Here is a 56604-nt window from a genome sequence, read left to right as displayed (position 1 = left end):
GCTGCTTCTAAGTTGTAGAGTAGCCATTAAACTTAACAGCAATGACAGCTTTGGAAAGATAGTAATATTGTATGCTGGAGATGATTACCAAAGCCTTTATTACTTGGGTGCTTAGAAATAGAGAAGCACGGTAATGTCTAAATCCCACAAAAGCTGATTATTTTCCTCCTGAGCTTCAGACACAGATCAAGAAAATGCATATGAATAGTAGGAAAGGAGCTGCAAAAACAGGATTGCTGAAAACATTGTTCAGGGCTAGATATCTTTATCCAGCATCCTCTTTATCAGTTCTGAACCGCTAGGGACCATTACTTAAAAAAAATAAAATCACTCAGTGCACTGAATCTGTAATTACTATTGTAGTAACTTACATGGTGCAGACTTTTAATCTCTAGTTATTTGTACATACACTGTGAAGCAGCGAGAGAACATAGAACATATATATATTTGAGATAGTAATCAATGAGCAAACAGCAAAGCAATACCAAGATAAGACTTTGTTCAGAGAGAGTAGAGAAACCACAACTTTTTCAGAAGGAGCTATGGGGAGAGGTTCATCATCCATTCACTGTAGACAAGCTCTTTCTGAATAGACTACTTAATGCTGAATAAATGAAGGACGGAGAGTTGATTTCTCTAGGACATAAATCTGGGATTCCAGGTATAGGATGTCTTTTTAACCAAAGTTTTTGCTTCAGTCATTAAATTAGCTTTTCTCACTATAAGGGATCCAAGGCAACATCAGCAAACCGTTCACTTCTTTTTCAGTACTGCACTGCCTCTCCTACATCCTCCATAAAATGGAATTCAAACAAAGAATACAAATACTGGCATCTGAGCTTCTCTGAGGCGTGCTTTGAAGCTAAAAAGAAATAATCCAGGAAAGGACATATCAGCAAGAAACAATCACAGCTGAAAAACAAAAAACTAAATGGTATGGGTTTAAGCTGAAGGAGGGTCGATTTAGATTAGATGTTAGAAAGAAATTCTTTACTGTGAGGGTGGTGAGGCACTGGAACAGGTTGCCCAAAGAGGCTGTGGATGCCCCCTCCCTGGAAGTGTTCAAGGCCAGGTTGGATGGGGCTTTGGGCAACGTGGTCTAGTGGAGGGTGTCCCTGCCCACAGCAGGGGGGTTGGAACTAGATGATCTTTAAGGTCACTTCCAACCCAAACCATTCTATGATTCTATGATTAAATCTGCAAAACAAAAGTCCAGACCTTCAGGCCTGATACATATATATATCAGCCTTCAGTACAGTGATCTACATCCAACTTTCCCAGCCAATACAATGCCCAGAGATTTTTCATTTTGGTCATGGTGACAGGGAACTAAAACCAAGGCTGATATGGAGACAAAATCCTCTCCAAAGAAGTTTGGGTGCAGGAGCCAAACTTTAGGCAGACGTGTGTGGGACATATGGCCACATTAATTTCTAGTTGACATCTGTAATTTTTTAAGACCTTGAATTTCCTGAGTCTGACAAGAAATAAACAGTTAAGTTCACACATCTGGCACGCTTTATACATATTTTGTGGACTTACTGGAACTTGCATTTTCTGTGATTAAACACATATTGGCAGGTTCAGTCTCATATATCCATTAAAGCATAAGAGAAAAACCCTAGCATTTTTGAATAGACCAAAGTCTATTCAATACTTACAAATTAGTTATAGCACTATGTAATTGCTACAAAGCTTGGAGAGACAGAAAAATTCCACCTACTTGCAAATTTGAAACAAATGTGTATTTACCCACAGTTAGAAAGTTTGAAACATTTAATTTTATAACTGTAAGTGGATACTGCTCCTAAGAGTAATGAAAACTCTGCTTGTCCCTCAAGTAAGCCCCCAGCACCACTTAAAACTTGGCAAAGAAACAGTTTCAGAGACAGGCACAAGAGGGTACAAACTCAGACTGGTTCTACCTACTGAAATACACACTTACTGGAAAAGACAGGCTTAGGCCATAAAATAACAGGCCTTCCTTCAAAAGCTGGCTTTACCAAAGGGAGAAGGTCTCCTCCTCCATGGTTGGAAAGAAACAGTACCCACTGAGAATTGAACACAAGAGGTTAAAAATCCTGGTGTCTGCTTATCTCTTGTGCAAACCTTTTGGATGGAGATCCGCAATGTTGGCACAAGAAGCAGCCAAAGGAGGGAGTCTTACTGTGGCAGGACAGTCCTGTTTTGGGTAAAGAATGCATAATAAGCAGATAAATGGTTTCAATACAGAATCTTGACGACCATGGTGCTTGGAGTGAGACCTTTTGCTTGATTATCCATGAAATGAATATTAAAGTTAACACCCCTGAATATGATAATGAGCTGAAAGAAGTACATGCTAAACATATATGACTATAGTATTCAACTCTCCACCCAAATCATGTTAAATGTCACCCCAGGGAAGGGAACAGCTAAGGTTGGGGTATAAAGGGTATTGAAGAAAATATTCTTGGGGGGAGAGACGAGATTGAAGACCCAGAAGAGGCAGTCGATGGGCTGTGCTCCTTCTCCTCCACACAAGACAGGGACGCCTTCTTGGTAAGCATTGTGCCTTCATCTTTTGGTGAAGAATACCTGGGATAGCATTTTTCTGGCACTATTATCACATGTTAGCACTACTGCAGTAAATGTATTTATCAATGGCAATTCCAAATATTTATATCTGTTGCCTTAATAAATTACCTGTCTTTTTGAACTTTGTGAAACTGTCTCAGTGAAAGTCCTTTAGGGGGCTCTGACAGGCAAATGCTGACTCTGATAAATGGCTATACACATAATCCTTTAGACATAAACCATTGACCAAGTCTGGGACTGAGACTGGACCTAGCCGCATCTAGGCTCCTCTCTGAGAGGGAGTTTAGAAAGCAAAGGGGTCCTTTCTGAACCTCATGACTCAACGGGAGGGCCTCCCTCAGCCACGCATCAGACTCATACCCTTTTACGCAGCACCCATGAACAAGCCACAGGAAAAAGAGAAAGTCCCACCTGTACGGGGCACTTCCACCGCTATGAAAAGAGCTCTATACAGCGCTCAGAGTTCACTAGCTCCTCTTTCCTCTTCCACCCTCCATGTGTGTGAGAGAGACACAAGGGCCTCAGTTAAACAAAAATAAAAGAAAAATGAACAAGCTACTGTGTTTATGCAGGAACTCCCTTAAAAATAGCTTAAACCTAGCATCTGCTAACTGAATGTTTTAGCAATCACTACAGCCATGTACTTGATTCTCTCGAGACGCGTAGCTGTAATAGCTGAAGACAGCAAAGAAAGCAGGATGGGTCACCAAGGTGTCAAACATTTCAGAATTCCATTAATATTTTCTTGTTCTAATATGAAACTCCCAAGTTAAAGATTCTCATTGTGCTAGTATAAAGCCTTTTTTAGACTTATGCACCTGTGCTACTGAAAGTTAAGAAAACTGCCTTTGAAACCTCCTGATGTTGAGTGCTGTCATAAAATGTACACTTGATATTTACTACGATTTTCTGTGACGTTACAAGCTCTCAAATTACACTAGTTCATAAATGAAGAGAAAGTGAGTATATGATGTGCATCAATAAAGTGAACTTCTGCAGATGAAGTAATAAGAAATTCTTACCCAATAATTACCCAATATTTGAAGTCCCTCAGAGTCACCTTCAAGCACTCAGAGAAATAGGAAAAAAACCTTGTGATTATATTATTATATTCTTCTCTCATGAGGAAGGGACTGGCTGGGCCATTCAGAGACTCTCTAAATTAAAACCTATTAGTTCTTGCAAAACAAACAAACAAACAAGGCAACAAACAAATAAAAAAACAACCCACAAAAACCTACTCACCTGAACTTTTACAGCAAATGAGGAGCTCAACTCTTTTGGTAAAACAAACAAGAGCAATTGGATTGCCCAAGAAAGACCTGGAGAAATCAAGACTAGCTAAGAAATCACTGTTCCAGAGAGCATCCTGCGCTGCTTTTTGAAGTAAGAACCAAAATCTGTAACCCTAAGGTTAGAAAGAAAGGATGTTTGGAAATTGTAACACAGAAAGAAAACCACACCCAGCTGGAACATCCATGGTGATTGTCCTCCTTTTTGAAGAAGTCAAACATGCCCAAGATCTGGTGGAGGTTACTGCTACAGCCATGCAGGGAAAGGAGCTCCAGTGAGGGCAGGGAGGGGAGGGGTAGCAGAGACAATAATGGTAATGGGCAGTGGGAAGATCAAGATTAAAGATCTCTCTGGGTGGCAAAACGTCTCTCAGCACACCAGCCCAAAGTGGAAACTCTCCCAGACTGAACCCCTACGTTACAGTGCGCAAACGGGTAACGGTTTGTCTCTTCCTCCGTCCGCTTTTTTAACCCCAGTAGGAGCGGGCATAGACTTGATGTGATTAGGTCACAAAAAGGGGACCGAGAAAGGCTTCCCAGAGACCTGGCCTTGTAGCAGTGTTTCACAGCCATAACAGAAACACCCCAACTGCCGGGCATCAAACTGTCGTGGATGCACAACTCGTGACGGTGCCGTCTCCAGGCCGTGGTGTGAAAACCTTGGAGGGGACTATCCCAGCTCACTGCAGGTAGTGGGAGAAGCATTCACTGTGACTTTTCCCCTCTCTTGCTTTCCTGGTGATAGCATCCGTGCTATACACAGCACTGACTTGACTGATATGAGAAAAATAAAACCAACTGCTTTGCCAAAGGAATAGTTTTCTGAAAATCTTGATATAATGAAAAAAGGTTATTGGAAACCATTTTCTGAGAGAAAAACAGAAATTTGGCTAACCTGATCAGTCAGACCATCAGGCTCCACTATCTAGAAACTGAAAATTGGTGTTAAGAGTTAGACGGATGGCACTGTAGTAGGTGTGGATTCACTGGGCTTTGGGTCTTTTTATCTGCACTTGTTCATGACTTTGTTGATGACTTGACTTTCAACTGAGTTCTGGATTGGCAGCTCAGAGGACTAGCATCCTTAAATTAAAAAAAAATAAATAAATCTGCAATGTAAATGTAATTTAGGCCATGCTTCCCATCAGTGCTTTTTATATATTCTGGCTAAGAAACAAAGGCTGGTTTTCATGCTGACTCTACTATGACTACTCTGTCCTGTGCTCGAGCCCTTCTTTGTTGCCCTTTTATCTATATTATGTTCACTGTAGCTGCTGAAGATTACTGACCTGTACTTTTCAGGTAAGATCTGAAGCTGGAGCAAAATTTAAAGCTATGCCATCAACTGCAGTGTAACTCAAGCATGTTGCGTAAGTGGGGACACTAGGGTCTAATGTTACAGAAGGATCAGAGCTTACAGCCCTCCAAAACATCATTTGATATGTGCACTGAGTAAACATCACACCATTTCTCAGCTGGCTGATTTGCTAATGTGGAATACATATCACAAAAATCAGTGGAAGCAAAGTACAGACTCCTGGAGTCAGGTAGCATCAATTGGATGACTTCACAGAGCTGAAGCAAAATTAAAGGCATCCAACCAAAGGGATATTCACTGAACACATACAGAGTTGCCAAACCTTCAGCTGAAGGTAGGCAAGTTTGGTTTTTATTGCTTTTGAGTTTCTGCTGCTTCTCCTTTTATACTGCAATACCTGGCATCTACTTAATACGTTAAAGCACAGGCATAGTCTTTGTAACTGGTGAACAAGTAATGAGAATACATAATATTTCACCCTGTACTAACTTTGTTTCATTTCCACTTTGTTTCCCCTTTCTCTGCTTCATTTGTGTCATCTTGATTTCTATCCTGTGACCTTGTTCATTTGTAGAAGACTCCTCTATGTTCTTGATAGATTTTCTGATGTGGAAGTATCTTTCAACTGCAAAGTTCTCCCTCTCTTGGATTGCTTCTTTCTGTAAGGAGTTGCTTCTGATGTGTCATTGTACAGTGGTGTAGAGAGGTCATCCTTCTGAGAATTCGGAGTGACAGCAAGGATACATATGAGCTTAATTTTTAATGTCTGATCACACTGCTCCTGATAGAGTTATGCACTGAAAACAAGCTTAACTTCCAACATACACATAGACCAGGGACCGATACGAAGAAAGGCAACATGGTCTTTTGAAAGGCTGCATGTTGGGGCATGTGCCAGAAAATCCACACTTATAGTTAAATTAACCTTGATAACCCTATGAGAAATATCACAGCTAAGTAAAATTCTGACTCAATGTTACAAGTGTTAGTTTTCCTAGGACCTTAGATAGTAACAATGCTAGTATTTAGTTGTATTATGAAACGTCATAAAACTTACCATGGTTTTCAGAGTAATTTTGGAGTCTATCATCAAACACCATCTATACAACAGTATTAAAACCAGAATTAAAGTGCATTTTTACTAACAAAAGTCATCATTTTCCTACCTAACTGCTAGTGCAGAAACTATATTACAATCTGTATATCCATTTCAAGCACAATACTTCAACTGATGATACCAATGTGAGCTCCACAGTAGGAATAAAGCCAGAGTATGCATTAGAGATTGCCAGTTTTGATTGAGATTCTTTGAGTAGTAAGAAACATTTTGCTTTCTAACTGAATCTTTTACCATTTGAATAGGCTGAAATTTAATACAGGTGATTTCAAACTTGAGCTAGCCTGATGAAATATGAAACATGAATCAGTTTAAGAATTCAGAAGACCCTAAACTTATTGCAGACATATCAATGCATTCAGCTGTACTAATCACCTCCAGCGCTTTTTGCTGAGCACTTGCACTAAAATTGCTTTTTGCACGAATGAACTTTGTCTTTCAAACTGAGGTTTGTTCAAAATTAGCTTCCAGTGCATGTTACGATTTTTTTTGTAGCGCTTTTTAGTACATTGGCTCCCCCTCCTGTTCATTTGGTGTAAGCAATAAAGTGATCAAATGGTGCCAGTTACAAAAGTTTCTCAGCACTTAGCACGATTGCACTTTGGAAGCGTGTTTGAGGCTCACAAGACTATTTCTCAGATATCCCTGTGAAGGACACAATCCTTGTTCAATACATAAGAATATGTCCAAAACAGTGGTGTATACAAAATAATACTATGCCACTGTGTGAGGGATAGTTAAAAAAGCTAAATCCTTTCCAGTGAATTAAAAACAAAAATAATAAAAAATTAAACAACGAAAAAGACAATGAAAAAAGGACTTTCAGTAAAGTCATTACATGGAAACTTTAAAAACCAGTCCACTACAGAGTTAAGAGATGTGTAAATGAAAGAGTATGTTTGAAGTGTGAAGTGCAAGAAGCTGCCTGCAGTTCAACCGGTATCAATAGTAACAGGTAAAATGAAGAAGAGAAAGGCCAGATGGGTAAGCTAACCAATGACAATTTGTACATGAGAATCAGAATTAAAATCAATCACTATGGCCAAAATCTGTGGAGTTGAAAATGTGGTACCTTTCCATTAAAAATAGCACTGGGAAGAACTCGAAGTTTTACATGAATAGCAGGTAAACTGACAGAATAATTGGAAATAAAATTACAAGGTCCCCTGAGATATGTAGAAACCTGATTTCCATTCTTCTCTGTTCTCCGAACAATGAATCAGCAGTAGAAGGAGAAATGCTAAAAATGCTTTCAGGAAAAGGCTGGTTACAGTCAGCATAGGCACATTCCTGCAACAAAACCTGGGTGAGAGTACCAGGTTCTTGAGGCTACATGTGACACCAACAGTATCTTTAAAATTCAGTGTATGTGGAGCATTTTTCCTACTTGTCTGGAAGCACTACACACCAGGGAATGCCCACATCATCATGCTGCAGCTCACAGTAAAAAAATCCTGAGATATATTGCAGGTAAAAGCCACATAAAACTCTTACCTGCTTTAGTTAGCTTTATTAAAAATTTAGAATTAAAAAAAATCAACAAAAGGCAATGTCGCAAAGATTAAGAACCCTCAGACATCTTAAAAAGAAATTGTCACCAGTCATGACTAAATGGGGACATCAGCAGTGAATTTCTGCAGATTATTGTTAAGGATGAGAACATCACTCGGTTTCCGTCAACAGCTTTTGAGTGCTTATGACCAAAAGATGGGCAGTGCGGTAAAACGGGGACAGCACAGTCATACATACAAAAATATCTTTTAACACACGGAGAACGAGGAAGGGGAAGATGATTCTGGAGAGTGGGTGATTCTGCAAGGAACAAGGCAGGAGCTCACATTGCCTGAGCAAGCTGCAGTGAACAGCATTAATGAGATGTAAAACCAGCAGAGTAATGACTTCTGATCTCCGCTGCCAGGTTTATTTTTATCCAAGACTGTTTAAAATTAAATGCATAAACAACCTGGAAAGAACACACATCCTCCCCTGCTCCAAGGTATGTGTTTTGAACACTACGCTATAGTTAGCTCCTCCTTTGCTCATTTTCTTTCTGGCTCTCCTTTTGCATAATGACAGCTCCCACAAAGGTAGAGACTATCTTCTTCCCAGAGCACATGCTCTGTTTGTTGGTTAATGCAGCCTTCTGGAAATTTGAAGATGCAAATCTGTATCCTGTCACAGAAGCAAACGTGTCATCCATACCTCACCTCCTGTGACACCTCTCACCAGAAACTAATTATTCAAAAGGTGACCATCATATTTTCTGTATTTCAGATCAAAAGAACGATCTTGGAAAAAACCACGCAAGTACTTACGTGCAAGCTCTGAATCATGAGCCAATGGCAAGAACTACCTGGAGTCCTGACTCAGCCATTGCAGCACTGGAAAGGGACAGGATTTCACACCTTTCCCCAGGGTTAACATTTCCTACTGCTAGCTCTGGGCTGCTCACCTCCTAGGATAACCTGGTTTTCAGGACGTCAGTTTGAAACGGTTCACCTCGTCCTATATGCAGTAACACAGAGAATTCTGTTGGCTTTGTCCCTGGAAGTGTTTTAGGATGCGTTTTAGATAAAGGCAAACGACGAAGCTTACTGCAGAGGTAAATGTGTGCACTTCAATGGCCTTTGATATATGTGAGAGACTAGAATATCTAACAGTTCTTAACTATTAGCTGTTTAATTTCTGTTCTTCCCCATAGGAGAAGCATAATGTATCACATTTGTTCTGGATTACTGATACTGTATTTTATAGCAAGAAATGAAAGTATTACATAATCCCATACAAGACTAGCTGTATTAAAATGAACAGATCTTTAACTGAAGCAATTATCTACAATTGCAGACAGCTACAAATGGAACTTTCCCAAATTAAGCTGTTTGTAGAGTGATTACACTTGAATTGTTAGACTCTAAATAAAAAAGAACTTCTGTATCACTTCTGTATCACTAAATTTCAATGGGATGCATAAATAACACCTTTATTTTAAAAGCATCCTACCCATTTAATTTTGGTTTCAAAAAGTCATACTGTGAAAAGGTGTACTTTTGAATTTTACTTTTCCAGTCATTATTGTCAATCTTTATGCATTTTTATAACTTCATGTGAAAATATTACAAGATCAGTTTTAAAGGCACGCCCCATCATATCTGTGAACTAGTCGCCAAGAATCATTTTTATGGGATGGTGCAATGTTTGGCAACGGTGCCTTGATTCCCTAATTTGGAACTTTAAAGGAACTACTGAAATACCAAGTGCCTAGACTGATAACACTGTCAGAAAGAAAAACTCCGTGAACTTGCTACTTCATAAACCAAAGGCAAACCCCACTCCTCCCCTACTCTATAAAACTAGAAATCAAAGAACTAAAGCTTGATTCCACAACGCCTCCCTCCTACCTTCCAAAACCCCCACCCAGGCACTTGCATTAACATTTATCTTGGCAAATAATAATCTAACCTTCCATTTCAATATTCTTACTTCACTGAGCCACTACTAGAAATACTATAGCATTGTGTTTGTCCAGTGGTAAATGGCTGCTAGCTATCTACTACAACAAATCTTACAAGCTGTTGCTGTCCAGGGCTGTATACGTAGAAAGTTGAAATTTTAAAGGTCAGAAGGGTCTTTTCCCTAAAATGTAAGTAAACAAGGATGCATCCTCAGGCTGGAATGAAAAAGTTCCCTTTTCTCCATCTTCAGCGGTATGTATAAGCTGCACTTGTCTTTGTACCAAGATCTTGGAGGTACAGACAGATAGAACCAGCCAAGCTAATTTGTGTCCTCTACTTTGGACAAAGGATCACACTGCTTTCCCTGAAGGAGCTTTTCTGATGACGGATAACTTACTTTTTGTAAATTGTTGCCTGCGCAGAATTAAATGCCACCTTACTGCAAAATCCTCTTCTCTACAGTCCATTTCCTCTCCAGCTCAACTAGGGAAGAAGAGCAGCTTAGAGATCACGAAGTTTTTTTTCATTTCATAAAGGTGCTGACAGAACAGAAAGTGTCACAACTCTCTCCATGTGATCCACCATAATCATTTCAGAAGACTGCAGAGCTGTGTAAGGTTACATTCGGCATCTACAACTGCTCCATTGGGATTTTGGTTCAGTAAAAAGTAAGTTCTGCTAAAGGTGCTATGACAAACATCACTTCTGAAAATTGGAACAGTAATAAACTACTACAATTTGAAGGTATCTCTTAACAAGCTTTTAGTAAAGAAGCCGCTGTTTGTTGGTTAATATTAAGTCTGCCCTCCTATTTGCAAGAAACCCTGGCTTGCACGTTTAGTTTGGAAAAAAAATTAAAAAAAAAAATCACAACACATGGTAGCAACCATTGAGACAACTTATTAGTAATCTTAATTCTTTTCACTCATGAATTCCGAATAACAGACCTTTGCAACCCAGTCATCAAGCACACTATTCTACTTGACACAACTCAAACTCAGCCAATCCTACAGCACAGCTACAGCTTTCAAGCTACTTTGAGTTTTCTCCCATCCCACTCCGGAAACACAGCAAAAGTGCTGTTAAAGAGAACACCACTGGAAAAGCTTTGCTAGCTCTAGTCCAAAATACTTTCTAATTTTGCCACACTTTGTAAGTACTTCCTCTGCCAACTCCATCAGCCTTTACTTTTTTACAGGCTGAGCTTTTGCTTCTTTCCTAATGATGTAAAACTGGACTCCCAACTTTTCTCTACGTTCTGTTTTTCACTTAATTTCAGACACATACAGCAAACAAGACTTTTAATTTTTTTAATTTACAGTATTAATTGCTCTGAGTTATGCCTTACTGTTGATATACAGTAAATACATTCATCTGAACAATTCACTTAGTATGAAAAAATGTAGTTAAAACATTAAAAATACCGCTTTACACTGTGTGAAACAAAACCTTCAAAAGTAATGACATCAGCTACAGCCAGGCACAGAGGAAGACTATTGCCTTTTAGTCTACCAGCGCATTCATTCCCGTACCCCTTCGTCTGAAATTGCCTGTAACAGTAAGTTTTAGGTGAATGCTTCTGCTGAATTAAGAAGATTTAATAACTGTCAGCTTGATCTTTAGCACTTGTATTTCCAGAACAGGATGTTTTTCTGTTCTATTCATTATGCTAAGAATGGCTGGTTTTGGAAGATTTACTGAACAAAGGGTTTCAATAACATTTCAAAATTGAAGATGTTTCTGAAGGGAAGTTATACTCTACTGGTGCATGCAGCTGTCAACATCTGGACAAATTATAACACTTCCCCTAGATAAAAGAAAGAAGTGGCTGGGCACAACTGCCATTTCACAAATAGTACTTAAGTCAGATGAAATGCATTCTTCTTGCAAGCTTTAGACAGATTAATACATACCACAACACCTAGCAGTGATTAAACTTAGAAAAATATCTTGGGACTTTGGGTTTTTATTTTTTAAAATCTTTGTTGTTTTGGGTTTTAAAAAAAAATCTTTAAAATAATGTAACAGAAGACGTATGGTGGAAGATGCCAAAAACCACCCTGCTTTTTAATGTGAAAGAGTTGGGCTGTCAAAGCTATTATGCTGTTGACAATTACTAATTTGATTATTTATATAATTCTTTAAACAATGAAGAGGCAGGAAATGTTTATTTATTTTTTTTAATTCTTTGATCAAGAATGACTGAACATTATAGTCATTTAAATCAACCCAATTACATAGTTTCCATTAAATTAATGGCTGCCAAACAAGCGTGTACTCCAGTGACCCACCGTAAGCAGTGTTATCTGATGGGTAAGACAGATTTTAAGGTTAGACACAGAACATGTAAAAATAGAAAGTTTAAAAACCAATCTCATCACTGACATTTCCATTGCCATCTCCTTTGTGAAATAAATAAGGCAGCAGATAACTTTTACTTTGAAGTGGCATCTTTGAGGTATGCTATTAAATCTGCTCTCTCAGACTTCTTCTTAATACCCGCAAAAATCATCTTTGTTCCTGGGATATACTTCTTTGGATTTTCCAAATATTCCATCAGAGTATCCTCACCCCAGGTGATACCTAGCGAGAAGAAAAAAAAAAATAGTGAGTGACTTCAGAATAACAAACACACTTATATTCTTGTTCTCCATATTATTTTACTTTTCAGCAGATTTCAGTGCTTATGGAACTATCACCAATAACCGAGTATTTTTGTCCCTGGTAACTCAGCAGAACACCTGTAAGTTTACCTTTATTCTTATTAGCATCCGTGTAAGAGAAGCCCTCAGCTTGTCCAGTTTTGCGTCCAAATAGGCCATTCAGGTTGGGTCCAGTCTTGTGCTTGCCTCCCTTTTCAACTGTATGGCACTGGGAACATTTCTGGACAAAGATCTTCTTGCCTTTCTCAATATCTCCCATTTTCAGTACTAGACCAAGAAGACACACAGAGGTCAGTATCGCCATTTCAAGGTCACTTATTCAACAGAAATTTTAAAAGCATCCTGTTGGTTTACAAAACTGTACATATGGCCCATCAGTCTAGTAATTCTCCAGCACACTTTCTATCCACGAGCTATAGCTCCTGGGTTTGAAGATTAGCCTACAATCATTAGACTTCATAAAAGGTATCAAGGTAACAAACACACTTGAAAAGCAGGAAAAACATTCCCTCAGCCAAAGTAATGGCATCACAGCATTTAAACAGCACAGAGATAGTTTCTGAAGAGTAAATTGGATGCAACTTCCATATATAGCTTGTATAGCTATAATAGGAAAGTTTCCTAGTCACGGAAGTCTTGTGTAGAGGGACGGTTCTGTTTGCACAGATCCGTTTCAGCTGGAAGAGTGCCCCAGCACACCACCTTGGAAGAAGGGGAGGGCGGCAGGCCCAAAGCTGGCCCGCTCCCCTCTTGCCACAAACCGGGTGCCTCCCGAGCGCCTGCCAGCAACGACGCTATTTGCACGCCGTGTGGCGAGAGCACCCAAGGGCAACCTCACCTCTCGGCTCCGGCTCTACCTCCGCTGAGGCTGACCTTGAGACGAGGAGCAGGCTCCCGGCCCGGGGGAACTCTCCGGGCAAGCGGCGCGACCCCGGCACGACCCCAGAGCGGCGGCCGGCGCAGTCACCCCGCAAAGGCGCGTAGGCGAGGCCGCGCCACTCCCGACCTCGAGCAGCCGCCGGCAGAGCCCGGGCAGACCGGGTCTCCCGGGCCGCAGCCGCCCGCGGTTGGGCCGCTAGGCCCCACGGTGACCTTCCGCCGCACCCCAGCCGCTTCTTTAGGCCCCGGCTCCAGGCTCTCCAGGCTCCCCCGGCCCGGCCCGCGGAGGCGGGAATCGCGGTCTCAGGACGGACAACAGCACCTGCCGCGCGCCGTCCCTTCCCCGTCCCTCACCCTCTCCCGCCCGGCTGCCTCACCGCCCCGCTCCGGAACAACGGTCCCGCCGGCTCACGGCGCCAGGCCCAAGCCCAAGCCCAAGCCAGGCCTGTCCACACATGCGCCTGCCCCGCCGGCTGCTGCCCGCACCTGCCTGCCCGGCCGCCCCACTGACGCTGCGCCCACAGCGGTGACCACAATCCCGGTAACTACCGCACCGTCCGGCGTCTGAGCCCAAGGACACGCCGTACTCCGCCCTATGTAAGCCGGTGTCGCCGCAACCAAACTACACCGACACTCTGCCCGCCCCTCTCGACGTGATAACCAATCAAGTGCCGGCCTTTGGATCGCTGATTGGTTACGGTGTGCCTATACGCCAAGGTGGACGTCACGGCGCCGGAGGCTAGTGGGGTAGGTTGAGACTGGCGGGCCCCCGGGCTTCCTCCTCCTCCCCCCCACCTTGCGGAATGGCGTCAGACGTAACTCTGGTACGTAAAGAACGACGGGGCGCGCGGGAGCGGGTTTTGAGCGCATGCGCACAGCGGAATGCGAAGCAAGGGTCGCGCGGCGCTCCGAGGGGGCTGCGACCTGAGCGGGCGGTTCAGGCGGCCGCGTGGCGGTGCGGTGGGCGGGGCCCGGGTCGTGACGTAGCCGGGAGCCCCCGCCCCTCCCCCCCGGCGCTGTGGTGGCAGTTGCCAGAGGTGAGGAGAGGAGCGGTGAGGCGGCCGGGCTGAGGTGAAGTGGGCAAAGTGGTGTCTCCCGTTGTATGTGTCGCTGAGGTCTGACAACTTTTTGAAGGGAGCCTAGAGAATAAAGAGGTAGAAGCGCCGCAGGTAGCAAAAATGAGGCTCAAACCCTCCCGATTTGAGAAGGGCTGGCCAGGAGCGCTAGGCAGTGTTGCCGCCACGTGGAGCTGGAGAGGGAGCAGGTATGTGGCTGGATCCTACATCTCATGTAGGATACTAAAATCTTATGGTTTAGAAGATGAGAGTATTACTGAAGGGACCACCACAAGAAAAGAAGATGCCCCAGATGTGTTCCCTGCGTGTTGGATAACGCTGTGGTGCTTGAAGAGGATATGTTGATATCCATACATGTGGACTTCTAAACAGAATTTAAATCATGAATTTCAAGCATGACCGCCATCTCACTCTCCTTGGCAAGGAGGAAGAAAAGCTGTTAAAAAAGCCTAGTGTAATAATGGCCAGTGATCAAACGGCAGCGATGACAAGAGGTGAACTGTTTGCCTTAACTGTGGTCATTAAAACTGTGAGAATTTCCCACTGTCTGGCATTTGAAAAACTTCTTTTTTTTCTCTGTGAACTTTTATGCTATGCTGGAATTGGTGTAAGCGTGCTCCTGTAATTGCCCTGTGGAGCAGTGCTCACCTAAGGTGCCAACGTGAAGCGAGAGGGAATGAGGACATGGTAAAAATACATCAAAGGTTCCTCTCATGGCAGAATTTTGCAGAGAATTCATAAGAATATTCAGCAAATTATCACTTCCTAGTTTAGAAAGAGTGCATTGTTTTCCATTGCTCATGGTATCTAGAGCATGAGACATATGCTTGTGCAGTTTCTACCATTTCATCACTAAGTATATACAAAAGATTTTATTAATACGCTCCTAAACTTTAGCAGTTAACACTAATCTTCTTGGCAGTACACTAACCACAATAAAACTAATTTGCTTATGATATACAGCTGAATTCAGACAAAGATAATATACGTGCAATGGAACCGCTTTAAGTTGGCATCTTGACTTCTCTTGTTGCCCAACTTAAATCTCAAATCATGTCAGATTCCCAGAATTTTGAGGTTGACTGGAAAGATACTAGTTTAAAAACTAAAGGCATTCTGTGTTTCTTTCATTTGCTGTTTGGTTTGAACCTTCATGGTGCACTTCACTCATGTTTTTTCAGTTTTTTTACCATGATTGTAAGGACTATAATTTTTTTTAGTAAGGCTTCTGTGTCTTAAATGATTCCAGGAGCCAGATGCATGCAACTTAATATCACAAGACTCGTGATAAGACTTCTGGTCTCTCTTGTCTTTAAAAGAGGAAGGAGCTAAAGTATCTTTTAAGCTGCTTTAAGAAATTACATTAGTGTAAATTCTTAAGCTTATTTAAGGACTTGATGTGGACTGATGCCCACTAACATCCATTGAAAGGTTCTCCTTTTCTTCATAGAATGCAGACTTCAAGCATCTATAACTGTCTTCATTTCTGTTGGGTTTTGTCTTCTAAATATGTATGCTCCATATTGAGCATTACATGTTGAGCTTCATGGTTAACCCTTCTGATGCATGTGGAGGGACGTTGTAGCAATGTTATTTTATTTTTTCTCCAGGAAGCTGTTTTTGAAAACTGCGCCTTAATTCAAGACAGTTGAATTGTTTTTTGTTAAACTTTTGAAATAATGAAATAATGCCCTTGGAAAATACTGAACCTGTGAGGTTTTCAGTGCTAAAGGTTAGTATACTAAAAATCAGTCTGTAAAATGAACTGTTGTCTTCTCTGCCTTACACCTGACCACTCAGATGTCTGCTGTGTGAGCAACTGCCAGCAGTCATGATTCAATACCCTTTCATGAAGGTGTAAATGATCCAAACGGTGTATTTGTGGGTTTGCATACTGTATTGTTAGTGGAAGCAGAAGTTTATCTAATGTAAAAATATACTAGTTTAGAAGGTGTATTTTCACCAGTAAGAAGAGGTATCTTGAATGGAGAGGAGTTGACTTCACTTGTTTAAGCCCATCTGGGCGTTACTAAGTGTGAATCTGGAACAGCACAGTGGTAAGAACCAGTCTGTAAGTAAAGTAGACAGTGCAGGAAACAGGGTTGTTCAAGGTACTCTGTGTTTTACTTTTTGAAACATTCTGTAACAGGACAGAGAAACAGTGACATTTTACCCTTCAATGCTAAATATAGCATCTGTGGTGTATGTTCTGCGTGAATCCCACACATGTCGTTTGACTTCCTCTGTAGGACAGAATATGTTGTGGGACTTCCAGAGGCAATGCTGAAGATGAAGTCAGGGCTTTTCTGGTTTTGTGGCTTCGCATTGCTGGAATTAACTAAAATGACTCAGGGCACATTTTCAACATACTATTACTTTCCTACATGTATTAACATTCATTAGAATGTTTGCTTTGGTGTGGTTTGCCTAGAAGGTTTGTATTGTAGTCTTTCAGTTATTCACTGTGGTTACACCTGAAATACCTTTGTCTTTTTACTACCTCAGACCATTACACAGTAGAACAATAGCTCTTTTGCAATCAGAATTATTGCTATGTAATTCTGTCCTGAAGGAAGTAAAAATGAACCAAATACGTGAAGTCCAATACTAAAGGAAACATGGCAAAAAAGCCAACCAGTTCTGTTTAAGAGCTGCAGATAAAAGAAGAAAGAGGGCCTTATGGGCCTAGACTGGAACTCAGGAGAACGTGTTGGTGTTTTTTCTCAGTTCTGTGATAAACTTCTTGTTTGGTCTTTGGCAAATACCTTAGAACCAACTCATTTCTTGTGTTGAAATCATCAGGAATTAGGTGCTTGAGTACTTTGGTCTCTTTTCATCCTGTTACCGCATGGAAGCGAGCCAATCCTGAGCTGCTGCTAGTTGGCTGCTGATCAGGCAGGCTGCCGCCCTGCAGCCCATGGAGATTGATGGTGGAGCAGATATCCACCTGCAGCCTGTGGAGGACCCCATGCCAGAGCAGGTAGATGCCCAAAGGGGGCTGTGACCCCATGGGAAGCCTGTGCTGGAGCAGGCTCCTGGCAGGACCTGTAGCCCTGTGGAGAGAGGAGCCCATGCTGGAGCAGTCTGTAGACTGCTAGAGGTCTAGTTATCTGTAGAGTTGCAGAATGAGTGTAATGAGGCCTTTGACCTCAGTATAAGATAGACAGAAGTGTGGCATGCACCTTCTCTGTAGTCAGTTCTTGGTTCGAGGCAAGTAACACAACAGTGGCATCTAGTTTGGATGAGTATAGAGGAGTAGTAGGTACAAAACATAAATGCATAAAGTCAGGTACTTTGCAATGAAGCATGGAATAGCAAGAAAGGACTTCCAAATGCAAGAGTTGTCGTAGGAGAGGACTGGATAAACTTCTCTTTTACTATCAGAAAACTCATTCTGAATCCTTGTAAACTAGTTCCCATAGTGAAAGTAGGCTAAAAAGAAAGGTGATTCAAGATAGTAATTTAAAAAAAAAAAGAACATTTTTGGATTCAAGGCCAAAGTTAATTAACTTACAAGGACATTCCCATTTGAAAGATTCAGGACCTAGCATTTTGTCTGAAATTTAGCTTTTTTAAAAAACATAATTTTGTTGCTTTTGAGGTTTTGGAAAAGAACTTTAAGGGCTCAAGAATTAAAAGACAAATAAAAGGGTTTCCTTTTATTAAGTCTATTATGTTTTTAACTTTAAAACTAGTCTCATGCTATTGTGGAGTCTGCCACAGTTTACTGCAAAGCTGAAAATAACAGAGGTATACTAAATGTCCTCGAGCATTGTCTGAGAGTCTGATTCCATCTGACAAAAAAACATGCTACATACCCACTCATTTCTACTGGCCTCAATTTCTATTTTCAGATGTCAAGCATTGGTCAAAGCTACCACATTTTCAAATTATTTTTAATGATTTTTCTTTCTAATGAATCAAACAGATGGAACAATTTCAGCCAAATCCTGTTTGGAGGAGATGACAATTGCCTACACTGATAATACATTTGCTTTGTGTATCTGTGGGAGCCAAAGGTTACTGTCCTCTCATTTACATGATCAGTTGGGACATTATCGTTTGAATAACCCAAGCTATAGAGTCAGAAGTAGTTCTGCAGCAGCTTAAATGAAGATATTGTCAAATTAGTCTCCAGAGCATCAACTTAGCCCTGAGAAAAGCTCCAAATTAAGACTCCTTTTGTAAGGAGATTTGTATGGTTGGGTCTCCTTATGTAATGATGATATGCTAATCTAATGTAATCTACTAAAGCCTATACAGTTCTTGTATTTAAACTATAGGCCAGACAGCAGGACCTTTCATGAAATAAGAGCACTAGCATGGCCCATGATTCAGATGAGAGCTTACCTTGGGGTTTTCAAAGGAGAAACATTTGTAACATAAGTAGAAATAAGGTCATAAACTGGCAAATTTAGCTCTGTTCTCCCATAGAAATAAAACTAGTGTGCTATGGCAGGCTTAGTGATTTTAAGCGTGTACCCAGTTCTCTGCAGAGCTACAAAGGCTCTGTGTATAGCAGCAGGAGGAGCTGTTGAATGTGAAGCCTGACCAGGTCACGAGATAACATGTTCATGATTCATAGATTTACAGGCCATCTTCTTCACTGAGAGGAAATCACTGCTGCAGATGGTAGCACCCATGGGATGGTTCTGTCAGTGGAGACGTGGGATTCCTGCTTGCAGAGATCTTATGCTAATTTTGCTGCCTGTTGTGTCAAGATTTTTGTAACCAAGTAATCACCTGGCTGGTAGTTTTAGAATCAGGTTATAATATCCCACCTTCATTGTCTGCTTGTTTTTATATATGACTTTAGGAACGTGTCAGGTGTTGTATCAGAGCAGTTTAGTGGTTTAACACTGTTTTTGATATTGATCAATGCTGGATGCTTTGTGGACACTAAAAACTGCCCAGAATGAGCTTAATATCCTAAAGCGTGAAGTCTCAGAGCACTGAGAACACTTAATCCAAACTACTACTATTGCTGATGGCTTTCTTATGTTCCTAGGATACGTCTCTAAGACTTTTAAAAAAATAATATTAAGCTCTTTGCCTTCATTGTATTCCAAGTAGAAAACTAAACAAGTAAATTAGAGTGTACTTTCTAAGTTTCTTCTTTTGTCTAATGAATTTGACCAAACAAAAAGTCCCAGAGCTCTTTTATTCAGGGGCTTACAGATACATGATACAAATGACTGATGAAACTTTTCTGTACTAAATGGGTTGTGTACTCATTGCTGAGTTGTAGCTTATAGTTTTGGGGGGGGGTGTGGTTGATTTTTTGTTTTTATGGGGGTTTTTTGTTTGTTTTGTTGTTGTTTTTTTCCCCTAGAAAGAGCAAGTTCATTTTTTCTGTATCTTTCTTAGGGCATAACTAATCCTGTTTTTAATAATTGTTGCTTTTTTCCAGATTTTTTGGTTTTTGTTACTTACAAAATGTGCTGAACAAAACTAAATGCAAGATACACAAGGATTATTAAATAACATAATATTCTGTCTTCTCTGCAGCTTAACATTATCTCTCCTGAATGGTGCTAGAGGAAGAGCAAAAGGCAGGAGTCCACACTTATTTTGAAATCATTCCTCCAGTAGGTAACAACTATTTTAAAACCCATTTGTGGCTGAGTTGTTGTGGTGGGTTGAGCCTGGCTGGGGGCCAGGTGCCCACCAGAGCCGCTCTCTCACTCCCCTCATTCACTAAACAGGGGAGAAAAGGCATAACAAAATGCTTGTAGGTCGAGATAAGGACAGGGAGAGATCACTCACTAATTATCGTCATGAGCAAAACAGACCAAACTTAGAGAGGGAATTCATCTAATTTATTACTAGGCAAAACAGAGTAGAGGAATGAGAAAATAAAATCAACTCTTAAAACACTTCCCCCCACCCCTCCCATCTTCCCGGGCTCAACTTCACTCCCGGCTTCAACCTTCCCCCCCTCAGCAGCACAGGGGGACGGGGAGTGGGGGTTACGGTCAGTTCATCACATGGTGTTTCTGCCGCTTCTTCATCCTCAGGGGGAGGACTCCTCTCATCGTTTCCCCTGCTCCAGCATGGAGTCCCTCTCACGGGGTGCAGACCTTCAGGAGCAAACTGCTCCAGCATGGGATCCCCCACGGGGTCACAAGTCCTGCCAGCAAACCTGCCCTGGCGTGGGCTCCCCTCTTCACGGGTCCACCGGTCCGGCCAGGAACTTGCTCCAGCGTGGGCTTCCCACGGGCCGCAGCCTCCTTCAGGTGCCTCCACCTGCTCCGGCGTGGGGTCCTCCACGGGCTGCAGGTGGAATCGCTACACCCCCTCATCCTTCCTCCATGGGCTGCAGGGGGACAGCCTGCTTCACCATGGTCTTCACCACGGGCTGCAGGGGGATCTCTGCTCTGGTGCCTGGAGCACCTCCTCCCCCTCCTTCTGCACTGACCTTGGTGTCTGCAGAGTTTCTTACATCTTCTCACTCCTCTCTCTGGCTGCAAAAGCTCTCTCTAACTGTTTTTTTTTCTTCTTAAATATGTTATCACAGAGGCGCTGATGGGCTTGGCCTTGGCCAGTGGTGGGTCCCTCTTGGAGCCGGCTGGCATTGGCTCTATCAGACACAGGGGAAGCTTCTAGCAGCTTCTCACAGAAGCCACCCCTGTAGCCCCCCCGCCACCAAAACCCTGCCATGCAAATCCAACACAGTTGTCTTCAACAGTACTTTGCAGCATGTTTCTTCATACTTCACTTTCAAATTTCCTCTGTTATTATGCTGCACAGTTATTTTTGTACTAAATCCTCTAGATACTCTCCTGTACTCTTCTTCTATCCTAATAAAAGCATTAATAATCTCTTTTTTAAGAACAAAAAGTCTAAGTGTTTCTGAGATATGTAAAGGTGGGATAGAAAGTGAGTATCCTTTCCTAATGGAAAGTAAGCTATCTGACTCCTGTCACATCATTTTCCTTATATCTTCCTGGTAGCCACTGAGCCCTTTGTACTCTGAATACTTGCACAGAAAATAGCGTGCTGCAGGGGTACTGTGTCCGGACTGGCCTCCCAAAGTTCTCACACATGAATAAAGTAATCAGGGATTTACGTTTCTGCCATGATTCTTTGCTAATATCTCTTCCTGTAAAGGAAGGATAATGACTAGCTGGAAGCATGGTTCTGTTTGAGCTGTATATTCAGTGTGTGATCCTGGCAGTCTCCTGAACTCTGGTGATTTGCTTGAAGGGAGAGGGGAATATATCTGATCTCTTAATGGGACAGCTTAGAAGACTGCAATGAAAAAGCTCTCAATGAAAAGTACAATGGCATTTTGCTCCCTCTTCAGGTCCTCTCTGGGGAACAACTGAATAATCCCTCATTTAATTAAGTAGTTAAAAAAAACCCCAAACACCAATGAATGCTCATGTGCTGTTTCTGTTTCTGTAATCCCCACTTGGCTGCAGCTCTGCAAGATATTAATTGAACCAATATTAGTTATGCTGCTGAATTCTGGGTAGCAGCAATGTTAATCTGTCAGCACACAGAAATTATCAATTTAAGCTTATTCTTCACATTGTTTTTGCAAAGCCAGTTGCTAATCCATGACATAGCTTTCCACTAAAGTTTCCTTTGCTGCTTTCTTATTTTAAAAAGACTTTACAGAAATTATTTAAGATGTTTAAATATATTGCATTTGGGGACTTTTTTGGTTGGTTGGTTGTTGTTCACACTTTTCAGGAATCCTAAAGAGCTCAGTAAGCACAACAGGGCAGCAGAACTATTTTGTACCTATCTCTTGCTCTTAACTATTTTTATAACCACCAAGTTAATGCCTGCCATTAATCCTTAGCTACTACATTGACCACTTGCAGCCATCTAGGGATGACTCCTACTAACAGATTACATGTTTTCTGTAGCTTACCTGCTTCATTCTAAAGCTCCTTCAAAGCCCTGCAGGGAATGCTAAGTCCCATTCTCCCTCTACCAGTCTTCACTTCAATTTAAATACAGTCTCTATGGCCTTACCTGTTCTCTTAAACATTCCTGTCTTAGACAATGAGTGAAAAAGGAGAGAGAAGTGTCTGAGAAACAAGCCACAATAGGTCTGACATAGGAATGTAGGCTTGGAGAGGCCACGGTCAACCTTAGAGCATGGAGGCTTTGAGAACGTGCTGTACACAGACAAAGAGACTCCTCAACTCACAAACATCATGTTTGTCCCTGTGTGTGACATTACTGGAATTTGACTCCCTGCGGATTAGCAGAGGGTCCTTTTGACCTGGGAGCTTGGTGCCTATTGAGGGCCTGCAAAGGGCCTTATTGGGTCACTGACTATAATCCCCAGCTATTGCTGGCAACCAAGCCATAGCTCCTTTCATAAACTGATCAGGTCCATTCTGAAGCAGCCTGTTTTCCGATTGTTTCTTCATCTATTGAAGAGCTAATCCTGAGCCTCCCTGCTGTGACCATTAAAAATCGTCTTGTGATTCCCAGCCTAAGTTTATTCCCAGTCAGACTGTAACGCTCATTTCTGAATCCATTTGGCCTTTAATGAACCAGCTCTTTCACTAACTGGTGTTTATCCCACTAATGCGTTTCTCAAGAAATCATGTTTTCACAGCCTCTAGACTAACATGAGCTCTTCTAGTCTCAAATAGGCTGCACATGTCCTGGGCTACCCTAGCTGGTCTTCTCTTTACTGTTTGAATTTATCGTGGTTCTCTAGGAAAGGACAGTCAGTTTTTATCGAGGTACTTTTTATTTGTTACTCTGTTTTTAAAGGACAAGGAATGTGTCAGTTAAAGAAATAAAAAGCATGTCAACCACAGAATTTGTGTCTCTTTCCCTCAGTAATGTTATCTCTGAGGTCTTTTGTCTCTCGTCTTACGGAATCATGAAAAGATTTTTGTGCTGCTGTGTTAGAGAAGGAATGCTGCAGCTCCAGCAGTGCTGTCTGGCGCCGAGGAACCTCACAGCTAGGGATCCATTCAGGCAGCGCTGTCTCTTGGCTTGTCCTCTGGTCTCAATGCAGGGTGACATGCTTCTTGATACTAAAGGTTGTGCAACAAAATTATGCTTTCCTCACTCTTTACATCTAGCAGTAAGCCCGGCTTACTTAGACGAACTGGGTTTTCCCATACTGTATGTTGATCCAAATGTCTGGGCTTGAAGTCTTTGTAAGAAATGGAACATGCAGATTGTGGAAGGGATTCAAGTTCAGGCCTTCCTGAAAGCTGCCTCCTGTACAATGCTTCTGTTTGCAATGTGTCAGTGATTTTCTGAAGTTTGTTTATTTGAAGTCTTGTATCCAGATAATGAACTTTCTGGTAGCATGTCTGAGACAGAGTGGCCTGCTCGTGGCTCACATCCCATTTCTGGTCTGTACTTCCTGTCACTTTATGCTGCTGACCTAGACTGGCAGCTGTTTTTCTTTTACTCAGTATTGTGTCTGAGTAGCTGGCTATAGCACTAGGAACTCTGCATAAAGGTGGAGGCGTCTGAAGACTGGAGGAGTACTGTTCTTGCAGAATTGATTCATGGGGACGTCAACCTTGAAGTAAACCTGCAGTGTGCCCTTCAAGAGGTCTCACTTGTGAGACACCAGGCAGAAATGTTTCTTTCTATATGGAGGAAGGAGCAGGATTTACACTGAGATCTAAGTCAAGTCTCTTATTTTAGCAGGGACTGCTGCTTTTAGCAGCCATTTTCTGAGACTAGTGAAATGACTCAGTAAGGGGTCTCCCAGGCAAAGGGAAGCAACCCAGATATTCATTACTGCCTTGCCACTTAGGGAGCTTAAAGCTGGTCTTTATGCTTTGGAAAATAAAATATTCTGCTCTACCCCAATGCGTAAGATATAAATGAGTATAGATGTCTTGTGCTTTCTTCTCCTTTCCTCTATAATCATCTGTCTTCCATTTGTGGTCTCATGAGCAATATGATAGTATAAATGGTGACTTGCATTAGTGTTTTTTTAAATTCTTTTAGGAACTGTTGCAAGTGGGACTGAGGATGCTCACTGGCATGTGGTTTTTTAGCTCTCTCAACCACAGTTTGACCCACGGCTTGAATGCTGTTACCCTGTATTAATCATTTGTACTGTTGAGGCGTCAGATCCTGGTGCAGAGTCAAAGCTGCATGGTATAGGAACTGTTCAAACATAAAGTACATCTGAATCCTATAGCCAAAGAATGGACTTCAGCGGTTACTGTGCTGAACAATCTGAGTGTTTGATGTTCAACATATGTAAATTTTAAGTGGAATAATGTTGTCCAGATAAAACAGCATGGCCCAGGGCAGGCCTCTGCCAATCCCATTTTGGAAGCCAGAGGGCAATAAAACTGCTCAGTTTTGAATTAATGTAAGCTGCTAGTTTGGGTTTTCATTTCCAGAGACCAGCTGTTGAAACTGTTCTTTAAAGTGTTCTCATCATAAAGTGAAACATTTGTTTCTTCATTGCACTGGAGAAAAAGCTAGACAACTTTTCCATTTCAGATACAGCAATTTTTTTTAATCCAATAGAAGAAAAAGGAGGACAATTTGGGGACTTTTTATCTGGGGCCATTTTGGTACTGTAAGAAATGACAGCATCTTCCTTAGTGGCCCTGCTTCTTGTACGTCTGTGGGATTTGAACCCAGAAGTGCTGTAAAGCCAGCAGTGCTGTGCAAGGGTGAGCAGGAATCCATTCCTTCTGTTTTACCTGCAGAATCGCTGAGTCAGAATAAACTAGATGTGTGTGTGTACTCTGCATGAGAATATGCAGGTGTCACTGAATGGCTTAAGCCATTACAGGTAATGATGCATTAGCAAAAAGCAACTCAACTGGATTTGCCATGCTTATATACCATATTATGCTTTGTTTGCGTGAGTAGCATTTAATACAAATAATATCTTTTCACTTTTATACAGGTCACACAATATAATAATCGTTGAAGACAATAAACATGGAGATTTCCAATGTAGTTTTATACATTCTTTAGAGTAAATCTTTGCATTAAAATAGAATCTGATAATGTTACTGATGCACCCTTAAGGAAGAAAGGCAAATCACTCACATAAATGGAGGAGGATGAATCATGGAAACTCTCCCAAGCTTAAACTGGTATAGTTAGTAAGGAGGCAATAGTCTGCAATTGTAATAGGTCACTTATCAAATACCCAATGTGCAATAAAGACAGCAAGTTGATGAGTTCAGTGGGGTTGTCCTGATTAACACCAGCTGAACATCTAGCCAATGTTTCAGTTTCTGCAGTGCTGCACCATTCACATGAGAGCTGCCAACTTGTTTTATGGAGGCGGTTACTCATACTTCTCAAGGCTAAAGGTCGTTTGAATTGCTGTCGTGTTGGTGGCAACTTTAAATGATAAGATAAAAAATAAGCAGTTAATTGCAATAACTTTCTCCCCTGCAAACCCTGAACTAGTCATTAATCCATTACAGAAGTTCTGTCAACCAGCTGTGTCAGGACTGATTTAGTATATTGAACTTTTGCCTCTGTTTTAGTGTGAGCCTTGCCCTGAGCTTAGTATTATCAAAGGGAAAGCTTAATTCTGCTAGCTGAATCTGGTAATTACCAGTATTACTTGTGGTAGAAGAATGAGATTCTTAGTAAATGCAGTACTTACTAGTTCCATGTCTTCACCTAGTTCTCCAGTTAATCTGCCAACTGCTTTCACGTAATAGTTATCCAGCATAAGGGGATTCATAGAACTTCTTCCTTAATGGCGACATAATGTCATACATTTTTATTGGTTAGGAAAATCAGAATTAATGCACAGTCCCCCTGAAAAACCTCAGATAATTTACAGTTTGTGTGGCCTTTGTTACTAAATGGAAAAAAATAATTTTTTTGAGAAATTTAGGGGCTATCACTTTGTGGTCTTTCATTGCTATACCATGTGAATTAATTTAACAAAAAATGCTTACCTGTGCAGTCCTGACTGTATGTTGTGATCCCCATAGCCTTTCAATGTTTCGTAGCATATTGGTTATTCTTGAGAGAGGTTATGTTCTAGCTCTTCAGAAGTGGAGTTGGGGGGCACTGTCTTTGGTGGCTTTGGATAGTATATTTGACTCTTCAGCAAACTTAGGAAGCTGAAGGATAAGAAGAAATATGTGTGCTGGATGGAAAAGACTCTTCCAAAGTTTTGAAATAACACGTGTCACATCACCCTCCCCTCCCCCAATTATCTGTTTAGTAAATGCTAATAGAAGTAAAAACGTGGTGGAAAAATGTCTTCAGTACAGCATTACTACTCAAGTGGAAGATTCAACAGGTATGTAATTCAACTGAACTCAATTCAAATAACTTGGAATCAAGTTTTCTATGATAGCCACACATGGTAGGCAGAACATTACATGCTATATAAGCTTTCTTTTGTAGTCACAATTGTAGACTGCCTTAAAATGGACCACTGCTTATTGTTTCCCTTGACACATCTGTAAGACTGTGTGTTTACAAAGGCTGTATCTTTCTTTGTTCACCGCTGTTTTTTCCTACACTATTCATGACTTTTATCTGTCATAAAACTTCAGCCTACATCCCTTTGAGAAAAGAACTAGTGTTTAGCCAAGCTGAAGAATAGTAGAAACGTGATAATTCATGAACAAATTCACTCTTCTGTTTCATGGACCAGCCCAGTCTCCATCATTATGCTGGGGAAGGCAAGGAGTCAAAGACCATCCACAAAGAAGATGTCTGTTTTCTTGAAGACATAGAAATAGAGACACAAGGCTCTCAGTATGTTGGTAGGACTTGTGGAGAGCTAAGGAGGAGCAAAGATCTACTGCTGCCCAAACCCATTTCTTTGAATGGCTGCAGAGCATAATCTGGCCAGCTTGGCTCACCTGTCCTGGTTCCTTGTGAAAATTAACTCTATCCTAGCCAGAACCAGGACATTGAATGAAGCTCCCCTCCCCAGCAAATGTATGGTCAGCAGCTATTATTGCTTCTTCTTGTTGTTGTTCTTATTACTCTTATCTCCAGAGCTACTTGGCTAGGTCCTATGAAGGCTAGTTAGTACTTCAAGGACTTCAGTCACAGGACAGCCTAGCTTCTGCTCTTGTTTATATATTGCTGAGGTGGCTGAAAACTGTCACTAAGCTTTTTACTGTTTGTATGTGTGATGCCTAGTTCATGGCCTGCAAGTGCTTGGAACAGTACAGGAGCTCTCTGTGTAAAAATGTCTCTCATGGAAAAGATGCAGAGAAATTTAATTAAAAAAAAAAAAGGGCATTTTGCTCTTTTCTGCATGAACTACGTGCTTGCTGTCTGAGCTCGTGCACAGCCTTCTTCTGGGAGTCAGAGGGAATACTAACAACTTCACACCTATATTGATTACCTCCAGGGGAAATATTTAACTTGTTCTAATGGAACACCATTGATCAGAACGACAGATGGATCTGCATTTTAAGCTGTAGACGTAAGCTCACTATAAAGACAGCTGTGCTGGTGGAAGAGGTTCTTTCTGTGAGCTGCTGCTAATGTCTCTTCTACCTTGGGAGACTGACCTCATGGATCTGCAGACAGAATTCATCTTCACTCTTTTGGTACAAAATCAGCAGGGTTAGATCAGATCTCCCATTTAATTAGCATAAGCTAACCCAATTGCCTTTTTGGAAGCACTCAAAGTGATTATCTGCACCACCGGATCTGCAAGGCTAGTTGTCTCAGGCAGAGAGGTGGTGACAAGCAGCTGAGGGCTGGATCTTATACCAGATAAAGCTGCCTCTCCAGAAGGCCATCTGCCCATGGCCTGTTGCAGCAGCTCTGGATTGATTCACACACTAGCAGGGAAGATTCTTATTGCATTTTCTGGGCATGATTTTTACGAACAGCAACAGCAAACAATAAAGCTTGATGAATTATGAAGCTGGCTCTGCACTCATAATGTCACCATCAGAGGAATAACTGTGTGCTGCTAGATGTCTTACAGAAATGAAACTGCAGTGCATGCTTGGAAGAGCTTAATTTCCAGCCCTGGTTCTATCACTGCTTTTTCTCTCCAGTCTTTCTTCCTTGGTTTCCCTATTCACCTCACAATGATACTATCAGCATTAACTATGTAATAGTTACTCTGAGTTTTGTAAAGGTGAGATGTAGAAAAGGCACAGAGCTTTTAAATACAGCCTTCCAGTGGTAAAAGTCACCTGAGTGTGGTCTGGGTTATCTGTGCTTAACCAGAGATTTCTCCTTCAGTCACTGTGAACTGGAGTGTCCTGATCTCAGAGGAAGTCAAACTGTATGGTGGGAGCATCAAATGAAGTTAAAGTATTTTGTAAGTGCCAGTGGTAGCTGCCCCCTTAGCTTGTAATTGTGAACCTGCTAAGCTCTGCTGGAAATAGGTCTTGGCCTCGGATGATCCTCCTGTTGTGCAAAAATAGGCTTTGTAAGCCCACCTCCACACATGATTAGTGTTTCTTAAATTCACCAATGATCAATGAAAACTGACTAAAAATGACTACTGCTAGCATTACATATTCTATGGAAAGATTTTGGGTTTGGATGGACAAATACTCCACCAAAAATGGCTTGTGTACCCAATTATACACATAACTGTAGAGCACTGTGCTGACGACTGGGAATGGCAGCTAATTAATGCAAATTGACCTCCTACTTACTATTATCAGCTTTTACTCTGCTGAAAAGCTTCTTATCCATGCCAGTGTACGGTTTTTCTGTTTCACACAGTTATGGCCTTTCCTGGCAAGCACTGTCATGGCGCACAGAGGTGTTGGCTTTCTCCTGTCCCACATTCCCCATAACCCTGCATGGCCAGGAGCTGCCAAGGACTCCTCATCATTTCATGCAGGTGATCTTTAAAGTCTTCCAAAATGAAGCACCTGTCAAAATCCGAATGTAGTACAATGCCTCCAGGGAAAAGCAGAATAAGAACAAAAAATTAATGCAATTTTCCTCCAATATATTATGTAAAACACTCTCAGGGTAAAATGCTGCTGGGGTTAAAACCAAACATCTCATGATGGCTTACATGGTGTTCTGTAAATAATGAATGTCTAGGCCTTCATCTCAGTCTTCATAAGGGATAAGAAGAGTTGTTTTTTCTCCCTGGACCTTATTCTGCCCTCTGTGTAGTGATAAAATATTTTAAATCATTCAGCTCTCATTCCAGGGGTACCTCTGTTGCCCTCAGCAAAGGTATGACAGGCATGACTTTGGCCCCAAAATTGCATATTTTCCCTTTCTCTTCCACTGTTTTGGAGTGTGAAAAACTATTGGTCTGACAGAAGATATCAGATACTCTAAATATCCGTCTTGCTTTTGTGGGGATTAGCAGCTGTTAATAGCTCTGTTGGCTTCTGAGGCTACAAGGTATTCACATGAGTTGGGTTTATTCATCATTCTCAGTGCTGAGGTATCCTCCATGGAGACTGCAAACTATCAGCACATAGAGCTCTAATTTAAGTGAAGATGCTTAGCTTGACTAGTGATACATTCTGATTCTGGCTTTGTTAAGTTTCAGTAGAAAAGAGTCATGACTTCAGTAGTGTTCCTAAGTAAGTTTCAAGAATAAATGGTAAACCAATAGAGTGCTGTCTTACCCCAGTGTTCCTCAAAACAACCACATGAAAAGCCTTGGTAGGGGTATTGGGATGGAAAGGCTGATGACCTACTGCATCGATCCCAGTGTCTCAATCCTCAGGTGATCTGAAGTCTGGGAACAAGGCGTACCTAGAGATATGTGTCTGGTAGGGATGAGAGCTGGGAAGTAGCAGGCACAGTGGTCTTGGGTTGGTTTGAGTTGGCAGGAAGAAGGACAGAAAGAAAGAAAATTTCCTTATTTTGCATTTCACAGAGTTTTAGCATTAAATGTAACACTTTGCAAGAACTGGGAGAGAATCAGAAAGGTGGTATCTTAGTTCTTTAATCCTCTCTTGCTTGCACCCTGCAGAGAATTCACAATGATTCTTTTGCAGCTTTTGTACGTAATCAGTCATACCAATTCACATTTACTTTTATGTGGCTTAAGGGAAGGAGAATGTGGACTTCTGATTCTTGCACAGCTCCAGTTAATAGTAACCAAGTTTGTGCTTGTGAAATCAAAATTTATCTCTAAGAAGATGTCTATTTCCGGGGGACAGAGTGCCTTCCCAGAGTTTTATGGGATACTGAGAACCGGGATTTCATGGAGTGCCCATGTTCCTGTGGCTGTTCTTTTCAGCTTTCAGTTTTTCATGGTAGAATAATTTTAAAAAATTATTAAAGTCAAGGGAATCCTGAAATCTTCTGAGGAAAATGAAAGCAGTTGTTTATTCCAGTAAGAAAGACTAGCACCCTGTTTGGATTCTTCTAAACTTTACCACAACTGCATACAGCACCTTACTGAGAGCAACGCCTTTCCCCGGTTGCTGTATAAAGCAAAGTCACAACCTTATACATTTAATTTCTGAGGCCATGCATCATGACATAATGAGATATCTTACCAAGCTGGGCTTTTCTGAGGCTTCCGTCTCATAATTCTGCTTTATACATATTTTAGATCCCTTAGCTGCTCTTGGTAGATGCTCCCAAACAGTTTAATTCACATTAGGTAAAGAGGCCCTGAACAACACAGCCAAGAAAACCCAATTAGCCCATAGGCAAGTCAGCAAGATCAGTATTTGTTAGAAGAGTGGGTGTGCTAAGCAAACACTGCTAACCTGCTAAACCTATCATTACATGCTTCATTCGAGAGAGGGTATTTTGCCTAGTACCATTGCTGCTGCTTATTGCCAAGGAACCTGCACTGTGCAATTATGGCTGTAAGAGGAACAGCTTGCCTTTTGATTTCATTAAAGAAAGATAAGATATAATATAGGTGAAATGTACTTACTTAGCCAAACTGTCTGGTGGTTTATGAAGCCTATATTAGGGAAGAAAAATAATACATAAGTTACCTGAAGTGGCCCACATTCATTTGCACCTCCCACACTTTATCTGAATCGATGCAATCTATATACATTAGGGACAAATCAATGTGTAAGCAGTGCAGACAATATTCTTACTGATACCACTCCTTCCATGAGGAATGTTTTGTGTTGCCAGGTGCCAAAGACTGAAAAGGCACCGGAAACAAGTGATGTGCAGAATGTCTGCTTAAAAAGAGTGAGGGAAAAATCTATCCTCTTACGTGTTTGTGTAATAAGCTCTATATTAATTAACAATGGTATGCGCTATTAGTAAAAATAAATCCTTTTATCAATAATGCAAAACAGAAAACATGTCCTGTTTCTACTTGCAGAGAAAATACTTATTCATTCCATGCTGATAGATTATTTATATTTTACCATGGAGACTTATTTTATGCTTCAAATAAATTTTAAAAAAGCATTCAAAAGTAAACACTAACTTTAAAGGGCAAGAATTTCATCACTGAGGCTAGCCAAGAATCTCTTGGCAATTGTACCAAGGCAGAAAAATGTCTAAGATTAAAAAAATAATTAATTTGCTTAATGGTTCTTTGTGGTATAATGAAAAAAAAAAAGCCTGAAAGACAATATTACTGGACTAATCTAAGTGGTTCACCTGGAGCTCCAAACTCTCATGTATTTCATGAGGAAGGCTTAATTACCAGGTCTTGCTTGAAAGGGTCTTTACTGTATATGGGTAGGAGAGATTGACTGCTGGTCGTCTTTTTTTAAGCTTTATTATTTGTACAGTGATCACACAAAGCTTCTTGATTCTACAAGCCATATACCAAAATCTCCATATTGCCGCCTCATTTGTTCAGTGAGGAGAGGGATGTCCCAGATTCATTCCCAAGCAGGAGAACATGATAACTTCACAGGCCTCCTCCCCTTGCTCAGTTTGAGAACGGAGCCGTGTGAGATGTTAATAGTCCCCATGGGTCTTTACTCAGTATCCTGGTTAATGACATAGCCATGGCTGTGGCATGGGAACTGCACCTACGCTCTGTTCAAGTCACCTGGGACTCAAGAGCTGCAGCTTGGCCTCCATCATTGAATTAGTCTCTGTAAAAAAATACGTGTTGCACAGTTACAAAGAGGAAATATGCCCCCTTGCTCAAAGAATTTAAATACTGTCCTGTGCTTACTTCTTTCCATACTTGGGACTCTGATTGAAACTTTGTTTTGAAAATGGAAACTTTTACAGAAATAGCCATACTTACAGAACGGCAATCTTTAAAAGGTTATTCCATAGGTACTTCTAATTGATTTTTCACTGCTACAGTTAGAACTGGTGCTGTATGTCTACTGATGCTGTAGACATGAAGGAAATGTCTACATTGTACAATTGTAATGTTGCAGCACCATGTCAACCGAAAATAAACACTAAGATGTATTTTCAATTACCATTTCCATTCACATTGTGTTACAATCTGAATTGTTAGTCTTCATTGGATTTATTGGACACATTCCTGATACAAATATGCAAAAATAAGCAGAGTCAGTCAGCTTTGTGCTCTGGCATGGCAGAACTACTAAAGTATACCTTTGCAGAGCACTTTTCATTATAACGTCTAAAGCTAAGGCAGCAATAACATAAGGATGAACATGCATTTTCATGACTCTAACATGATTTAGAGAAGCTTTGTGAGCTGGGGTTGTAACAGCCAGCAAACCTTTGCATTTTCAAAGGTGGACAGTTGTTTAAAGTGTTCCTTATATTTTTAAAACTCCAACTGGCTAATCAAGCCTGAAGTCACCCAGAATAGATGGCAGTATAGAAAGGTAGAGGTCTGGCTGGAAAGGAAGAAACGAACAGCAGCTTTTGCTGGGATGCTTTCACTGAAGTTCTTGTAGGCTCTCGCTGGAGTCTGCCAGATTCACACAAGAAATGGTTGCTCAGTATTATGTTATCTGCCCCTTTATGTTCAGTCCACAGAGAATATGGAGTCTATCAGTCTCTTGAAAAGAAGCCAGACTCAAGCCAGAGGGACTTATGCTCCCAGTTTGGAAAGCCCCAGAGCACATCCAGGGAGTGGTCCAGATGGACACCATCCCATTTCCCTAGCAATGAGGGCACTGTGGGCACTTGTTAAACACTTTTTGATAAAATAGGCATAAACCAACTTTCATGTGAAAGAGAGTATCCTTATGGAAACACTGGCTTAGCCTGCAGTAGTTCTGAGGCTCCCCTTCTGATGTAGTGAGGACCACTGGGTGCAGACATGTACTTTTTTCAGTGATGGCAATAAAAGACGCATTGGAATCTATGTGACCTTCATGAGAGGCTTCCACTTCCCGCTCTTTTTCTACTCTCTGACACATGGTAGGAGCCTCTGAAGAGCTGTTTCTTCTCTCAGGTGTGGTGTTGGCCTGAGAGTGATGCAGTGTGGGCAGCCTCATGACCTTCAGCTTCTTTTCTAGATCAGGCCAGAGATTTTTTTTGCTGCTTTTTCCTGTTAATTTCCCACGTACTCAGGAAATTATTAAGAGAATAAGGTGTATCACTCTTGCCAGTTTTAACAGAAAGGAAATTATGATGGGAGAATAAAATGTTTCACATGTGTAAATTGGCTTTCTCTGCAACCCTTTATTCTTGCAAAGGGAGACAATCACTTAACTTGCCTAACCTTAAAACCTGCTTGGTCAGGAAGCTGCAGTTCAGGGAACCACCAGGGGTTGGGGAGCTGGGGACAGCCAGAGGAATAGAAATGCAGTGTGGCATGATAAACAGTGAAAGCAGATTAAAACCCACATGGAAAAAAGCCAGTTTTGATTCATTCGGTGCTGTCACTGAACCCACTGAAAACCTCATTGGTGTGACTTGTCTTTGGAAAGACAACTAACTTCAAATGCTCTAGCCTGATGTAGTGTGTGTATGTGTATAAATAGGGTTCTTGGCAATGGCTGAAGGGTGTTTTTTAAGGCCTTTCAGGATTTTTGCAGTCTTGTTTGATGTGGACTTGAGGACTTACTACATCTTTAGATGGGAGGAGGCAACTACTTTTGTCCAGTACATTTGACTGAGAGGGTGTATGTGTGTGGCCCACTGCTAATGCACTTACAAAAGCACATCTGCACAAACATAGTGATTCATTTTAGTTCAAAACTGCATAAGGATACATAGCATGCATACCTAAGGCAAAGGCATAGTTGTCCCATGAAAGTGTACAGAGTTATTGCAAATGCTGGTGATTCATTTCCTACAAAAGACAGTAATGGCTCAAAGGAGCCCTCTCAGGCTATAAGGTAAATAAACCAAGTGTTAATAGCTCCCAGGTAGGCCTGCAGAGCACCACTCAGAGAGTATTTTTCAGGAAAGGTTCTGTGTGGCTGTCACCAACTAATAGTCCCTGACAGCAGAAAGAATATTTGCTCTGAAGGACCTTGGACTCTGAATGTGGAAGATTTTTGTGTGTGTGTGTTTCACTTTTTGTTTTAAAGGATATCTCCTTTCCTTCAATTTAAAAGTCTTTGAAACACCAAGAAAATACAGCCTTATAGGAAATAAAAAAGAGCTCAAACTAGGACAAATCATAGACCATAAAATACTTTTAGAGACCCAGCATGTTTCATGTTAAGATATGAGTGCAAAATAATGGAGAGAGTACATCAGTGTGCTGTTGATGAAATATTCAGAGTCCAAGGCCAAGACTTTTCAGTATGTATGGGGGCAAAGTTTGACCTTCTCCTGTGTAAAACCTCCTTCCTCCTTATACAGCTGGCCCAAGGACATAGAGTCACAGCAGTCCCTGGTTACTTCCTCCCCCTAGCAAATCCCCAGAAAGGTGCCATGATCTCTACCTCAGTCTGTGTACATGGATGATCTATTCTGGTGAGGAGCTGGCATGAGGAAGGCTCTTGTTATGACATGAATGGGTCCAAGAGCATCCTTAATCAAGAAGCATTTGAGGTTGGCCAGCCTGGGAATTACTGAAAACACAGCAGGCCCCCCACCCCATGCGAAGGGCAGTTCTAAATTTACTCCGCAATATATCTGTGTTTCTGCTGTTTCAGGGATACAAATATAAATGTCACATATCAGGACACTTATCTGACTAGCAAGTCACAGTGAACCAGATTATTCCCCAGCATCATTTCACTGCAGTTGATGGAGTTTTCTTGAGGACAGATTAGGTAATCAAACAGAACCACCCAGATTGACTGTGCAACATGAGAATGTCCACTTTGCATGGATGTTGGTTTTAAAACCACTTTAAAGGTGCTCCATTATCTTACATAAGTGCACGGGCTAGTCCTTGTCACTTAGTGCTTAGGAAACTTGTAGGAAGAAACTTTCAGGGAAACTTGGTACTTCTTTGTACCTTGTAATCAAATTCTACCAAAGCAGCACAGCCACTGTCTCTAATGTACATTGCTGGTCAAAGGCTGTCAGCTGTCCCAGCAAAAAGGAGTTTTGGCTTGTACACTCTTCTAGTTAACCAAACTCACTTCTGCTTGTGCTGTGTGCTGTAATAAGGTAATAAAAAGAGAAGCCTGCAAAAAGCAGTGGACTACAAAGAGCAGTGTTGCAGGTTTTCTTGTGCAGCTTCAGTGGCCTGTTTACAATTAGCTGTCCTGCTCTTTTAGAGTGTCTGAGTTTACCCAAAATGGGGAGCAGGTACCTCGCAGGGAGGGTAAAAGGAGAGCAGTGGAGTCAAACAATGCCACTTGTAGCCCTATAAAGATAACTGACAGAAATCGTTGCAGAATTCTTCTCAGGTTTCTAATATGGTTTAGCTATCAATGCTAATGTGAGAGGTGTAACTTGTTCATTTTCTGCTTTTGAATCATTTACATTTACACTTTAAATTATGTTAATCTAAAATCTCAGTAGTTTGATCAAATTTAAGTGTTTTGCTGGTGCCATCAAGTGGCAAAATGTTGGACTGCAGAACTCCAGCAGCATTCAAATTCACTCTGATTTCTCTTGAACAGCAGCAGTGAGGAAAACAGTCCTTGCCAAGCCTCCTCCAGAAACATTTCTACATATATATACCAGAAAAAGGGAGTGAAATACATATAGTGTCATGGTTACTTGAGTTACTTCAGTTTAATCTGCCATAACCAGTAAGATTTTCCTTGTATTAAAAATAGCCTTATAGTTCTGGCCTGGCCTTGCTAAAGCCAAGCTTGACCCAAAGGGTCTAATCAAGTGTCTATTGCTAAAAGGAATGGGCGGCCTTAATTGCATTGCTGAAGAAGAGATGTTGGCTGCAAGAAAGGGAGAAAAAAGGATGCTGAGTCAGAAAGGATTTGTTTGACTTTTATGACTGGCTCAACGGGCCAAGGCTTGGAAATGCTTAGCTTTTACCTAGTTCAACTACTGTCCTTGTGAAGATGCATTTTTCACTACTTCTGTGTTTGATGCATGTGGGTGGAATGGCTCAATAAATAATACATTGCATTTGAGGTCTTTTGGAGCAGTACCTCTGCAAAGCGGCAGTAGTCGTATCTGTAGAAGGATGCTTTTATGTTCCTTGTACTTACTTTGAATCAAGAGGTGGATGAGTTTTGCATTGTAAACTGCCTCTCCCACTCAGAAGAGCATGTGTAGTTGTAGTAGTTTGGCTGTAACTTGGAGAGGGGCTTGGCTGTGGGTGGGGGTTAGGACCAGGTGATCTCCAGAGATCCCTTCAACCTGAACCCGGCTGTGATTCCACCACTCGGAAACAGAAGCTCTCATGAGCTGTTCTGCCTGTGCTCTCCCTGCACCATGGCGTCTGCTGCGTAGCACTGGGCATCACTTCATTTCATTTTCCTCTTAAAGCCAGCTTTGCCAGCCTCTTGTTTCTCATGTAACAAAAATTTTTTTCGGTTCTGTAGTTTTATACGTAGGAAATTTGCCAGCATGTGTAAAAGCCGCATATTAGTTATGTAGAGGTGCATTGGAAAATATATTCTGTGCTTTTTTCTCGTAAAATTTCATAAACATCTTGCAAAATGACTGAAAAAATGAAGCACAAGCAAACACAACCCTCTTACCACCAGTTTTAGAACCACAGAGTTTGTGACTCTGGTGCTTGCCCTGTTTACTATACTTTCACACCCAAAGTTGTGCACATATGTAGAAAATACCAATATCAGCATAATCTAATAATGTCTTAGTTACTAGAAGGTTTATTTAAACCAACCCTAACTGTGGGATTTTATTTAAGTTTTTTTGTATGGTTCTTATGAAAAAGCAGTATTTGCTCCATAAAAATCAAATAATTCTCACTGTGGATATTTCTTGAAGTTTTATTTACAAACTGTATTACAAACATATTTATTTAGGCGTCTCATACTTCCCCACTGAAATTTGTGCCAGTCCCATCAGAGGCATAGCCACAAAAATACTTCATTTGCATTTCGCCCACTTCAGCTTTCTCCTCTATAATTGTTTGCACTAGCGTAAGTTTCTAATTAATTTCTAGCCTATATCTCCAGTGTAGGTGAAGGTGGTGCCCTGGGGGATACTGTAGCTCTGCTACTTAACCTGGAAGCTAATCTGTGTAATACAGAAATTTAGTGTGGAGGAAAGGCTACTCTATTTTGCCCCTACAATAGCACTATCAGGATTGTGAGCATCTGGCTATGCTCTGAACAGCTCTTCTGCAGTAGAACTTTACTGTGAGAGTTGCCCAAGACAAAAACCAAATGGATGTCATGAATATGGGTTTATAAAGTAGCTTGCAAACATCTTCTCCCTTTCTGACTGCTTTTCTGAGATGGGGCATGTAGTCGCTGGGACTCATCTACCTTCTCATTAGGTTCTGTGCCTGAGTTGGCCAAAACCTTTGCTTGCTTGCAATGTGAGGGTAAAAATGTAAAGACAGCTACACAAACTATATGCCGCCTAAGCATTCTCCACCTTGTGGATAAGGGAAGGCTTGTTTCTAGACTGCTTTTTTCTTTTCAGAGTGGGATTCACTTGGATAAATCAGGGGTTCTAGTGTGCCTGAACAACAAATAATCCAAGGGATTGCATATTCAGAAAATAAAAACATAAGAGCAATGAAAATTATTGTTTCAAGTTCATTATACATTCTTGCACTAGTCCTGTCACTGTGGGATCACAGCACCTTGTCATGCTCTTGGGATGGAAGTTCCATCAGCATCATTTAACAAGAGCAAGTGCAGGATTCTCCACCTGGGATGGAGTTATATGTACAAATTGGGGGACAAAAGGCTGAAGAGCAGCCCCGCATAAAGAGATCTGGGGGTTTGGGTAGGTGGCAAGTTGAATATGGGTCAGCAGTGTGCCCTGGCAGCCAAAAGGGCCAACCATGTCCTGAGGTGCATCCAGCACAGCGTAGCACTGATGCAGCCCCACCTCGAGTGCTGTGTGCAATTTTGGGCACCCCACTATAAGAAGGACATCAAACTATCAGAGTGTGTCCAGAGAAGGGCGACCAAGATGCTGAAAGACCCCAAGGGCAGGACTTAAGAGGAGTGGCAGAGGTCACTTGGTTTGTTCAGCTTGGAGAAGAGAAAGCTGAGGCATGACTGTCTCTGAGTCAAGTGTCTCTGGTCACCAGTGACAGGACATGAGGAAGTGGAATGAAGTTCCATCAGGGGAAGTTCATGTTGGACATTAGGAAAAGGTTCTTCACTGAGAGAGTGATCAGTCACTGGAACAGGTTCCCCCAGGGAGGTGGTCAGGCCACCAAGCCTGTCAGATCTTAAAGAGCATCTGGACAACACTCAGTCGTATGGTTTGGTTTCAGGTAGTCCTGCGAGCAGCTGGGAGTTGGACTCAATGATCCTTATGGGTTCCTAACAACTCCAGATATTCTATGATTCTATGATCATTTTACAGAGAGGCTGGTTCATGATAATGCAGAGGAAAGCAAGAACAGGAAGGCATGTTTCCAGCCCTTGAGTCATGTTTTAACCCTTGGACAGCCATGTAGATGCCCAATCTGTATCTTCCATTCCTGTTCTCCAGGGAAGCCTGCAGAGCTGAAAGCTATCCTTGAATTTCTCCACGTTAGCCCTAAGCAGCAGCATGTTCTGCCTTCCTGTAAGTCAGCAATGGTGATTTGAAACCTGCCTGACTGTCTGAACAGCAGAGATTTGGTATCATTGTTTGCCAATCTATCAGCTAGTCAGTCTTTTTTGTCTTTTTTTTTTTGTCTTTTTTTGTCTTTTTTTGTCTTTTTTTTCCCTTTTTTTCTTTTTTTTTTCTTTTTTTTTTTTTTTTGACTAATGCTATCATGATGAACAAGACATTTTGGAACTGGTTTCAGTGGAAGTGTCACCAACCCCAATGTATTCTAACGAAGAAATTGGTTGTGGTAAGAGGCTGGGAGAAGGAGCCGTGACTCAGAAAGCATACCCCAGAGCTCTTCCTCTCAGCTGTTGTCTTGACAGATCTCTTCTTCTACAACAGCTTTCTGAAAAAGCTGAGCACCAACTTTTCATGTTTATGCCTATGGGATCTGTGGATGCTAAGCATCAGTGTAAGTTAGGCCAGTAGTGATATTTTTAAGGTCAGACAGGGTGTTTGGGACAACAGCCAACAGTAAATATTTATCAAATGATGGGGAGAAAATAAATATGGTCATTTGGAACTTTAAGTGTTTCAGCGAAACACTGTGCAGAGATTTGTGGGTACCAATATATTCCCACATTAATATTTAGGGCAATGTGAAAAAGATAGAAGCTGAAATTGCCCATTTTTGGAATGCAGATATTTAGATGTCTCAGTCTACATTGCTGTCTACCCTGTTAGCTGTCTGTTGCTATTCTTGTTAAAACCCCATCATTTCAACGTTTTGACTGTGAGAAGTATTTGTCTAGCTTACCTTGGCCAAGTTGGGTTTACACCACTACCATAATGTTGATGTCTTTTAGCAAACGTACATGGAGGCTTGTCCTCTGCCCTGTGGTCTTCTGGCAATACAAGTAATGCAATTCCTCCATGCTCCCTTTCTGCTCCCCTGGGAAGCTTGCAGCAGTGAAAGGATTCCCTGAACTCTTTATAGAAAAAAAAACCCAAACAACCAAACAAAATGTCCTGTAACAGCAACAACAGTGATGGTTACTTGAAGTCTTTTAAACAATGACAATATGGCTTTTTTTTCTTGGCTCTGAGTTACTTAGGCTTATTCTGAGTAACACTATTATGGTGAACTAGCACTAGGAGAAGTAAGAACAATGATGACTGGCAGTTGTTTAATGAAGGTTGAATCAAGTCTATTATGTTTTGATCAGTGAGAGGAAGAAAAATGCTGATAGCTACATGCAGCATGTACATCTCGCAGCATAATTGAGTCTCAGCTGCCAGAACATAGATACCTGCACTGTCCCTTCAGTACTATGCAAGCGGCATATGGACAGCAAATATATGCAATGGTACAGATGGAAGCTTTAGCATCTAATTCCCACTGATTTCAGATTTGTTATTTGTGCCTTTGAAAACCTCCCCTCTCCATCTCTAGAGGGGTGAGAAATGTTACTGTTTAGTCGCTGTAATTCACACTGAATGCAAGCTGTGTCAGGCACTTCACATGGATGTGCTAGTGGCTGAGGATATTCAGTACATTTCCATACATCTGTGTCTTTTGAAATCAAGCAGTTCAATGTGTTTAGATGCATGTTCACCTCAAATAGTTTTGGTTTATAGTGTTGTAAAGATGGACACCAAACTCACTGAAAATTTAAAGCTTCCTTTTCTTTTGGTTGGCATCAGTTTTCCAGTCAGGAGAAGACATGCACAGCCAACTGTCTTCTTATCAAGGAGGTAAGTCCTGTGAGGGAGCGGGACTCAATGATCCTTATGGGTCCCTTCCAGCTTGAGATATCCTATGATTCTGTAAGAGCCTGAGTGAGTGATTTAAATTTGACTTAGTTGTCCAGGATTTTCTGAAAACCTTATCAAGGAAGTAATGAACCGTTGTGGTATATGATGGGGATGTTCACCCTCAGGATGTTTTACTGAAAACATATAATTCATTCATATGAAACCAGAATGATATTTAGGTGAATAGATTGGGAACCAGCAGCCATATTTGGTTTTGTATCAGCCCTTCCATCACTGAGTGGCCCCAGTTCTTGCTTTACCTAGACCTCATCTGTAGTACCATGTTTTTCTGATATTGGGTGTTTCTTTGGTGATGAGTGAAGCAGCTGGACATGGCTGCAGACCAGTAGGAGTGCCTTTGTGGTGTAATCACTACACCGCTATCACAGCACAGGCTGTGCCGAATCATGCAGATATTCCAGCTCGCTCCTAATTACCTTGGATTTCTCTGCATTATCCTTATCCTTACCTGCATTATGAGTATAGGCTTTTAAGGACAAAAAAATAATGGTTACAATAACTTCTTCTCACAGTACATTTAGACTCAAACTGTGGCAGAGTCCTAGATATCTAAAGAGATCTAAGGGAAATCTGTGGGAGAGATCATGATCTACAAGACACAGACAGTGCTGCTGTTTTGTGTTTTATTCTCTCTGGTTTCTTGGCTGCACAGTGCCCTCCTATCATGTAACTCCTTCCGTGTGGTTCAGCACCACTCTGCTGCTGCCCGACGCTGCTCCTTCATCCATTTTGCCAGGGTGCAAAGGGCAATATGTTTGTATTGTACGATGAAACAAAATAAGAATCTGATGTGCCATAGATTATCAGAAAGCTTTTCTGTTTTTAAGTTTCTGAAGGAGCTCAAGCATCCATTTCTTAAGTACTGTTTAAAGCCTCATTTCCCCTTTCTGAAAGTGGGCAGGCAGATGCCAAGTCACCTGCATGGCTGTGGTGTTTGTATTCATTAAGCCTACTCTCACTGAAAACATTAATAAATCATTCCTGTTGACTGCTATCTATAGGTTACTAAGTTGCAGAACAACCACTTTACCTTAGACGGAAAAGAGAAGCATTGCACACAAAGGTCTGATCATCCATTCAGGCCAAACAGGACTTTATTAAACTTAAAATGTTTCCAAGTCTCCTTCTCACAAAGAAACATTTATAGCTGATATTGATCCAGTGATATTGAAGATCTCAAGGACACAGAAAAAAGTGTCTCTACCCAGAGAATATCAAATGAGGGCTAGGGTGAATAAAGTTTTAAAGAGTGTGTCATGAACAATCCTTAAGACTCTCAGAAATACAGTCAATGATTTAATAGAGACTATTACCATTTCTGACTTCCACAATTGTAGATATATTTTGAATTCTGACAGCCAACTTCCAGCTTTCCATCTCTTTTTTTGACAGAATAAAAAAAAAAAAGTTTACATTCTGGGATCAGAATATTAGTTTTCTAGTGCCTCCATTATTTTTAAAAAGTTACATTTTTCCCTGCAAATTTGTTTTGCTGTGGGGAGCTCAAACCAGAGTGTATAAAGACAGTGTCTTAGATTGTGAGATTGTGAAGGGCTCAAGTAACTGATTTCATCAGTGCATGAAGTTGACACATCTGAGGGAGGGTGTTGCCAACACTTTCCAGAAGGTATGTGGAAAGAGAGTTCTTAGAGGGATAGGATTAGGACTTGCCTCTGTATGAGGTCACATAGGGTGCATTCACACTGGCATTTTAGTTTGGATCAGGAGTGCACTTTTGACATGAATCTCCCCATGGTCTCTATTTTGCAGGGTCTTGGTCTTGGAGTACATGAACTGGGTTCCTTCTGGATAAAATTAACTGGAAGATGTGCTCTGGGAACGCACCAGGAGGGCACCACAGCCACAAATGGACCCTCGGTCCCTGAAATCACACTAGAGGTAATACAAAGTAAAGAGCACCTGAAATGCATTTTTTCTGGACCTCAGATCCTCAGCACCAACTATTTCACTCTACATATCTTTTCCTGTAGTCCACAATACTTGCCAACATTAGATGTAGTCACTGAACAACATACTGATTTGGAATTCAGCGAATTTTTTTGGAGGTAGGAATGGCTGAACTTTTTTTTAATTAACTTTTGCCCAATAAACATATAAATAACTATATACATCATCTTAGTGTATCAACACTGAATCTGACTGTCTGATCATAGGGTAAAATCCTTACAATACCTTCTTTGTGTATATATATCCTAGCATTATACAGATAGACATACGTGCCTCTGGTTATTCATGGGCGCTGTTTATCAATGCACATATTAGTAACAAGTACTCTAGTCCAAGATGAGAATGTAATAAAATTCATGGATACAGTATTTTTAAAAGCTGAGAACAACTGCGTTCTATTTCTTTCTTTCTTTCTTTCTTTCTTTCTTTCTTTCTTTCTTTCTTTCTTTCTTTCTTTCTTTCTTTCTTTCTTTTTCTCTCTTTCTCTCTTTCTCTCTTTCTCTCTTTCTCTCTTTCTCTCTTTCTCTCTTTCTCTCTTTCTAATTATGTGACTAGAAAAAAATGCACCATTTTAAAAACATGTATGATATCATAAAACATGCAGCCGCCTTCTTTTCAGGTATAAATTGGTGAGTTCATGCAAGTGTGTGTTTGTTAGCAGAAAAATGTAGCTTACTGCCTGTGTTACAATACAGATTTTCCTGTTTACAGAGAAAAGAAATGTTATGACCTGGCCATGCTTCTTTCTTGCTTGTGTTTCTGAGTTGGGTCTATTGTAGTTGTCATGAAAGTTGCTTTGCTGGTGCGTTCAGATCCTGACATTGCAGCCCGTTCTGAACTTAATTTTTCCTTTTGCTGGGTATCCTGTGCAGCCAAATGAATCTTTCCTGTACATTCACTAAAATTTAGATCAGAACTATAATTCAGTAAACTTTCAAGTCTGTCAATAGTTAAAACAGTTCAGATGGAAATTCACCCAAATTCCTGTAATGCAAGGAATAAAACAAAAACTTGCCTCAGGCAAGATATGTAAGTGGGAGGCATCAAGACACAGTTTGACAAGTGTGATAATCCAATAATATCAAAACATTCTGACTGGAATTCAGATGTTAGATATGAGACATTACAAATAATGGAAGTAGTTAGCAGTAGTGGTAAACCAGAAGGCTGTCAGTAAGATGGAAACTAAGAATTAATTTTGCTAACAAAACAGATAAAATCTCACATGAAAGAGCACTGGAAGACTTGAGGCTATGTCTGGAATCTGGTAGGTATGGAAAAATAGAAGTTTAGATTTAAAAAAAAATTGTCATGAGTACTGAGCAGCATGGAGGTTCTGCTTTCCAGAACTTTCAGAACTGCAGGAATTCTGCCATATCCTGCCCCCTAGCTAACAGTTAATTTGGCCTGTAAAATATAGTAAAAATGCATTGATTCCTGAAACTTCCTGATTACACATTGATGACTACAAAAGCAAAATGCACGCTTCCTGTAATTTGAAATTTTAATTTTAAAGTTTATCTCAATAATTCTAGGTCAACCTGTAATCTAGGAAAAAAAAAAGGTTCAAAACAGGGGTAGATAAAAGAATAACATGATAAATGTTGGTGATCAGTTTGTGAAATATGATAATTTTTTCCAAATTAGAAATGCAATATACATGTAGTTTTTATTCTTTATGAAAGTTATTTCAGGAGACTTTGAGTGCTAAAGTCACAGTATAAGGTATTTTAGCAGTCCTCTTTTCAGGTGTAATCAACATATTTCCCAAGGAACTGAGAGACTAGTGCACAAAGTAGAAAACATTTTGGTTCATTAAAACAAAAAAAAAATTGTGTCTTACCAGAAAAACATAACCACTAGAAAATACTTTCGGTATTCATATAACTGCATGAAGTTCAACAAGGCAAAGTGCAAGGTCCTGCACGTAGGTCAGCACAATCCCAAGCACGACTACAGGCTGGGCGAGGAATGGATTGAAAGCAGCCCCAAGGAGAAGGGCTTGGGGGTACTGATTGATGAGAAGCTCAACATGAGCCGGCAGTGTGCGCTTGTAGCCCAGAAAGCCAACCGTGTCCTGGGCTGCATCAAAAGAGGTGTGACCAGCAGGTTGAGGGAGGTGATCCTGCCCCTCTACTCCGCTCTTGTGAGACCCCACCTGGAGTACTGCGTCCAGCTCTGGGGGCCCCAGTACAGGAGAGACACTGAGCTGTTGGAGCGAGTCCAGAGGAGGGCCACGAAGCTGATCAGAGGGCTGGAGCACCTCTCCTATGAGGACAGGCTGAGAGAGTTGGGATTGTTCAGCCTGGAGAAAAGGCGGCTCCGGGGAGACCTAATTGAGGCTCACCAGTACCTGAAGGGGCCTACAGGAAAGATGGTGAGGGACTGTTTATGAGGGAGTGTAGTGACAGGACAAGGGGTAATGGGTTCAAGCTGAAGGAGGGTCGATTTAGATTAGGTGTTAGAAAGAAATTCTTTACTGTTAGAGTGGTGAGGCACTGGCACAAGTTGCCCAGAGAAGCTGTGGATGCCCCCTCCCTGGAAGTGTTTAAGACCAGGTTGGATGGGGCTTTTGGGCAACCTGGTCTAGTGGAGGGTGTCCCTGCCCATGGCAGGGGGGTTGGAACTAGATGATCTTTGAGGTCCCTTCCAACCCAAACCATTCTATGATTCTATGATTCTATATCAAATACTTTTAGTGGAATCGTTTACAAGTTCTGTTCTTACCTGTCTTGTGAGACAGTTGGATGGGAAGGAATTTGAAGTGGAGTTAGTACCTCATTGCACTCAAAGGTTCTTGATAGGATTTTGGTTCCCTCAATTTCTCTATAGTAGTGGGACAGGTGATGCAGCAGCATTGTGTTTTGTATTTGAGCTTCCAGGGGAAGATACAGGGATAAAATATCAAATATCAAAGATTTTGTTAGTGCATCTGGATGCTAAGGAGGAAACATAGATGAGTTCTGCCTAATTGTGGCAAGGGTCAACAGGAAGCAATGGTTGTTTTTACTATTGCTACTGGTTATTTGTACCAGGTCACAAAATAAACAAACAAAAAAAGAGGCAGATTAAAGAGGTGTGATACTGTTGCTTTGTATTACTGATGAACAGAAGCTAGTAATACACTTTCGAGTAATGGGAGGAGAAAGTTTGGACTTGCACTCAGAAAGTCTCACTTGTGAAAGTCTCACTTGGTGAATTTGGATTTGATGTAAAGTTCCAGTCCCACTCTGAAAAGGGTGGTATTAAACCCATGATACTTTTCATAGAAAAGAATTTTTTCCTTAATTGCCATGATTTTTGTCTTTCTACCTCTGTGCCGAGTGTAAATGCTTTGGTCCTCCTTTCACTTGAGTGAAGTTGTATTTCAACACTGATTGATTAGCTCTTTGTGAGGAGAGGTGCTATATTAGGTTAGTATAAACTGCTCTGCTCTCTAGAACACCATGCAGGCATTGTATCTGAACAAGTTGCCTCTGTTCTGAGCTGCTCTGTTGTACAAGAGTAAAGCACCAGGACTTGTACTTTCTACCCAGTGAAGCTCTGGTTCACAGCATCGAGTCTTCTCTCGAAAAACACCAGCAACTTCTTAGATTAAGTATATGAAGACGCATTACTGCTTCCTCCCTCTTCATCAGGAGCCAGCAGAGCATTCCCTTGTATCTGTGCCCTGCTGCTTCTGGGAGAATCCTCACTTTTCCTGAGGAATCCCTCAGGAGCCTGTTTGCTCTGTGACAAGCCCAGTAGGGATGTGTAATAATGTTTAGTAGAAGTTCACAGGTGCAAAGGGAAGCACTGAATCCACTCTGCTCTCCTCAAACTGTGACAAGGCTCCCTTTGATGGAAACCCAATGGCTTATCACATGGAGAAGGCTGAGAAGCCTTTGTTTTACCTCCTTACATTTTGAGTTGTACCTTTAAGCCACTTCTGCATTGCTAGCACTTAACTCTGCTAGCTTTTGGATACGGATCTTAACAATGGCAAGAGGAGTCTGAGGAGGCTCTTAAGGAGAAAGGAGCAATATGCATTCATCCCTCTGGTATGTGTTTGCTATCCTGGCTTTGGCAAAGCTTTGACAAAAAGGGTATTTTGATCAAGCCCTCTTCAGGCATATGTCAGTGAAATGCAAAAGATGTGCTTTGCCTTATTAAAATAGGAAACTAATTTGAAAATATTTGAAATATGTTCTTCTTCTAGGATGTCTGGGGGTTTGGGCCATTATACTGTAAGAAAAGAAGCTGATGTAGCATGTTCAAGTGAAAAAATTCAAATGAATTCTGTCATGCTGGCAGTTTCTAGAGTGTTGGGTGGTCTGCTATGGTATCTACGTGAGCACTATGGGAATATTATACTGATGACTTGGATTCAAGTACTACTGGCTTGCAAAAAGAAAAATGTTCAGAGTTGTTCATTCGCAATCTGCAAGTGGGCAAGAACAGAAACTAGACTTTTCTTCCAGCAGGACCGCTGCGGTTCTGTAATGTAATGCAGTTCTGAGTCCACACTGTTCAGACCCTAGCAGAATTTCCTCTCTATCCAGCTTGATTAACCTTTCTGGGAAATGTATTTTTGGCTGCCAGAATTACAGCTGGGGCCTATGACTAGAAGCTTTTTTTGCCCCTGCCTATTGTACATACAGGGAGCTGCCACAGTTCACAGCTTCTCTTTGCAGTTCCACGACAGCAACTGCCCACTGAGGCAGGGATCTGCGCCACCAATTTTACTTCACCAGTCTCTTGGTATTTCAGCCATTGTCCATAGCACCAGATCGTGATCTGACTGCATTCAGCTCCAAATCCACAATGCACTTGCACCCATCTACAATCATAGTCATCATACCAAGACCAGCCCCACTGATAGGTAGCAGTCCATACCCCCTCATCAAACGCGTTCTGAACATATGCATCCCATGTCCTTGCAGCTGCACTAGTCCAAAGCCACAGTTCTGTTCCCTGGCAAACTGACCCAATTCCTTGGAGAAGAAGCCAAGGGGGTTATAGCTCAGTGAGGCCACTCAGGCTAGACGACGGGCAATAGATAGGGGAGGATAACAGCAGGAGAAAGATGATGAAGTCAGGTGGAGCCACATGCTGGCAGCACCAAAGTCCCAAGTCCTTATTGATCCAGGAGAAATCACTCATAAAGGAAATCATTAGTTTCCAGATGACTAGTTTCCATGCAAACCTCATGAAGTTCAACAAGACCAAGTGCAAGATCCTGCAAATGGGTCGGGGAAATCCCAAGCACAAATACAGGCTGGGTGGAGAATGGATTGAGAGCAGCTCCGAGGAGAAGGACTTGGGGGTGTTGGTTGATGAAAAGCTCAACATGACCTGGCAATGTGCGCCTGCAGCCCAGACAGCCAACCGTATCCTGGGCTGCATCAAAAGAAGCGTGACCAGCAAGGGAGGTGATTCTCCCCCTCTATTCCACTCTCATGAGACCCCACCTGGAGTACTGCGTTCAGCTTTGGGGTCCCCAACATAAGAGGGCCTGTTGGAGTGAGTCCTGAGGAGGGCCACAAAGATGATTGGAGGGATGGAGCACCTCTCCTACGAGGACAGGCTGAGAGAGTTGGGGTTGTTCAGCCTGGAGAAGAGAAAGCTCCAGGGAGACCTTATAGCAGCCTTCCAGTACCTGAAGGGAGCCTACAGAAAAGCTGGAGAGGGGCTGTTTACAAGGGCATGGAGTGATAGGACAAGGGGCAATGACCTTAAGCTGAAGGAGGGTAGATTTAGGTTAGATATTAGGAAGAAATTCTTTACTGTTAGAGTGGTGAGGCACTGGAACAGCTTGCCCAGGGAAGCTGTGGATGCCCCCTCCCTGGAAGTGTTCAAGGCCAGGTTGGATGGGGCTTTGGGCAACCTGGTCTAGTGGAGGGTGTCCTTGCCCATGGTAGGGGGGTTGGAACTAGATGATCTTTACGGTCCCTCCAACCCAAACCATTCTATGACTCTATGATTCTATGATGTCTCTCTAAAGTAGGAAACACAATCATACATATTTCAGCCCCAGAGCTTTCAGAAATCCATGGCTAAGAGAATGAATTATCTCACTATGAACCTTTTGATGAGGAAAAGCTTCCAGTGGGGGAAGGCAGGAAGGTACACGAAAATGATGCATTTATGTCCTGAGGAATGATACCTAAGTAAAATTTAATTTCTAAATGTAACAACCTTTCAAATACTGTGTTTACAAAATCCCAAAGATATTATTCCAAAGCAGGAGACAATATCTGGGGAGTAGCCCTTCTCCTCCAAAGCTTTATTGTCTGTCTGCAGAAGAAAAGGTTAGCAGGAAACTGTGTAGAGCAGATCTATGAGCTCAGCCTACTTTCTCATTCAGTGCAGTGCACTGTGAGTATGCTTTGGCCTGTGTCCTGGTAGTACTTGACATCACAGTGAGAGGGTGTTGGGGATCTTTTGAGGTGATACACAGAATGAGGCAGCTGGTGATGTCAGCAGATGGTTACCTAGTGTGTGAGGGGGACGATGTTAGTACACAGTTGGGAGCTGGGATCCAAGACACAAGTAGGTGATGGGCTGTTTTACTTCTCCTGAATAAGCAGTAAGTATAGCAACAAGCCAAGCCAAAAGCCAGTTCATTACAGAAAATTTAATTGGGAAGAATTGAGTGAAGTCGTGTGGGTGTCAGTTCAATTCTTGACAAATTGGCTAAGCCTAGAACATTTCATACAAGGCAGGCAGCACAGCAGCAGGACTTCTGTGAATTGCCACTTCCTGTTCCCATTCTCAGAGATATCAATATCCTTTGCTTAGGCCTTGTGTGGGATTTTCACACCATCCCTCGAAACACTTGGACCTGGCCACTGGTGGAGCTTGGATTATGGTTAGTTGGCTTGCTGGATGTTTCTGCCTTCCTGTGTTTGACAGACATGGTGATAGATTTTGATGTGTTTTACTTTCTTCTGCTGATCTTTTCTTTTCTCTCAATGTGGTTTTTGTTTGAGTTGAATTGGCGTCAAAATAAATGGATGCGTTTGAAAAGAGTGGTTCTGTTCTGTTGTTTCTTTCACCAGACAGGGCAAAATTAGCTGGAGGTCCTACTTTTCTTGGAAAAGCAGTGTGAAAAAAGCTGGAAGCAAGTCTTTTGGCAAGTGATAATACATAAATAGCTTTTCTCAATACCTATTAAATGCACTGTCATGTTGTTATTATCCAGTAGAGCTGGTAATGGGCTTATTATGATTTTGGACCACTGGTTTGTTTTTAACATGGATGGCTTGGCCATCACATTAAAGTGAACTACACTTTAATGTTTGTGCCATGTACAAGTGATATAGCTATATCAGTAATTACCAGAGTTCACAAGTTTAATGTAGTCTGAAAAAAAAATATTTTCAGTGTTTCTTTTTCACATTTCATCTTAGTCTAAAGCTGAATGTATGGAAAGGCTCAGCAGATTTTTTTTCCTTCATTTCATTAATTACTCAGCTGTTGAAAAACTCTGTTATTTCCTTCCAAAGAAATACTATGGAAGATTTAGAGTTGTGGTTTTAAGATACTATGGGAATGACCTGACTTAGTTGTTATTATATAATGAGGGTGTGCTGACTGGAAGAAAAAGGCTTAGGACATCACTTCTACCCTGTAAATCTTTACACAGAAGAGGTCAGTCCACATGTAAATCTGTCAGTACCTAAGTTGGATATATCTCTGCCACCTGTATCTCCACATTAGTGAGTTTCTTTGGGAAACAACTAATTGGGAGAACTAAGGTTCCTGATACCTCTCTGTATAGCTCCCTTACCAGGCTAGAGTGGTTGTTCTGTGCTGATGTGACAAAGGGGTGAGGGAAAGGTGGATATCACAAAATCATAGAATCACAGAATGGTGGAGGTTGGAAGGGACCTCTGGAGGTCATCTGGTTCAATCCCTGCTCAGGCCACCTAAAGCAGGCTGCCTAGGACCATGTTTCCAAGGAGGGAGAGTTCTCAGCCTCTCTGGACAACCTGTGCCAGTGCTCAGTCACCCTCACAGTCAGAAGGGCTTCCTTATGTTCAGACGGACCGTCCTCTGTTTCAGTTGGTGCCCATTGCCTCTGGTCCTGTCACTGGGCACCACTGAAAAGAGCCCAGCTCCATCTTCTTTGCACCCTCCCTTCAGATATTTGTACACATTGATGAGATCCTCTCTGAGCTGCTTCTTCTCTAGGCTGAACAGTCCCAGCTCTCTCAGCCTTTCGTCATATGAGAGATGTTCCAGACCCTTCATCATCTTAGTGGCCTTTCACTGGACTCTCTCCAGTAGCTCCACCTTTCCCTTGTACCGGAGAGCCCAGAACTGGACACAGTACTCCAGGTGTGGCCTCACCAGTGCTGAGCAGAGGGGAAGGATCACCTTCCCCAACCTGCTGGCAATATTCCTCCTCATGCAGTCCAAGCAACCATTGGCCTTCTTTGCGGTGAGTGGCCTCAAGATGTTGTCAGCCAGCTCCTTCAGCATTCACCCCATCAGGGCCCATAGATTTGTGTATGCTTGTTTTAAAGGCTTTTTAAAGACTGCTAAGTAAAACACTTGTGCTTTTGGTCCTATCTTGTGTCGTGGAGTACATAGAGAACAAGCTTGTCACAACCAGCTCTATTTATAAAATGCTGTGGAAGTCAGAAGGCAAAAGCAGAAATGAGGTGGCATTAAGAAGCATGATCATTTAAGAATTCTTCACAGGCTATTCAGGAGACCTAAGGTGACCTCAACCCAATCCAAAAAATGACAATTACAAGCCTGACAACTTTACTAAGCTATCTACTCAAGCATATTAAAGATGTTCTGCAGTGAGTTCCCCATGTAGTCCTTCCGTTTCTACCTCTCCGTGGCTTTTCCTGAGAGCTTGCCTACAGTTTTCCTCTCTTACCCTGGTGCCCTGCTGACTGCTTGCTCCTACCGTCCCACAATCAAGGGCTGTCGAAGATGTCCCCATGCTGTGGCAGTTATGTGGAAAGTGGGATAAAGAAAACTATCCCTTTTGCTGAAGCAAAGGCAGGAAGGAGCCTTGCAACAAGGCACCTCTTGAATTGGAAGCATAATATGCCTTCTTAAGCAAAATATTTAGCTCGCAGAGAATAAAGTCACTTGATGGTTCTGACAGACAGATAAAATAGTCATTTGTGTTTGGCTCTTATAGATGTATGATCTCAGGCCAGAGCTCTTTTAACCTTCCCGGTGGCGAATGCAGAAAAGATGAAGATTTGCAGAGGCAGTTATTAAACCAGTACCTCCTCCATGCTGAAACTGAATATGCTTCAGGTGGGGTAATGTGATGTAGCCTGTGGAAACAGAAAATAGAAAGATCATTTCTCACTGATTAAAGCTGTGTTTCTGTTACCAACATGGCAGTGGGCTGAGAAAAGGAGGCCAGCTCAGCTAAATAGGGAGAAAAGTAATTTCTCCAATTCATATTTTTCCCTAATTGTGGTGGAGACAATAGAGTGATGTGAACATTTCAGTGAAGAGGACTGATGTCATTCTCTGGACTTCTCATTGATTTTGATAGCCACGATGTCGTGAGAACTACACATGCATTCGGATCCAAAAAGAGCCAAAACAAGCTGTTCATTGAAGAGAGAAATGATACATATTCTTACCCTTAAGCCAGTGCTAAAAGGCAAAAGTTAGATAGCATTGATAGACAGCTTAATACACACTTCAAGAAATGTTCTTTTCATGTTTTATGTCAAATTTTTCAGGCTTTATGTCAAATGCCTTTTTTTTTTTTAATTTACTTGTTCTAGGAATAGTTATTTAAAGATGGAACGTTGAGTATGACCAGACTTTGTTAACTTTGAAAGTTCATGATATAGGTTTTTTAAAGCTAACTCTGTAGTTTGCATTTTCCTAACTCCTCCAGCAGCTTCTTATGGCAATTTACAGCCTAGGTTCTGTAAGGGAATACATGATTCTCCCCCAAAATCAAGCTTTACAAGGACTGTTCTTTCTGCCCTCTCGTGGCCACTGGCCAGTTTTGCAGTTTTGCAACAACAGGAATTTCAGAGACTTGCATTGCATTTCGATAATCCAAAATATCTTGCTTTTACTTTAGAGAGCAAACATAAAATTTTGTATCTCCGACCCAGTTTTTCTGTATGCAATGTATTTATGTATATCTTTCATTTAAGTACAGCAGTTGACTATTTAGATTGTGAAATTAGTTACATGCAATTTTCTTAATTTTACCTCATAACCCAGAATATGAAGATGTGACTTGCATGTTAGAAGAAACAGTTAAGAATCCTTTCTTTTCTAGCCACTAAGGTAATTTTATTTCAAGGGCCTGTGCCTCACTTTTGGCCTGTTCAAATGAAAAATGTTGCATAATTGCATGCAGCAGCTTCTTCACACCTTCAATGAATCTTTAATGTCTTTAGAAGTTAAATTGCACTCAGTTTCCATGTCATGTCAATCAATCAATAAATACATTGATTCCAGTGGAGTTACTTTTGATTTATCCCAGACTGAGGGCAGGATCAGGCCACAATTCCAATATATATTTTACGAAGATCCTATACAGTTTAAGAGTGACCATGTATCCCTCGTATGAATTATGCTGTCAAATACAGGCTTATAGAGGGTTGTACTGTTTCAGTTAAGGCTGCTGCTTATCACATTTTCTGACAGTCAGGTATAAAGAGACAGAATAGGTATAGTTGCATGCAAAGTGACATCTCTAGTGCTTGTTAACTGGTGAGGATCTGAACAAGAAATTTTGTAGCAGATGCATGAAAGCATATAATGCAATAGCGATTTAAGAGAACAGTATTATACAAAACAAGAATAGATTATTCACTGTCGACGTAATACTAAAGAATGAGATTATTTTGCTGTTATATGTTGGAAAACGGGGGGGGAAGGCCATTACCTTATACATTTCCTGCAAACTTTCTCCTATGTGCCCCTTTTCACAGGCAGCCCAAGTTACCATATCCTCATCTCTGTGATTTCCGGGGTAACTAGGAAAATCACCACTGCAGAGGCACAGCCTGCGCTGCTGTTGTGCCGGTGCCAAACTGCACCATCTGCACTTAGCATGAGAGGGAAATAAGACCCAGAAAGAATTTATCACTAGTTATACATTTGAGATGGGGGTGGGCTTTGCAATCCTCCAGGCCACTCCTGGGGATTCATAAATTCATATGCAGTATAAATATGTGCAAGAATATATTTGTTAGGAAATGTCTCGAAATATGGAACTTTGAGATGCATACAGTGTTGGCTGCACTGGCACAGGAAGTACCTTCTGAAAACGGTCTGCTCTTTTCCCCTCCCCTGCTCTTTCCACACAAGCCTGACACTTCTTGTTCAAGAGCAACTCAGAATCATCTGCGTTCACACTTCTTTCCAGATTCCATAAGCCATATGTGATCCCAGTACAACTACACTATAGGTATCCCAGTGTACCTTCACTGGTATTTAATTTCTTCACAGGCATCTAAATTAAACTTCTGACTCTTCTTTCATAGCTGCCAAAAGAAATCATCTGCTGAATTAGGCTGTACCATTTCATTTGAAATGCCTCTGCGGGAGAAGCAAACTTGCAGCTCTCAGAACTGTTGATGGTCTCTAAAGGCAAGTAGGTACTTAGTCAAAAAGGTAACCACACACAAAGACAAGCTCAGCACCCAATGTATGCTTTTATTTTTTCCTTGAGCTTCTCTCTTCAACAGCAGGGTTCAAAGAAAGTTTGTCTTTATTCTTTTACACATAAAATTCTCCATATTGGTCATATAATATAGTTAATTCTAAACACTTATTACCCCAAGATGCAGATGTATTTTATGTACAGAGTTGAGCAGCTAAGAGAAGCAGCTGATTTGAAAAAGTTCCTCTCTGTTCTCCTTCACTAATTCGTGCAAATGAGCCAGCTAAGCCCTGCTGGGAATGAACAGACCTTACTGACTCTGTTCAGCATCTCCACAAATTGTAAATCTATTTGTTTTCAACAGAAAAATTTAGTATAAAGCTCCTCAGAGATATAAGATGACCTATTGTATACTTTGAATCTCAATGATGTAAAGTAATTTAATATGTTTTCTTTGATGTGAGGCAGGGTGGCTTTAGGAACTAAGGGTCAAAACCCAAGCAGAGTTTTGAGTTAGGATAGGCCTAATAGTTGCCTCTGGTTTTGAACCACTGCTCAGCTATCACTTGTTACCAGTGTATGCATAAATGTGGTATTTGCAAAGACAGACTGAATGTGCCCTACAATATATATGTTGCAGTGTGTATATGTGTGCATCTGTATGCAGTATGTGAAGTTTACCTCCTGTTTCTAATATTTAACCATTTCTTTCATTGTAGCTGAGGTATCAAATATATGTGAGGAGAAAGGAGAATAAATGTTTTGCAATAGGTGGAATGTGAAGCTGTAATTGAAAGGATTGAAAATATTCCTTATTTGGTTATTGGCTGTCTCTAGCTATATATGTAAGATCAACCCTCTGGGTCCATCTGAATTGCAGGAATTCTGAGACAAGTGAAAGAGGGAAGTTTCTGATACATGCTTTGCTTTCTACTCTGTTTGTAGAACCATAAACTGACATATTTGTTTTCTGGCTTGTGCCTGTAATGTTCAATATATTGCAAGAGACAAGGTAGCTGGATGTCATACTAAGGACAATGAACATGGTAATTGATAAGTGTTGTAGAAATCAATTGTTATGAGCATCAGAGATGAGACAAATATATTAAGTGCAAAAGCTTCAAAACCAGAACAAGTGTCCTAAATATGAAAAAATAGGGGGAAATAGCTAAGTGGTCAGCAAGTTCCAGAAGATGAGAACAATTAAAGGCTCCTAACTACCTGCACCATTACTGCTATTGACTAGGAAACCTTCCTCTGTGGCAAGTGTCCTACACTTAGTGAGGGACTTGGGATCAAAGTTATAAAGTTATATAAGGAAATAGAAATAAAGATTTCTTTGTGAAGTAACAGTTTTGTCTTAGCTTTGCATGTCCCAAGCTTGAAGAATCGTAGAATCACAAAAAAGTCTGGGTTGGAAGGGTTCTCTGGAGATCATCTGGTCCAACCTCCTGTTGAAAGCAGCCCCTTAAAAGAAATAATTATCTGCTGATGAGCTGCTGTGTGAGACAAAGCAGTACTTGGGTGCCTCTGAAAATCTAGGATGTAGCAAAATGAATTTTCCTGTGCAACGTTTTTCTGACCTATGTCTGTCTTAATCACCTGACTCCTTTTTTAAGACTTGCAAACAATAGAAACAACCTTCTGGTTTTCCTTTTACTTTATGCACTGTCAGCAGGTTGGAGTATGATCATGGAGGGATGGGATGAACTTGAATAGCATTTAATACCTCCTGTTTTTAGAAATATATTATACCCATGTATTTTTCTTAAAATACAAATACAGTGATAGTCTACAAATATATCTGAGTTTTCTGAAAGCCTATTTAGAATATTTCTTCCATCAGTTAACTCTGGGGCTCTAAGTGGATAATAGGGATGACATCTGTAAGAGAAACTCATTTTTTGCTTGTTTTCAGCAAAATTTTAATTGGATATGGTTCCAGGTAAAGCCATAGGACTGAACTTCTGACTAATCACTTCATAGGATC

At 41.3% G+C, this 56604-nt stretch overlaps 2 protein-coding genes across 4 annotated transcripts; both read right to left on the bottom strand.

Annotated features, from left to right (window-relative positions):
• Positions 1–11052: 11052 nt before the first annotated feature.
• On the bottom strand, positions 11053–13940 carry LOC129203180 (cytochrome c). Of its 3 annotated transcripts, none has more exons than XM_054817295.1 (3): positions 13785–13940; positions 12510–12686; positions 11053–12339 (listed from the first exon to the last, which is right to left on the bottom strand). In XM_054817295.1, exons 2-3 carry the CDS (start codon positions 12676–12678, stop codon positions 12191–12193), a joined length of 318 nt encoding a protein of 105 aa, XP_054673270.1. In that variant the 5' UTR covers positions 12679–12686; positions 13785–13940; the 3' UTR covers positions 11053–12190. The 3 variants fall into 3 exon arrangements, with proteins under 3 accessions (XP_054673270.1, XP_054673271.1, XP_054673272.1); XM_054817296.1 differs by having other exon boundaries at positions 13853–13939; XM_054817297.1 differs by having other exon boundaries at positions 13789–13932.
• A 9189-nt stretch (positions 13941–23129) lies between these two features.
• C2H7orf31 (chromosome 2 C7orf31 homolog) lies at positions 23130–45876 on the bottom strand. The gene is given in 11 exon segments (XM_054815054.1): positions 23130–23334; positions 23336–23696; positions 23844–23955; positions 25962–26053; positions 26263–26298; positions 26301–26329; positions 27605–27702; positions 29899–30082; positions 31170–31199; positions 40032–40210; positions 45745–45876. Coding segments are annotated over 11 exon segments (1458 nt in total).
• Between the last annotated feature and the right edge of the window lie 10728 nt (positions 45877–56604).

The sequence above is a fragment of the Grus americana genome, chromosome 2 (assembly GCF_028858705.1).
Source record: "Grus americana isolate bGruAme1 chromosome 2, bGruAme1.mat, whole genome shotgun sequence".
NCBI lineage: Eukaryota > Metazoa > Chordata > Aves > Gruiformes > Gruidae > Grus > Grus americana.
The sequence above is the reverse complement of the archived record's forward strand: the minus strand, read 5'-3'. Positions and strand labels throughout refer to the sequence as shown.

What these genes read in the sequence shown, in the direction of transcription:
- LOC129203180 (XM_054817295.1), bottom strand. Translation starts at nt 12,678, where the DNA reads ATGGGAGATATTGAGAAAGGCAAGAAGATCTTTGTCCAGAAATGTTCC. An exon ending in GGATGCTAATAAGAATAAAG is followed by an intron (nt 12,340 to 12,509) that starts GTAAACTTACAG and finishes TCTTCTCGCTAG; the next exon opens with GTATCACCTGGGGTGAGGAT.